This window comes from Phragmites australis, chromosome 18, assembly GCF_958298935.1.
Source record: "Phragmites australis chromosome 18, lpPhrAust1.1, whole genome shotgun sequence".
Classification (NCBI taxonomy): domain Eukaryota; kingdom Viridiplantae; phylum Streptophyta; class Magnoliopsida; order Poales; family Poaceae; genus Phragmites; species Phragmites australis.
Genome location: NC_084938.1, coordinates 9,765,906 through 9,837,994, shown reverse-complemented (window position 1 = coordinate 9,837,994; position 72,089 = coordinate 9,765,906). Strand labels below are relative to the sequence as shown.

General features: G+C 42.7%; 3 protein-coding genes across 6 annotated transcripts; 2 read left to right on the top strand and 1 right to left on the bottom strand.

Annotated features, from left to right (window-relative positions):
- The first annotated feature begins 20,405 nt into the window (after positions 1 to 20,405).
- Positions 20,406 to 26,512, top strand: LOC133898452 (protein ROOT INITIATION DEFECTIVE 3-like). Of its 3 annotated transcripts, XM_062339151.1 has the most exons (9): positions 20,406 to 20,740; positions 20,825 to 20,938; positions 22,300 to 22,427; positions 22,507 to 22,645; positions 22,792 to 22,991; positions 24,745 to 24,872; positions 25,637 to 25,830; positions 25,919 to 26,118; positions 26,418 to 26,512. In XM_062339151.1, exons 1-8 carry the CDS (start codon positions 20,522 to 20,524, stop codon positions 26,075 to 26,077), a joined length of 1,281 nt encoding a protein of 426 aa, XP_062195135.1. In that variant the 5' UTR covers positions 20,406 to 20,521; the 3' UTR covers positions 26,078 to 26,118; positions 26,418 to 26,512. The 3 variants fall into 3 exon arrangements, with proteins under 3 accessions (XP_062195135.1, XP_062195136.1, XP_062195134.1); XM_062339152.1 differs by lacking the exon at positions 26,418 to 26,512 and having other exon boundaries at positions 25,922 to 26,312; XM_062339150.1 differs by lacking the exon at positions 26,418 to 26,512 and having other exon boundaries at positions 25,919 to 26,312.
- A 1,969-nt stretch (positions 26,513 to 28,481) lies between these two features.
- Positions 28,482 to 37,626, bottom strand: LOC133898451 (reticulon-like protein B21). Of its 2 annotated transcripts, none has more exons than XM_062339148.1 (14): positions 36,321 to 37,626; positions 36,194 to 36,229; positions 36,027 to 36,095; positions 35,860 to 35,928; positions 35,691 to 35,759; positions 35,520 to 35,585; positions 35,353 to 35,427; positions 35,118 to 35,220; positions 34,921 to 34,995; positions 34,646 to 34,808; positions 34,428 to 34,497; positions 34,049 to 34,114; positions 29,324 to 29,446; positions 28,482 to 28,969 (listed from the first exon to the last, which is right to left on the bottom strand). In XM_062339148.1, exons 1-14 carry the CDS (start codon positions 36,958 to 36,960, stop codon positions 28,710 to 28,712), a joined length of 1,884 nt encoding a protein of 627 aa, XP_062195132.1. In that variant the 5' UTR covers positions 36,961 to 37,626; the 3' UTR covers positions 28,482 to 28,709. The 2 variants fall into 2 exon arrangements, with proteins under 2 accessions (XP_062195132.1, XP_062195133.1); XM_062339149.1 differs by having other exon boundaries at positions 36,027 to 36,092; positions 36,321 to 37,620.
- Positions 37,627 to 38,208: 582 nt separating this feature from the next.
- LOC133898531 (aspartic proteinase nepenthesin-2-like) lies at positions 38,209 to 40,032 on the top strand. The gene is made up of 4 exons (XM_062339246.1): positions 38,209 to 38,213; positions 38,554 to 39,209; positions 39,755 to 39,864; positions 40,015 to 40,032. The coding sequence occupies exons 1-4, from the start codon at positions 38,209 to 38,211 to the stop codon at positions 40,030 to 40,032; spliced, it is 789 nt and encodes a 262-aa protein (XP_062195230.1).
- Positions 40,033 to 72,089: the final 32,057 nt, after the last annotated feature.

Sequence of the window (72,089 nt, the reverse complement as noted above, 5' to 3'; positions counted from 1 at the left end):
TGAGCAGGGAATTTGAGATGAGTTTGATAGGTGAACTAACGTACTTTTTGAGACTTTAAGTCAAACAAACCAAAGAAGGTACTTTTGTTGATCAAAGTAAGTATATATGAGACTTGCTACGACGTTTTGAGATGGAAAACAGCAAACCGATCATAACACCTATTGGAGCAACTACAACGCTTGATCCTGATGAAGATGGTGAGCCAGTTGACCAAAAAAAATATAGAAGTATGATTGGATCACATTTGTATCTCACTGCTTCAAGGCCAGACATACAATTTGTTGTATGCTTGTGTGCACGATTTCAAGCTTCTCCACGTGCTTCACATCGACAAGCTGTCAAACGGATTCTAAGGTATCTTCATGGAACTCAAGATTTTAGTATTTGGCTTTCTGCTTCTTCATCTATTAGCTTAAGAGATTTTTCTGATGCTGATTTTGGAGGTTGTAGAATTGATAGAAAAAGTACATCTGGTATATGTCATTTCTTGGGTAATTCTCTTATTGCATGGTCACCTAGGAAACAGTCCTCTATTGCACAATCTACTTCTGAATCTGAATATGTAGATGCTGCTAGTTGTTATTCATAATCTCTTTGGATAGTTGCTACACTTCAAGATTATGGAGTTAATTTAGAGAGTGTTCCACTTTTCTTTAATAACACTAGTGCTATAAGTATTGCTAAAAATCCTGTGCAACATTCTCGGACTAAACACATTGACATCAGATTTCATTTTCTTAGAGATAATGTTGAAAAAGGAAACATTGAACTTCTCTATGTGAATACTGAACACCAATTGGCTGACATTTTCACAAAACCTTTGAATTCTTCTCGGTTTATTTTTCTTCGAGGAGAACTTGGTGTTATTCATCCTATGGGATTGTTTTCAGGGGGAGTTCTTATATCTTTGAAACTTGTCAAAGTTTATAAAAAATAAGAAAACAGTGAAATATGATGAGCATCATATCTGATACATATGTGATTTTTGAAGCTAGTGCTCAAGCTACATAGGAGTTTTTGCACTTTCATATCTACATTTGTAACTGTGTAGTTTTTGTCATGAATTTTTGAATCGAATGACAACTTGAATTAAATTATGTCATAATTAGACTCTCTTGATTACTTTGATCCTTGATAAAAAAAAATGCTATATGTGAAAGAATCAAAGAAATGAAAAAGTGTTGAATAATAGTTGATAGACAAAAGATCAAGGAAGTATGCACTGTCGCACTTCTTCTTTCGAGACTGCTTATTATTGCACTTTGATATGAACTTGCAAGAAGTCGTATATGACCAAAATCTTTGTCTTAAGCTTCTAATTGTCTTTTTGACATAGACTTGGCATGGTTGGATAGAATAAGGCTGACGGTGCATATAATTCCTTACAAAAGAATATGAGAAGTTCTTGACATCAAAATTGGCATCTTGTTATATGTCTTTTTAAATCAAAACAATGACATACTTTTGATATTCATGTTTTTGATAGCATATAAATTGAGGATTCGAGTGATTGAGATTAGGAGATCATGCCTTACAAATAAATCATTAATTATACTTGATAAATGACCAATCAGATCCAATGAACTACTATATATAGGACATGCTCACACTATATTTTTACATGTGTAGACGAGTTCATGCAAGTATTTTTGATAGTGTGGTTTGGTCGAGTATGTTATATATGTGGATGAATTCTGATGCTCATTAAAATAATTGAAATAACAAGATTTGATTCTCTCTTTTAACTTTTTGATGAAATCATTGCCAAAAAGGGCGAGAAAGTTGCTCATTTTTGCTTCAAAGGGGGAGAGATTTTTTTTTCTTCAAAGGATTTTTTATTTTGATTTCACTTGTGTTTTATTTTAAAATCAAATCATGTTTGTTAAAAGGTTGCCAATGTTCACATGAGAGTTGTCAATATTTTCATCAAGGGGGAGATTGTGAGATCATGTGATGAAAAATTGGTTCGATTGATGAATTTGGCAGAGCAAGGTGATTTAATATAATGATATTTGGTTGATGTTCATGAGTTGTTAAGATATGCTTGGATAGCATAGTTGGTTTGATGCGTTATCATTAGTTGGGTATGCTCATGTTGGTTTTCCTTGGAGTTTGCGTGGTGTTTGCATGAACTGATCTTGAGTCAAGTCGGGAAGGACTTATGCTCGTACTCGATTGTTGTTTGATTCATGTGCAAGTGTTTCTCGAAGGTGGACGTGGCCAATGACGAATCAACGAACTAATTTTAGGGAGAAACTGAGGTTCGACGACAGGTTCAGGAGGAACTGAGGTTGTGGTGATCGAGGATGTCATGCGGGACGTTCCAGCTGAGAAAATAATGCATATGGAGATAAGGCTTCGCGATGGACGCAGGAAGTGATCTAATCGTAAGAGGACGTGAAGACTAATTCGTGTTCAAGTCGTAGCAAGCACAAGAAAGTTGTGCAATGACTGGGCTTGAGATAAGAGTTAGTGTCAGAGACGGACTCTGAGTTGGTTACGTATATGCATGTATGCATGGGAGATGTGCATGTATGAATATATAAGAGTTGTTGGCTAATTAGTTTAATTAGTGAAAGTTGTTTGTCCTCTTGTGATTAGAAGAGGATAGAGACCAGATTGAATACGACATGGAGTTGTAGTTCGATTCAGCCATGTTTGTGCGTGTGGCTACCCTATAAATAGATATGTTTGTTGTATTGGGTAGCAAAGAGCGCAGAACGCAGCAGAGAGATAGAGAAACTCGAGAGAGAGTTGTTTTGGGATTTCATGAAAATCCTTGTTTGATGCTTTGGAGAGGCATCTTGTAAACTCATCTATACAATGAAAATCAAGTTTCGTAAGTTGATGAGTTGCTGATTCAAAAATTTCTCTTTGTTCTATATTCTGCATGCTTGATTTTGGTTTTCAGTTAATTTCATGTGTATATGAAGTTTTCATCTTGGTTTAATCTATCTAAAACTTTGCTAGAATATCTATTGTTTGATTTTTGAAAATTTTGAGTGGATTTGGTTTGTTCTCGAGTAGCTTTTTGTTAACTCGACTAAGTTTTGATCTACTCGATACTAGTTGACACAGTCTACTTAGATCAGGAATAACTTTTGATCCATATATCTGATTTACTCGATACCTTTTGGGTTAGTTTCGTATTTGAATATAGTTTTTGCTGACCAAATTTGAGAGAAATCTGACCAGCAGATCTTTCTCTACATTGTTTTTATTAGAGCTTGTGCATTCTATTTCGAGTGGAATACCGAGTTTAATCGAGTTTTGATTTGGGTGAGTTAACTTTGAATTTGGCTGCAGCAATCATTCACCCCCCCCCCCCTCTGATTGGGTATTTTGTGCATATTCGATCCTACATCGGTGTTCCATGAGTTTTCGAGTTCTTCGCCGTTTGGAGTAGATAGTCGTACTGATCCAGGATGAGTGACTTGGACTACTATTTAGGGTCCTTTCCACTTAGATGATAACTTGTGGTGCCTAGCCTATTTCTGCACCTTTCGTAGAATAAGGTCCCCAACACTGAGTTTCCTAGGCTGGATTTTCTAACTGTGATATCTACACAATGCTTTTTGATACTTAACTGCTCGAATGGATGCTTGATCACGATACTCCTCAAGTAGATTGATATCGTCTGCTCGTAAGTGCTCTTGCGCCTCTTCTGAGTAACTTTCCACTTGTGAGGATCCAAACTGTAGTTCAGTCGAAAGCACTGCTTCTACTCTGTAGACTAAAAAGAAAGGAGTTTCACCGGTGGCCCTATTAGTCGAGGTGTAAATGACCCATAGTACTGAGGGAAGTTCCTTCACCCAGTGTTTTGAGTAAGCCTTCAGCCTATCGAAAACCCAAGTTTTGGTACCCAGCAAAACTATACCATTGGCGCGCTCAACCTGATTGTTACTTTGAGGGTGAGCTACTGAAGCAAAATAAGTTTTGATGCCAGATTCTTCACAGAACATAGTAAATGTTCCACTTTTGAACTGGCTACTGTTGTCTTTAATTATCCGATGTGGAATGCCAAATCGAGTAATTATGCTCTTCATGAACTTCTTAGCCACTTCTGTAGTTATCTTTCCTACGCATTCGGCCTCGATCCACTTAGTGAATGAGTCGATAACCACGAATAGGAATTTGAAACCACCTTGGGCCCTTGGGAACAGTCCTAGAATATCTAGGCCCTAGACGAAGAAAGGCCAAGAAAGAGGAATTATTTGCAGAGCTTGGGCTGGTCGAGTGGTCTACCTTCTGAAAAATTGGTAGCTTTCGCACTTTTTTACTAGCTCGGAAGCAGTCTGGAGGGCAGTCGGCCAATAGAATCCTTGGCGAAAAACTCTTCGAACCAAGGTGTGGTAAGATGCATGATTACTACACATGCCTCCAAGGATATCAAGCAATATCTTATTGCCCTCTTCCTGAGTGATGCATTGCATCAAGATTCTGTTACTCCTCTTTTGGTAGAGCTTGTCGTCTACCAAAGCATATAGCTCGGACTTACGAGCAATTTTCTCCGCAGATGCATCAACGTCAGGGATCTCTCGACCTTTGAGATGGGCTCGGATTGTAGTCATCCAAGTCAGTTCGTGTTTGAGTAGTGCAGCTTTCGTGTCTGTAGATTCTGCCTCACTGACCTGACCAAATTGCCAGCCAAGCTAGGCAACATCTACGCTCGAGGCTATCGAGAAGGATGGTTTGAGGAGATTGTCGACAAAGACTCCTACAAGTGTGGGCGAACGAGACAAAGTGAGCCTGGCGAGTTCATCGATGGTGGAGTTGTCGCTTCTGTGAATGTGCGTGACTTCCAACCCTTCAAACTTTTGCTCGAGCTTTCGTACTTCGCTCAAATAAGCTGCCATGTTGTTGTCTAAGCACTAGTACTCCTTTTGCTCTTGTTTTATGACTAGCTATGAGTCCCCTTTCATGAGTAGTTGTCTGATACCAAGTGATATAGCTATGTGGAGCCCGTTTACCAGTCCTTCATATTCTGCAATATTGTTAACGTACCTGAGTTTGACACACGTTAGAGATTTAAGCATGATGCTAGCCCCCGAGCCTTGAAGCCTGAGTGATCCATTGAAGAAAAGTGTACAGTAATCTTCAGCCTCATTTGGCTTTGTTTCCTCAACGTTTGCCCATTTGGCGATGAATTCTACTAGTACTCTCGACTTAACGATTGTGCGAGGTGCGTAATCTATGTCGAACTCGTTGAGCTTGACCGTCCATTGTGCGATTCATCTAGCAGCCTCCCTATTGCGTATGACATCTTCCAACGGATACGTCGTTATGATGGTGACCTTGTGCACTTGAAAATAATGTCATAGCTTCTACGAAGTCATCAAGACTGCATACAGCAACTTCTGAACTTACGGGTGTCATAGCTTAGCATCATGTAGGACTTCACTTACGTAGTAAATCGGTTTCTAGATCTTAGCCTTCTTCTTGGGGCATTCCCGCTCGATCACCAAGACCATGCTCACAACTTGGGGGCGGCTACAACGTACAAAAAGAGCACCTCTTCTTCGTTAGACAGGGTCAGAATTAACGGAGACAAGAAATACCTTTTTTAGTCTTTAAAAGCCTTCTCCGCTTCTTATGTCCACTCAAACCAGTCGTGTTTCTTTAGCAGCTTGAAGAAAGGCATCCCTTGCTCACCGATCTTGGAGATGAATTGACTAAGGGATGCTATGCATCCTGTCAATTTCTGAACTTCTTTCAGTATTTGAGGTGACCACATCTGATCAAGAGCCTCTATTTTGTGTGGATTGACCTCAATGCCTCGACTTGACACTAGAAAACCAAGAAGCTTGCCAGACGGAACGTCGAACGTGCATTTTTCGGGGTTAAGCATCATATAATACTTCCTGAGGTTGTCGTATATCTCCTTGAGATCGTCAATCAATGCATCTTGTTCTAGACCTGACTACAATATCATCGACATAAGCTTCTACATTGCACTCGATTTTGGGTTGTAGGCAATTTTGAATACACCGTTGATAAGTGGCAACAACTTTCTTAAGACTAAAAGGTATTTTTATGTAGAAAAATACACCAAATGGGGTAACAAAAGTGGTTTTTTCCTCATCCTCGACTCCCATGCTAATTTGGTGATACCCTGAGTAAACATCTAGAAAACATAGCACTGCACAACCCATAGCAAAGTCGACAATTTGATCGATATGAGGGAGAGGAAAAGGATCTTTGGGAAAAAACTTTGTTTAGGTCGGTGAAATCAACACACATTCTCCATTTGCCATTGGCTTTCATCACAAGGATGGGATTAGCAAGCCATGTAGGATGATGAACCTCTCGAATGAAGCCTATCTTTAGGAGTTTGCTGACCTCCTCCTGGATGGCATATTTTCTGTCCTCCGTAAATATTTGCTGCTTCTACACAATAGGTTTGGCACCGAGCTCCATAGCTAGTCAATGCTCGATCACCTCCCTAGGGACATTGGGCATGTCAAACAGTTGCCACTCAAACACATCCTGGTTTGCCCTAAGGAAAGCGATGAGTTTGAGTTCCTATTTAGGATCATGGTTGACCCCTATCTTGACCATCTTAGCTGGTTCAGATGGGTCGAGGGGCACTTCCTTGATGCCACCACCTTCCTTCCTGTCCTTAGCATCATCGTTGTTCCCACCTTTGGCGACTGCATCAGATTTGGAGGAATTAGCGAAGCTCACGAGCTTAGAGTCCTTGACCTTGGTGGCAGTTTGGTGCTTATGGCGCTTAGAGTCCGCACTTCTTGAGGTAGTTGCAGCTTAACAGAAGTGTTCAACCATATCCAGACTCTACCTATTGCACTTGATTGCTGCACATTGATCTCCCTTGATGGTTATGACCCCATTATGGCATGGGATATTGAGCACCTAGTACGCGTAGTGCACTACTGCCATGACCCTGCCTAACATTGGGTGACCTAGGAGTACGTTGTAGGTTGTCTCGAAATCCACAACATAAAAGGTCAGCTTCTCTGTACGAAAATTGTTAAGCTCGCTAAATGTGATCGGCAACTCAATCTGGCCAAGGGGCATGGTCGATGAGTTTGGAGTGATACCATGGAAAGGCTCAGCTCCTGTCTTGAACCCTGACCTTTGGATTCTCATTTTGTCTAATGTCTTGGCGAAGATGAGGTTGAGCGAGCTACCCTCGTTGACCAAGGTCCTATAGACTTTGATGTTGAGGATAGTAGGCTGGACCACAACTGGATACCGACCTGGGTGTAAAATTGCAACTGGATGGCCAGCTTGATCAAAGGTGATTTGGACTTCTAACCACTTGAGGTATCGAGGAGTCCCAATTAGAGGCAGATTGACCTTCCTTTTTTACCTCCCTTTCCAACGCCATATACCTCTTGGACTTATATGAGGCAGATCCTTCGAAGATATACGCTAAGCTATGGTCGGCCCCACAGAATTTGGGCTCATCATCTTTAGCTTCTAGCTTAGCATGTTTGCTATGGTAATCAGAAATAGTAGACTTAAGCTTGTCACCGAGCTTCTTTTTAATAACGTGACATTCGTCAAAGTCATAATAGTTGGTCCAGTGGATAGGACACCACTTTTCGCCTCCCCGGCTCATGCCCTTATTATCCCCAGTGTTACGTGACTTGCTCCTATCGACCGCAACCACAGCGTATCCAGACCCTTGCACTTGTCACTAGGTTTGTTCTTCTTCCCCTCATTCTTTGAGGACTCAGGTTTCTCCTTGCCAGACCGAGAATTGATGCATGGGCTTCAGCAAGCCTTGTGCACTTGTCGGCCAACTCAAAGAGTTCTTTCATTGTATTAACCTTCCGGGTAGCAAGCTTTCCGACCAGATCTTTGTCCTTGACGCCTCGCTTGAAGGCGATGATGATGAGCTGTCGGAGATGTCCAAGATCATATTGTGCCTGTCACTAAACCTGTGAATGAAGTCCCAAAGAGACTCATCCTTACCTTGGTTCAGCTGATGGAGATCATCTTCCGTTCCTAGGCACACGAACATTACCTAGAAGTTGGCGATGAACTGAGCCTTCAGCTCGGCCCATGATCGGATCAAGTTGGGCGGTACGTTCAGCAATTAGGACCTTGTGGGTCCATCGAGGGCGGTTAGTAGGTAATTGGCAATTACCCTGTTATCGCCACCAGCTACTCGAATAACAGTGGTGCAGATCTGTAACCACTCATTCGGGTTGAGCTTCCCATTATACTTCTGGATTGGACTCACCTTGAACTTCTGGGGCCATCGTATCGACCTAAGCTCGGGTGCGAGGGCTTCACAGCGTTCATCGAATTCTTCAGGAGGAGATAGGGAGGAGTGTTACACCTGTTTTTTCGAGCGGGTGAGTCACATTGACCGTCTCATCCGGGAGGTCTGTAGTTGTTATAACGACGGTCGTCACCATGGCGTTCCTCATGGTGGTTGTCTATCACCCTCCATAAATCATGCCTATCACAGGGGATGTGGTTCCTTAGGTCTTCCTAGTTCCTGCGCTTATGAATGGGGCAATTACAGTCTGGCCCGCATGTCTGTGCTTGAGCTTGACCACCCAAGCTTCCTGTTTGGGATCCCTCAACTTAGGGATGTCCGCGTTCATAACTCCTCGAACTAGCACCTTGTTGGCTAGGATGCCTGGAACCACTGGGGTTATTCACTCAAGTCGCCTGGATCTGAGCCACATTGAGCAAAGTCTTGAGCTGGTTGACCATTGAGGTTAGAGGATTCATCGGATCCAACTCAGGGAAGGACCTTATAATCATATGAGCCCCCTGAACATTAGCTTTTGGAGTACTAAAGACACTGCTGCCCAGACTTGGCTGCGGTCGAGCCGATGTAGCTCTGTTATCGCTATGTCGAGGGAGTTCATCCATCGATCTTGAAATCATTGCAGGTGGGGGTGCCACCTGAACAACAAGCGTTCCCAGGCCAAGTCAACATCGAATATAGGGGTTCCCCTGATTTTCCTCTGCCCGTCGATAATGGGCGGTGTCGGGGGCCTACAGAGCCCTAGCTGCTGCTGCTGGGTCCTTGAAGATTCTTTCACCATCATTCATCATGATGTATGGATCCTCCATGTTTTGCTCAACGGGTGTGCCGTCAGCTCTGGCCATAACCACGAATCAATCTGTTCAGCTACTCTGGTTGTCGATGGATCCATCGTCGCCACCTTCCTGACTCTCGCTAGTGCTATCGTTGTGCGTGAACTGAAGAACATTAGGCTCCTTGGGATCCCACTTGAGGTGTCCCACCTCGCGGTATGTGTCCAATGCACTGGACTCGATACCAGTGTGGATTAGTTTATCTTGAACATCCCAGTGGTATGCCATTGTTCCGAAGGTGATCTCTGAACTAACAAGAGGCGATGCAAAGATGACCGTCACCAACTCGAAGTGGTTGTAGAAACCAGTGTCAAAGAATCCAACACGAACGCACACTTGAGACATGATCGATCCTGAAAAACAGAAGAAGGACCCTACTTGGTGTGCCAACTATTGAAGATTAGTTCTTGACAATATGTTCGTAATTGAACTTGAGTACCTTCGAGATGAGGGATCGAGCAAGAAACAAGACACACGATGTATACAGGTTCGGGCCCCTGTGGTAGAGTAATACCCTACATCATGTGTGGATGATGTTGTATATAGATTTTCTCGAGTACAAGCAAGGTTGCTAAACCTAATATAATGGAATAGATCAGATCTAAACTAATCTAGAGTTGAAGTCATCGAGTATCTCCAAGGCTAGAGTCTGGATGCTTGCATCGAGTTGTGTAGGCGTTGATCTGTTGTGAGTTGTTTTTTGGGGGCTCAGGACCCCCGCCTTATAAAGGGGTCCTAGCATTGCCTGAGTTCCAACTGTAATTGATAGAGAATCCTTCATCTTGTCGGTCAAAGCAAGACAGTCGAATCTAGCTTAGATACTAGTTGTACTCGAGTAGGTTAACCCGATGGAGACCTTCCTAGTACAGGTATTCGTGATCTCCGAGTATATCAGGTCCCGCATATTCAAATCCGCGATATCAGGAGTTATCCATCAGGTGTACGATGTACCCTATCCGTGTATGATGTACTTCTTATGCGTATATACCTTATAGTTAAATATTCGACACCCGTGCCCAAACACTGGACCCATGGTGTCGTGCCTAAGAGATACGATGCCAAGCCCCATGGCGACGTGTTTGAATACTATAGTGCTACATGTAATGGCACCGTACCTCTCACCCGAGATCAAACCTTTTGGGTAGAAGGGACCCGTGGCATCGTGCTGAGTGGATACGGTGCCAGACACCATGGCGTCATAGAATTGCAGCATGGTGTCGTGTCTCTTCAACACGAGGCCACGGGGCCCTTCTACCTAGATGGTTTGGCTTTGGGTGAGGGGGTACGACATGATTATCTGTGACACCATATTTACACACTATGGTTCCACAGGTTATGGCATCATGCCCTATTTTCATGAAGATGATTCTTGCACATATATTACTGATGTCGACAATTGGTGAACCGCTGATCTTACAAACTTTTAGAAAAGATGGGACAAGCTTTGAGTAGATGAATCAAAGAAACACACATAGGGGTTTTTATACAGGTTTGGACCTCTTTTAGGATAATAACTATACATCATGTTTGTCTTGTATTGATTTCTGGGACTGTTACAAGGGGGTGTGTGGCTAGCCTAGATAGATCTAACCTAATCGGACGGCTTCCTTGCGTGTAGTCCAAGAAGATCTAGTTGTGAATGGCCACGATAAGGGGATCATCTGTAGGGCTTGAGCGAGTTGATGTACACGTCTGATGTGAAATTAATAGCTGGTACACTTTTTTACCAACTCGCTCTCATCATGGAGAGTTGTAGGCCAATAGAAACCTTGTCTAAATACCTTTCCGACCAGAGTTTGAAAGGAAGCGTGAGCTCCACACACCCCTCTATGGATTTCTTAGTAGTTCTCTACCCTGCTTCAAAGAGATGCATTTCATGAGTACTCCGTGAGCGCCTCTTCGATAGAGGGCGCTATCCACCAGGGTATACATCTTTGCTTTGGGCCATGACTTGGGTCTTATTTTCCTTGCCCACTTTTTTTAGCTCCACTTAGCCCATCTTCTTCCAGAGGTGGCACTCGTGGAGGCTATAGTTGTCGGTCTGGTGGAGATCGCACCAACGCTTACCATCGCATTCATCGCAGCTTGGTGTAAAGCTCTTATCCTATGATGAATCAGAGTGCTTGTCGCGATGGGTGTCAAATTGCCCTAGGATGAACCAAAGCGCTTGTCGGGATGGGTGTCGAACAAATCTGCAAAATCTTTGTCAGCTTTGATTTTCTTGCCCTCACCTCCCTTGGTATTCTTCTTGCACTTGCTCTTAGTCGTGTCATTATCGACCCCGAGTTGAGGGCACTTGATGCCCTGAGCCTTTTCCTTGATGAATACAAGCGCATCCTCAGTTTTGGTAGGCATATCGACGATCTTCATTAGTTCTTTGACTGTCTCGGGCTCCTTCCTGGCAACGACTTCAACGCACCGACTCCTAACCCCCTAAGTGAATGCTTGGACGATATCATAGTCGGTGATCTTAGGGATGGTGTTCTGGATATTGCCGAAGCGGCGCACAAACATGCATAAGGTTTCTTTCTCCGTCCACTCGCAACGATAGAGATCATTTTTCGTTCCAGGGTGAACGTACATACCCTAGAAGTTCACTCTGAATACAACACATAGTTGTTCCCATGAGTAGATTATACCTAGCAATAAGTTGGTCAGTTATGTCGTGGCTGCCCCTTCAAGGGTTGTGGTGAGGTAATTTGCCATTACCTTCTCGTCCCTACTAACCGCTTTTCCATGATATAGATTTGGAGAAACTCAACGGGGTTCGTGCTCGTATTGTACTTCTCAATCGAACCAGGGTTGAACCTTGCTGGCTAGTTCAAGTTCCATCGATCTGGGGAGAAGGTCTGGCACCTGTTAATTGTGCTTGCTTGGTTCAGACGGACTCAGGTGTCTTGTCCATGGGAGTCGGAGATCGGCCCCGACTAGATTAGTGTCGGGACATCCTCCGATCGGATCATCGACTGGCGGTTGATACCTCCCCGAGGGTCTTTGAGCATCTCCACTCATTGATGAACTCACTCAAGTTGTTGATCGGATGACCTTTGACCAACGAGGTTTTACGGCGGTTAGTCGCTTGGTTGCCTTCCCGGTTTGTCTTATTCTAAGGATTACGTCTCTCTGAGACCGATCGATCTCGAGAAGGGGCAATGTGAGACTTCCCCCGATTAGCATTGTTCCTAGTGGCAGTTAGATAAGAGTTCTCAGCCTGGATGAGAGCCTCCTTTGTCATGCCGGTCACCGAGTTCATCTAGCCCTTACTGGCGGGGGTTGTCAGATTTGTAGTCAGGGAATGCATGAGAGCCTCTTGTAGAAGGAGGAGCCTCTGCGATGTTCCAGATCTATAATGTTGAGCCCCTTGCTAATGGTCAAGAGACAATAAACCCTGTGCTCCATTAAGGTTTTGGTCCTAAGGAGGTGTGGCCAACGGAAGCTGGCCGTCACTCAGACCCGGAATAAGAGGGATCTATGTGCTTGCAAGATCGTCACCCCTGTCTCTGATGGGGAAGACTTCTCGGTAGTAACCTCCACTAGAGGAGGAGTCCATATCTATCATGGATTTTTAATCGGATTCCTCTTGGTAGGTATCTCAATAATCCACATTGTCGGAAGCTACAAGGGAGGATCCCGACTTGTGGTGAATAGCGCATTTGCAATTGTCTTAGTAACCGAGTGGTTTGAACTTGATGTAGTAGTCCTTGGAGTATTAATCCATGAAGTGACTTACCTCATCGCTAGAATCATCACCATGCAGTTCTTCATCAAAGTTTACCTGATTGATCACCGGTTCATCGGGGAGAGGGGTGAAGTGTCATAGAACCCCTCATCTGAGAAACTGATCCTCAGTATAGGCTTGGGCAAAGTTGACAGCATATCATGTGCATAATCTTCAACGCATATTATCATGATCCCCATGGACGACACCAACTGTCGATGATTGGTGAACCACGGATCTTACGAACTTGTAGAAAAGATGAGAGATGATTTGAGTAGACAAATCAAAGGAACATACAAAGATATTTTTATACAGGTTTGGATCTCCCTTAGGATAATAATCATACGTCTTGTTTGTCTTGTATTGATCTGAAATTGCATCTAGCCCTTATGTGTGGTTTTGGTAATTAATGACAATACCTATAAACTAACAATAGTGTTGAGTTTGTTAGTAGGTTGTTCCATAGGTAATGTATTGAGAAATATGCATGAGCTCTAGGTGAATGGGGAGATTAAAAATGCATCAAGATGAATGAGCTCTAGGTGATGCTCGCGTAAGTGATGACAATACCTATAGACTAACAATTATATTAAGAATTGTTATTAGGTTATTTCATAGGAGATGCATAAGTGATGAATCATAGATTTCCTGAGAAATGCCATGAGAACAAAAAAATGTGTCGTTGTCATTGAGCTCCTAGTGATGCTCATAAGGAGAATGAAATGCTCAATAAGATTGACAATAAACTTAAAGATTAAGTAACTAAAGGTATAAAATTGTCAATAGAGTTTTATGGACTAACCCATGTGCTATGTGCTTGAGAATGACTGGGGTTAGGTTCTATATGAAGATTGACAATATACATGAAGGCTAATAAGTTACGTATGGAGATCAAGTAACTTAAGGTACAAAAGTTGTCAATTAGGTTTTATAGACTAACCCATGTGTTTTGTGCTTGAGAGTGAGATGGGGTTACGATCCATAAGAAGACATAAGTTGAATTGAAATCATATATGCCAAGAGTGAAGAACAAGAGTGGACTCCATATTTGATAAAGTGAATTCCTTAAAGATGTTGAATGCAAAGTGGTTTTTTATGGCAAGACGGTGAAGGGCAAGCAAGACTCGGCTGCGATGGATCATCCATGGTGAAGGGCAAGTAAATGGCTTGGCACCGAAGGATCAAGACGGTGGTGAAGAGCGAGTGAAGGCTTTGCGCAAATGGATCATATGAGGTTATGGAAACCTATGAATGATTCGCATCAATCATATGAAGAATCAAGAAGAGATGGAGTGAAGATTATATGGAAGTTGGCAACCCTCAAGGTTTGAATGAAAGAAGTGGTATTTGAAAGTTATTCAAAGGCTCAAAGTGGTTCAAACGAGTTTTATCTTTGAATTTGAGTATAGATTTGCCACACTATTAAGAGGGATGCAATGTAGAGCTAATTGTCGTATCTCGGTGCTCAAGAGTTTCTAACTAAAACCAAGTGAGAGTTCTTTTTAGAAATCCCGGTGCGAAAAATGTGGAAGTGTTCGAATTTAGTTTCAGAGTGTTCCTAATTTGATCCAATGTGTTTGAGGTCATGAATTCAGTTGGGATGTGTAGCCCTTTGAATAAGCTTTCCATAGAGTCCAAAATCGTCGAAATCGGACTTCGGAATTAAAAGTTATCGCTGTTTTTACAGGGCCAGCTGTGCTAAACCCGGATACTCCGGGTTGACCCGGATTCTCCGGGTTGTCCGGAGTCTCCGTGTGAGGTTTCGAGAGAAAGTCTCGCTTTGGGGCTGTTTAGTTCACCCGGAGTCTCCGGGTTGAGTTCCGGCCAGGGTTCTCGGTTAAGCATTCCTATGCAAACCCGGAGACTCCAGGTCAGTAAAAAAAGTGTTGTAACGGCTAGTTTTGGGGGGTTGGGTATTTATACCCCCTCACCCCTATCCTTGGAGCGGCTGCAAAGGCACGAAAGAAAAATATTTTAGAGCCAAAGAACTCCTTCCCACTCCATTTTAGTGAGAGATTTGAGAAGAAAAGTGAGTTGGGTTGTGAGAGTGCAAGATTGAGTGCAAGTGAACCAAATCCATTCTTGAGCACTTGAGTTCAGCGGTAAGAAGTTCGTGAAGCATTTGTTACTCTTAGAGGTGAAGCCTCCTAGCTGGCTAGGTGTGGCCCGACGAGTTCCCATGCGTGTGGTGAGCCGCGGGAAAGTTTGTGAATGTCGATCTCACCTCCGCAAGGGAAGAGATAAAGTTAGTGGATCGAGGAAAGCGGTTGAAAGAGACCTAGCTCATTGGATATTCCTCAACGGAGATGTAGGATTCATGGTGGTGAATCCGAACTTCGGGAAACAAATCTTTGTGTCTCCACTTCGGTTTGTTTACATTTGAGTTCTTGCTCAATATTTGTGCATATTGCTTGATCTACTCGTTTGCGTGTTTTTTATTGTAGATTATCTGTGGATCTACTTGTAATCTTAAATTGGAATACACGAATTCATTCGGTTTGAGCTAAAACTCTTTAAGCGTTGTTTAATTTCAGTTTTCAGCTCATTTCTGTACAAATCCCAGAGATTCCGGATTTACCCAGAGGTTCTGAAACTGTACAACCCAGAGTATCCGGATTAACCCGGATACTCCGCTGAACAGTGTTTTAAGCTTTTCTCAATTAATGTTTTCTCTCGACAAATTTATACCCCCTATAAGTTGGGGCAAGAGAGTAACTAGGTCTGGTGATACTGGATTTTGAGAATCCATACCTATAGTTATATCCTCAAACTAGGGTTTGCTAGAATTAAATATTTTTATCATCCTAGGATTGTAACTTTCACACTTATTTAGGGTGATTGCACACTAGTTGAGCCTAGTATATTTATGATTTTTTCTTATGAAAAATCCGTTAGTTTATTTTCCGCTGCAAGTTTAGGCCAACAGTAAAAGATGACGATTTTTTTTAAATGCCTATTCACCCTCCTCTAGGCGACATCATTGTCCTTTCATGATCTCTGGGACTGTTACAAGAGGGTGCGTAGCTAGCCTTATAGATCTAACCTAGTCGGGCGATTTCTTTGCGCATAGTCGAAGAAGATCTAGCTGTGAAAGGTTTGGTAGATGCAGAGCTTTCGTAGGCATGTGATGACTTGTGTCTTGGTTTCTAATGACTTATCCTCTGCAGGGTCCTCAGGCTCTGTATATATAGGGGAGTCATACATCCACTGAAGTCTTCCTTCCCATTCTTAGAGATAAACTTTCCTATTTATAAGATATCCTGCGTGCCTACGGGCAGTTTTCATTCATCTAGGGATCATCTTTCTGAAGATAGAGACATGTCCTAAGAATAATAGAAACCCCTGAGGTATTCAGATATGGTAGTTACATATTAATCATTGTCAACTGCTATGCATGATAATGACCAATATGTTTTGTTGTTACAATTTTGCATTCCTTCGTTTATGATCATCTTTCTTCGCACTCTTGCCTGCAAAACTAAAAATGCATACAATGCCAATTCTACATGCTACACACATGAAGGATAAGCCATACTTAATTTCTGATCCTATGCAATTTATTGTCTGTTTTTAATGGTTTGGTGATGAAGTTTGCTACCATGAAAATTCTACTTGTATGAACTATTGAACTGGGCAGGATTACTATCACATTTAACTAAACTCTTCTGTATTAGCTATATTGCTGCCTGGATAGATAAATGTATCCTCACCTTTGTTAAAAGATTTAGGGATCATTTATTCATTGCTATTGGTTGTGTGGGGTATTCCTTTCCACGTTAGTGTCCTCTATTAGTTTGTACAAGTAATTCATGTATGTATTTTCATCATTGATTGAGTCATACACTTGTACTAGTATTCTTCTGCATATAAAATGCTAGGCCAGATTCTGGTAACACATGCTATTTTCTAAACTTAGTTCATAGTTTACATCAATCAAGAAGTATCAATTAAAGGGTTCATAGTTGACATACTACATCGACCGTAATTCAAGGGTTCGAGAAAAATACACACATTTTTCACATCAAGTTGCACCATTAAGTTACATGAATTGAAATAACATATCAAGCGTTACATAACACATCATAATTGACCAAAAGTTCACCACAACTCCCATGGTCATCATCATCTCCAAATGACCTATATGCTAATCCTCATTGTCATCAAATAGCACATCATCATCATCTTTAGGTACAACTGTGGGCAAATTAACAACAAGTCCCTTCATCGTCTCCATTTGCACCTCTTTAGCCGCCTCCTCTTGAGCCTTGCGTCTCCTATCGTACCAATCCATAACTTCATTGTGTGACTTGAAATTCAAATTTTTCCCTTCTCTCTCCATCCTCTGATGCTCATACCCTTTAGATGGCAACGGGTACTTGTCATGATTTTTCCTCCACCATAGCAGCACCTCCTCCATACTTACTTTCTTCTCCCTAATAATTTGGCTCAGAAGATCCCACGATGGAGATGGCACATTGTACCTACTCCTCATCTCATTCTTAATATTTTGAACTCTCCTCTTCTTGGCTAAAGGTTCGCGCCGGCGTATATGCTCCAACAGGTCACGTCGACCATCAAAAGTCTCCCAATTTCATATCCGTGTGTTTGGCAACATAGTATCTAAAAGTTACAATTCCCAAAAAAATCAACACAAATGCTTCCACAATTCACTTACCCACCCATTCATCGCCAACCACGTTACCACAAAAGTATCAATGTCCGAGCTCAGATGGAACTACACCCTTCCGAGCTAGGATCCCACACTGAATTATTGGTGGGTTCTTGTCGCATGGCATCTTCTTGTCATATGACATCTATTCTATTTGTTCCTCCTCCTCCAGCCAATACGACTTTGGACCATATATGAATTCTTTGAAGTTGCAAATAGCCCATCCATCCTGCACCTATGTTGAAATTAGCATACAAAGAGCAACATATCATCATTTTGATCACATGCTTCACCACTTACATGGTCCCATCTCAAGCAACGGAAGAAAGGAGTATAGGTCAACCCGCGGCGCCCAACGCTTGAACTGATGGTACAGAGTAGTGTGATGACACCAATATGGGAATGGATAGATTCTTGGGTCATACTTCTCTGGACGAATAATCCACTGGAAGAAGAAGAACCCCATGTCCTCTTGTCAAATTGTGAAGAAAAAAATCGACCATATAGTATCATGATAACCCAAAAGGCTAATATACACTTACATGATAATTTGCACAAATGTAGTAAGCACGGACAACCGTGAAAGGATACCTCGACTGTTTAACCTCAGCAAGCACTCCATATTCACAGTTAGGAACAGTGATAGCGGGAGGCACCGGGACATCGCAATCTTTTACGATGGAATAGTCTTTGTTGTCCCTCGGCTGAGGCACCCTAGATCTCAATGACATCTTAATGTTCCACCCAAAAATTTTAAGATGTAATTGATAGGCATAAATCAAACTAAATGAAAATCTGCATATATCACTTCACCAAATTTCATTGAGTGAATATTGATAGGCATATGTGAAACTAAATTAAAACTACATATATCACTTTAATATGTCATATCCTACTTCAAACAAGCCACACATGGAGTCTACTACATATACTGCATATGTCAAAGTGCTAATCTGATTCTAGGTCATCCAACTCAAAGTGCTAATTCAAAATAATAACCTACCAATCAAACATTGCAACAAACCCTAAATTCTAGGTCTTCCTCCCAATCTCACCGCAAAAAGAGTTTGTATTGGAAAAAAATAAGGGAAAAGAGGGGGTTACCTTACTAATCCTTTTTCGGCTTCCATCCCACCAGATTTGAGAGAGGAGAGAGGGGAGGCGCAAGCGCTTAAGTTTGGTGTAGATTTGGGTGGGGAAAATGAGAGAGAGAGAGAGCAAGGGGGAAAAGTGGGCCCAATTATGTATCTCAGAGCACGGCGCCAAAGATCGTGGCACCATGCCATTGACCTATGACGCCAAACCTTTGGCATCATTCTAAGCCATGTCAGATAGGGGCTTCAAACATGCATCATACGCAACATAAAATGGTGCCAAATGTCATGGCACTGTGCAATGGACAAACGACACCAGGGTTGTGGCATCATAAAAAAGGTTTATTTTTGACAAAGTATTCTGGAGGGCCAATTTGTTAAATATGTTTTTAAAAGGGCTAAAAAGTGATAATTCCACTAGCTGCAAATACCCATTCAACAATTATTCACAAATTTTCTTAATTTTGCAAAGACAACACTTAGAGTGTGATTGGTTGCCCGTATGGATCGTATATGCAGGCTAAGGGGAAGTAGGCTGAGCATAGTTATATTTGTTGAAAAGAATAGTGTTTAATTGGTTATATTTATCTGGACAAGCTAAGTTGAGATTATGTTTGGTCGACAGAATTTGAGATCGTATAAGCAGATGTAAGAGTTAAGACTGTGATTAGTTTCTTGCATGAAAATAATTTTGGGACACTAATAAGTAAGCCTGCCTGCATGAGCGGATGCATCAGTTGGGTTAGGCTGCGGGCATATATTTGCATCTGTTGGTACAGGCTAAAACAATATAGATGAATAATCAAACAAATTTCTCTTTAAGATTATATGCATCCGTCAAGTTAGGTTGCTCCCTACAGACAACCAATGACATCATTAGAACATATCTAAGAGACTCTTTAAAACTCACTCTCGATATCACCATATTAAGAGTCTTCCTAATAAAATTCACTCCCTAAATCTTCTTCCTCTCTAACAAACTCCAAATACTCATTTTCTATATTTCCTCTTATATGCCACCGATGAGTGGATCCCATCCGTTATCTCTCTCCCCTCTCTTTTCTCCATCCACATGCAAAAGCCACGCGCCGTGCGGTCAAGCTCGCATGCGCTCGTTTTCACGCTGTCCAACACCGTGAAGCCCCTCGTCTCTGCCTCCTCCCGCTGCCTACCAACATCGTCAGCCTGCCATCAAGAAACTCGAGTGGCCAGTCTTATCCTCCTGTTGTGGTTCTCCCAGATCTTCTCTCTCATTTGCTCTCGGCTAAACCATGGCAAGTAGCAGCTTCCCTCCTCCTCTGGCTCTTCTCTGACCAAATCCATATCATACAACTGTTGTGAACTCCTACCTTCCCCAGCGCCCGTGTTTCCTCTGCCATCGAGTGAACCAAGCACGCGGCTATCTGCTCTGACACCGGTCATGGCAGGGTACTTGACTCCACCACCAAGAAAGCCCACAGCCACTAGGTCCTCTCCGATGCCATCTAGAGTAGTCGCTCCTCTGCTCAAGCCAGCGTGCAGCTCAGGCTAGAGTCTTCCTTTCCTGAGCCCGGCACTGCAGCAGGGCTCCGCCGCCCGCCGCCGAGGAAGCTCGCCGCCACTGGCAGTTGCGTGCGGACAAGGGGTGGACCCAGGGCTAATCAGGTATTTTTTGGAGTGAGGGGGCACTCCCTAAAAGTAGAGAGTGAGATGGGTGATTTTAGGTATTGATAAATATTTAGAGTGGTATTAGGGAACTGTTAAAGCTGTGTTTTAGATAAAATTTTGTAAATTCAACTATAGAAGGTGGGAATTAGGGGACTCCGAATCCTCTTAGCTTTCCTATTCACTCCTACGGGCAACGGACCGCGCCGCCTTTCCTCCCAGGTAGGTCCGGCTGGTCTCTTCTCCCTCCCTCCCTCAGCGCCGCCCGTATTTGCACGCCAAAAAGAAAAACCCTAAACCCTTCTCCGCAGCCCATGTCGCCGCCGCCGAAGCAGCTGGTGTTGGCCGCTTCCTCCGCGGAAGCTGGAGTGGCGGCCTGGGACCTCCGCACCGGCGCGGAGGACATCCGCCTCCGCCCCTGCGCCTCTCGACTCCGCGCGCTCGCATCCGTCGCGGACCGCTTCCTCGCCGCCGCTCAGGCCCCTCCCGCTCGCGGCAACTCCGGCATCGTCCACTTCTACCACTGGGACAAGGTAAGCGCCCGCCGCGCAAGCCCCACACGACGCCCTGGAACTCCGAATCCTGACCAGGGGATCGTTTCTCGGTTTGAATTGCAGCCGCAGGTTGCCGTCAAGAGCTTCCCCGCCGAGCCGATCCGCGCGCTTATCGCGGACGCGGAAGGGAGCTACCTCATCGGTGGCGGTGGCAATGGCAACATTTTCTTGTGGGAGGTGAGGTATTGTGGTTTCTTGGTGATGGGTTGGAACAGGTTTTCGTATTGTTGGTTGCTAAGTGCTCTGTTGTTTGAGGGCGGTGTGAAATGTTAGCTGTGCGCTTGGTTAATGAAGAAATGAGGTGAAGGGTGGCGTGAAATGGTTGCTGGGTGGGGGAGGGAGTGGTTAATCAAAATGTTACTGGGGCTTTGATACTGTTGTTATGGAAAAAAATCCAGTTATTTTTCTTACAAGTAAGTCTTCGAGGGAACTAATATGAATGTACTTTTTTCATAGTTTGTTGTGTGCTATACTGTGCTTGATGGTGAAGGAATGTGTGCCTTTTAGGTGCTAAAATTAGGAGCTTTTGGAATGGTCCATCCTGATAGTACTGTGTTTTTTTATCCATAAGTTAAAGAACTTCCGTGTTTGTTGCTAAAAGCGTAAACTAATACCTCAGAAACTATGTTGTTCAAATATATGGCACTCACATTCCTGCCAGTTCAAAGTTTTATGTTTAATGAAATGCCACAGGATGTTTTAGCAACATGTGGCCTGGGACCAACATGTCGGTATCACACTGAAGACCTTAGCTTCTTGGCTTCAAAAGTTCAAATCAGCCACCTACAGCTGAAGGCTTGGGCTGCCGTTGTCCTACATTGATGGCTTGATGACATCCGTCGGCCTTGCACAAAGCTAGCATGAAGCGGTATTTGTTGGGTGGTCATGGCTACTCTTTGGGAGCCTGGGAAGGAGTACAATGTACGCATTTTCCATTAAACTATGAGACAGCCGAGTAGCCCCTTTGTGATGTTGATTAAACAGGAGCTGACCCTCTGGTCTTCTTTATGTGCAAAAAAAAAGCTATGTAACCCCTTGTGCTTTCCCTAGTTGCCGGCCTCGGCTTGGTACAGTTTTTTATTTTCTTTGATTATCATTTGTATTCTACTACATCTTAATGAATGCAGTTTTCCTGCTTCCGTTCTAAAAAAACCGCCGGTATAACACTGGATCACATTTTCCAAAACAACATGATGTGTTTGTTCTATTTGAACATTGATGCTTTACAATTACTTCAGATGAATTTACAATAGAATCCACGCTTTTCTTTCAAATTTGCATGAAATGTTTGGCTCTTTTTTTACTCTGAAATACTGGTACAATATTAGGTCGTTGAGTATATCTTTCCTCTCTTTGTTGGTGTGTTGTGTTCCTATTTCTTGGGTTCTGTTTGCAGTTTATGCTATGCACCTGATCCATACAGCGCCTTTGTGGTTAAAATTGAAAATTGTCTGCTATGTATTTGATCCATCTAACACCTTTTTTATTAACGTTGAAAATTATTCTACCTTACATGATGTTCATTTGCTGCTGTATAGGTGACTGGTGGAGAGCTTCTCTACACATGGCATGCACACTATCGTGCTGTTAGGTGTCTCGCCCTGTATGACTATTTGCTTGTCTCAGGATCAGAAGATGGGAGCATCAGAGTTTGGGATCTCATCACGTATGTAGTTTATTTTGGTAACATTGGGTGAACTGTTTTTTGCATATCACCTAATTGGGTTGGGTTGCATTGATTGCAGGGTGCTTGATGAGCAGTCAAGGTTGGATGCCAATACATCGTACTTGCATAACTTAAGTCAGCATGCGCTACCGGTAACTGACATTGCTTGTTTCCTTGGAGGAATTGCTGTCTCATCTTCAGAGGATCGAACCTGTAAAGTGCGTATGCTACTTTCCTTTGTATTGAATTGAATGCTGTGCAGAAGTGCAGTTATCCATTTGTTACTATTTCTTGTTTGTCATCCTTATTTACAGCTTTTATTTGTGGCACCTTTGGGCTAATTACATTTGTTCTTTTCCCCCAGATTTGGAGTATATCTGAGGGTAGGATGCTAAGAAGCGTTTCATTTCCTGTTATTATTGATTCCGTGGCACTAGACCCAAGAAGTCATATTTTCTATGCTGGTGGTAGAGATGGAAAGATATATGTCACTGCTATGGGTGTTGATGTCATTTCTCATGGTAGTGATGAGTCGCCTATTCTTGGCGCTTTGGATGACCACAGGTTTGCTTGCTGACCTAGTTTTTCATCTGTAGTTCCTAGATTGGAGGGGAATCACTTAGTATGTTGGTTACCTAACACAAAGATAGCTAAGATTTCTCCATTAGCTGAAAATGGGAAGGATTCATATTTAAATCGGGAAGTTCTTGTTATTTGCCCATACCCTTTTCTTTGGGATGAAAGCCCTGTTATGTACTTCTTCACATTCCTCTTGCTTACCCTTGAGAATATGGTCTCTGCTCTGTGTGTGTGTGTGTGTGTGTGTGTGCAATTTCTCCGGTTTACGAGAAAGGGAATGGAACCTCACGTGGTGGATCCCATACATGAATGGTTAAATTGGAAGTGGGTGTACCCTACCCGTACCCAAATTTAAATGGGTAAAATATTTTTACCCATACCCTACCCAATCAGCATGGGTACGGATTTGGGTATGGGGATTGGATACCCAGCGGCAGCTTTATATAAATACCCTTCCACTTCTTTTTGGTTACAGTTCTAGAAAATCTTTTATCTAAATAAGTGTAGTTACATTGCAAAGGTACTATATTAATTACTGACAATATAAGATCTCATGTTGACCTGACAGTTGAAAAACCATGGAAAAACAAAAACACCTAACAGCTTTTTTTCACTCATTCCCAAAGTTGTGCTATCCCTTCTTTTGCCCACGTAAAAGAGATATTTTTGCAATATCGAGGCCTGCGACTCAAGCATTGTAGGGGCAATAGGTGCCAAGAGTAATGGCTGCTTGCATGCACAAGCTGGCAAGCCAAGGCGGGAACATCCTTTGATAACAAATATGTCATAGGGTGGCTGAATGTGATACATAAGCTGTAGGTGGTATTTTGGAATCATGAAAGTTAAAATTCTCAGCACCCTTTAATCTGGTAGATTTGTTGTGGGCTATTGTATATCTGGAGCTACACATATGACCATTTGCTATCATACATTCATACATGTCACGAGGTTTTTTTTGAAGTGTTTGGTCATGGAAATCACTTTTTTGGTTTATCGTTTCTTGTATGTATCATAAAATTCCGTGAGTGAAGAGTTATTGACTACTTAAAAGATCGTGATCCTATTATATTTCGTCGGGAGTACGTACAAAGTGGGCACGATTGTCAGCTTTCACACATTCCATATCTTTATCATCCGCTTTATAGTTGACGAATAAAAAACTGTATTGTCAGGAACCTCCCTGTTTCTTCTACTCAATATTAGTAGCCGCCAAAAGGAATAATGAAAATTCAAAACGCTTCATTTAGTACAATCGCCAAAAAGATAATATGGTGATAATCCAGCTTGGGGTAGCTGTACCTTCACATAATTATTTCCAGTGGCCCATAGAAGGAAAAGGATAAATCCAATTGTATCCTCGAAAGAGTTTAAATTTTCACATATTTTCTTACTAGAAATGGAATACCATTTATATCCTGACAATCGCTGTTGATCAAATTATGGAAATCCTATTCCACTTATATAACAATCACGACTAACTTCTAACTAATGTAGTCCTGTCATTCTGTTTCTGTGTTGCTCCACTGCTTAGAAAATGCAGTTAGGCTGGACATTTAGTTGATGTAATGATTCATGTGCATTATGATTAGTAATGTAAGTTAATGAATGCCGCTATCTAAAGGAATATGTTTGCAACTACTTGCTCTGTTTAGTTTTGAGTTTGTTTAATGTTAGTTTCTTATTATTTGTGTGGCAAGACCTCTTGAATTGATCATGGCAATTTGTTTAATTGATCCAGCAAGGCAGTAACCAGCTTAGCAACGAGCATAGATGGACTTCTACTGGTGTCTGGATCTGAGGATGGTAATGTCCGGGTTTGGGATACTAGAAGTCAGCAAGTAACCCGAAAATTCAAACACTCCCAAGGTTCCACTCTTTAACATTACATTAAAAGGGCTATATCATGCTGAAAACCTTTATTTTGAACTTGTACCTAAGGTAGTGCGAGACTAATTTTTATTTTTTCACGTTCTTGTATGGCATCGATATGTTCATGTGAGTTGTGATCATGCTGCATTGACTGGAAAGTAAAACTTCCCTCCCAGAGACGCTCAAAAGGCCAAAGGATGTTTCATTTTTTGCCTCTGTCGTAAGTTGTTGCCCGTAGGTCCAACCAGAAGATATATTTAATACATTAGAAAGTTGGGATTTGTGCACAATTTATAGTCCAGTATTCGGTTATACTTTACCTGGGCTGAATTCCATAGACCCATTCTCTGATTTTATAAGCTCAAAGAACTTCCACGCTTTACAAAACCTTATAGTCGACAGAAAAAACAACTCTTGGCTCGAAGAACTCCCGCTCTTTTACAAAACCTTGATAGTCGGCAGACAAAAATAACTCTCTCTGGGAAGTCTTGATTATAATTGAAACATGAACTTTGGACTGCTGAAGTTTGTCTCCATGGGTTTGTACATTTAAGTTTCATGACTCATAGTAAATTTTTATTTAATCTTTACCATAAGCTTATAATTTTGGAAAAGCTTAAGCTATTCTATGGCAATGCACTCTTTTTTCTTACGGTATCACAATGTATCATTCTACTTTTTTGTATTTAATTTCTGAATCATGTTTTTTCGAAAGTACATATGGTTGAGTATTGAGATTTGGTATTATACTTGTTTGGCAGGTCCGGTAACCAATGTTCTGATAGTAACGCCAAAACGAGTAAATCTACCACCCTTACAACCATTAAGTAAAGTTTGCTCAGCAAGTGGGGTAGTTGAACCACGGGCTGTAATATTGCCTCGGCCTGAGAACGATGTTCCTATTGCTGGAAATTTAAGCTCAATTTTTCTGGAGCGCTGCTTGGATGAACTTCAGGTTGGCTGATTTTGTTTTGTCTGTCATACATTCAGCTTCCATTTCCATGTTTCTTTCTGTTGCACCTTATCATTCTGCTTTGGTCCAGAAGCATGGTGGTTCTTCCAGGCTATTTGATTCTGGGTCGAGCACTCAGTATGGCGCACCAAACCAACAGGGGACAAAATGGAGAAGTAGATACTTGGAGTTGCAGGATTTATTTGCGCATGAGGTTCTTGATCAAATGTCATCCTCGAGGGACACATGATACCAAGCAACTGGATATCATAGGTTATTCTTGTCAGTTAGGTGAGTATGTTCATCATGTTTTCACCTGCTGGTAAGCAGAGATAGGAGTTTAGAAAGCCCAGATGTGTTTTTTAACACAGTAATATATCCTAAAAAGTCTGATGACTTTTAATTGTTTTTTAAACCCCTTACAGTACTTCCAAATTCAGTAGCTTATGGTTACATAATCAAGTTTTTCTATCCATGATGAGCTATTCGTCTGTTTCATACTAAGTGCAGAAGTATATTGTTCTTTCCATATTTGTTATCGCCCTTGTGTTTCAGACATGGAAATCTATGCTTTTGGACATGTTGTTCAGGAGCCTTTGGGCAATCAATTATAGCGCAAAACTGAGTCGGTCTATATTCAATTACGAAACTAGGAAGACCCAATGAACTCTTTGAAGCAGTGAAACTGGTAGCCATGTATGTAATTTGAGTGAATTGCACAAAACTGCAACTATTGTATCATTTGTAACACAAAACTATAACTATTGTGCTTATAGGAACATAAAATTACTAGTTTTGTACACTAATTTTACGCATAACTCGATTTCCGTTATCTCTCAAAATTCAGTGTTCATTGGTACTATTTATCGATAAAAAATCAATGGTCTTCTATTTTTCTAAAAATCTTAAAATTTCTTGTACGTATTTTATAATACATGTAGTTAGATTCACCTAAAAAATATGTGTAAAATTTAAACTAAAATTCTCTAAAAAAAGACTACTTTTATAACTTCTAGCCATTGTTATGACTTTAACTAAAATCCCTAAAATTTTAAAAAATTTATTAATATTTTTTGTATATGATGAACTAATTTTAAAATTATTTTTAGTCCTAGACTATACGGTGAAAATGTGATTTCAAATATAATGCTCCATTTGTAAATATTAGTGAAATAATTTTAAAAATTAGTCTATCATATAAGAAAAATATTAATAATTTTTTCTATATTTTTGAGATTTTATTTGAGGCTTTAACAATTGTTAGAAGTTATAAAAGTAACTTTTTAAGAGAATTTTAGTTTAAATTATATATAGATTTTTTTAGGTGAATCTAGTTAAAATGGGTTGCACATTGATTATGGAACATGTATAAAAAGTTTTATGATTTTTGGAGAAATAGAAGATTATTGATTTTTTATCGGTGAATAGTGAATTTCGACGAAAGAGATAATAGAAATCGGGTTACGCGTGAAATTGATATACAAAAGTTGTGGTTTTGTATTATTAGGCATAATAGTTATAGTTTTGTGTTACAAATGATATAATAGTCGTAGTTTTATGTAATTCGCTATAGATTTATTGTGATTTCTTAGGTGTTGAGTTGTGGTAGAATATTAGAACAGTATTAGGAATAGGAAAAAATCTTAAAATGGTGGAAAGATATGCGAAATCTGGAGGAATATCCTGATTCCTGAAATTTTCATTTGAGTGGGGTATACATGAAGGAGGTTCTGAAATAGAGTAGAACAATGCACTAGTTAAGTATGTGTTCGATTTCTTGATTATCTTCAGTATAGTACCTTTTTATGCTCTTATGAAGCAGTAGTACCAAGTAAACATTCTGACATAATTCAGCCACATTGGTAGATTCGCTATACAATTAGGTCTCGTTCGTAACTAGGGGTGGTTACGAGATTTGTATGGGAGTTGTGCTGCTTCATCTGTAGTTCCTGACGTTCCAAACATGGCGGGCGTAGTGGCATTAGTACTTAGGAATGTCTCGGCTTCAGTCGACTGAAATCGCTAGAGATTTTAGTCGACTGCCATTAATTAGTACTTAGGAATGTCTCGGCTTCAGTCGACTGAAATCGCTAGAGATTTTAGTTGATGGCCATTATATTCCAGCGGGTTTCGGCGAGTTTAGTGTTTTAGGGGCTGGATTAGGGACAGGCTTAGAGGAAAGGCCATAGGTGGCAGGCGAGTCTAGTGGTGGTGGCGGGTGGCCGTGGTGACAATGGTAGGTGGTGGGGTGCTAACGGCTGTGGTGATAGAGGACCGACGATGGACAGTGCTAGCGGAAGATGAGACAAAACTCTAACGTGTTGAGAAAGCATCTTGCCCATTGATCGAAACTCCTTATGTTTTCGGACGACTGTACAGGAGTTGCCCCTATAGTATTTTAGCCTTCAGGATACTAAGACCTCGTTTGACAACTGGAAAAAAAGGGGTGGGATAGGGAAAGAGAAATGTATGAAGGGTTAGGATAGAAATGTGAAAATGAGTAGATGGCTAAGATTAAATTTCAAGTGCTCATTTCTCTTTCCTACCTCTTGTATCTTGAAATCCAAACGTATCTCGAAATCCAAACGAGGCTTAAGGCTTTTGGTACCGGTCCATCCAGGACAATGTTTAAAAGCGCTAGGAACTAGGCGGGCAAAATTTTAAACAGTGATCCTGGACCCTGTAGTTATTATTTATAGATTCATTCATCCAAACAGTGATCCTAAACATCCAAACATTACAAAACACCCGGACCACGTCCGGTGTACACAACCCACCCATCACACGATCACAACGTTCAAAACTACGATCACAACGTTCAAAACTACGCAACGGAAAAAGAAAATAAGAAAGGAAAAACCCAGCCTTTGAATTTCCATCGGTCACCTCGGCTGAATGCCGCCCCTCACCCTCAGTCTCTCCCTCGCGAACTCGCCGGAGACCGGCGCTCGCCGGTGCCGTGGCGCCACCGCCCCGAACCCTTGCCTCTCGTCCTGGGTCCTGGCCGGGCCAGAGTTCACCGGAGGCTCCTCTTGGTGTGTCTCATCTGCCGCTTCCTGGGCGCCCTCCTCCACTGTGCTGGTCCACCCGAACTCCACCATGCGCTGCTGGTAGCACTTCATTGCCACCACCAACATGAAAACTGCACAGGCAGAAGAAAATGGAGCAAGATGGTTAACATTCCTTCGAAGATTTACAGCCCTTCTGTGTGAAGTACTAATGCTTCACAGAAATGCTTCTAGCTACGTAGCATTCTGAGTTAGCCCTCTGCTAAAGACTTGGCCAAAATCTGTTCAAATCAAAATTTGTTCAGTTTTTGGCCGGTATGTTTCTTTTTTCTTTTTACATGTACCCACCGGTAAACCCGGTTATCTGCAGTTACCAGCAAAATTTGGAACCCTAGTTACAAACATGCGTGGGCCTAAGCAACCGCAACAATGCAAAGTGCGTTCGTAGGAAATATGCATGCAATATCCGGGTAGAAGAGGGTAATTACCAGCCCAAACACGAGCAACCGTGGAGGAGACATTCCAGACGAGGGTGAAGATGGCCGCCACAACTGCCTTCTTGTGGGAGCAAGACTCCCATGCATCCCTAAACCTCTCCAGCCAAAATTTGCCTGCATGCAATGAAAAGCAAGCAAAAAGCATTCAAAATTAGTACTACACTGCACGATTACACAACCAAAAACTACAAACATATGCCCTCTTTTCTTTTGATCTTCTTTTGGGAGAAAGCACCTGCCTGTCCTTCATGGATAATCAAGTCAGGTGCCATATCATGTTCAACTAATTTCTGTAGGATTCCTGGTGTGCTTTGTCCATCAGATGGGGCTAGACACTATGATTAAGGACAAGTGATGTAGGGTCTAGTTCAAAAAAGAAAAGTGCTAGTGCTCTGCTTCCATGAAAGAAAGATACAGGAACAGAGCATAAAGTTCAATGTATTGTTTCTTTTCTTGAACTTGCCTTTTCATTTGGTCCATACTAGCACCAACAATGAGAGGAATGTTGACAGTGTGTACTCAGCTACATATGCTTGATTATGTTGTTAACAGGAAACAACTTGATAGGATCAATAAAATGAAAAGGAAACGTGAGGAAGAACCAAGATACAAATTAAGGTTTTGGACAGTGACGAGCTACCTACCATCTTCATTCACTAACGGCGCAATGAGACATTGATGATGATTCTGATAGACTCGTTTAACTACTAGTGGTGAAAAGGAAAATAATTCTCATCACAATCAAGTTCATAAACCACATGATACTTCCACTTTATTACGGCTTTATTCGGTACGGATGGCACAAGGTTGCTACAAAATTATAGCTCAAAATGCGTCACTAGTTAAAGAATTGAAGTGGCAGATATGGTAGCACAACATCATACATATAGAACATCCATGATCTTGTTTGGTTGTTGATCGCATGCAAGTTTATTGAGTAGTATGTCACGAGGCTAAATATTTATTTATCTTTTGTGCTGGTGGGTTGTTGAACAACAAGTGGCCCCACAGATGGGGAGTTAGCATGGATGGGAGACCAGATCTAGGATGGGAAATATGTTCGGAGGTGCCAACACTACACATGCAAAAGGGCAAAGCTAGGAAGCTTCAATACTGACAGTACATATGCCTTGGGTGAAAGAATCGCAGAGGACCAAGATCTTTTTTTTCTAGTCTAGAAAGCAATATTAACCTCAACAATGCAGTTTCATCAAATCATGTTCCCTGCTACCAATCCTCTTTTTTTTTCCTAGTCTAGCAAGCAATATTAACCTCAACAATGCTGTTTCATCAAATCATGTTGCCTGCTACCAATCCACTACGCCATTCTTTTGTACTCTATGTAGTTTTTTACTTGTCACAGTCTTCGAGATACAACCTTGAACTTCACATTTAGAAATAATAATAAAATCACTATATCATTTAAGCATTTCTATCGACAAATCTAATGATGCAATTTTCATACAACAAATTAATGTTGTTCCAAACGTATAAGTGGTCACAGATTCTAAAATGTCAAGTAAAAAAGGAAAAAAATGCCAAAGGTAGTAGCATTTTTAGTGATGTGAGTGCCAGATTAAATTAACGACAAATTTAATTAGCTCTAGACTCTACAATAGACTAGGCTTACTTTCGTACCGTAAGTTTGTTTTTAAATCCGGTTAAGAGAGCACCAAAGAGCTCTGGTCCAAGAAGAGAAGTCCAAGAGTAGGTTCTCTAAGCTGGACAAGAAATGATATTTTAGTGAATAGTGATGACATAGACCCTATTATCGAACCCAACCATTGGAGTAAAAATCTCTTCTACATCAGCGCTCCTATATCTTCTCCCAAGATTCGCTAGGTTGCTAGAACGAGTGAATGACACCCCCAACGCTAGCTAGTGGTTGATATGCGGGCGAGATATATTAGCTAGTGGAATTGGTTTTCATCCAGTCAGCTATAGAGCTAATCAATAGCTGATACAGAGTCATTTTAAGTAGAGAGAGCTCTTTTTTCTTCTCCTCTTCTTACTCTTGGCTTTCAAATATAGGGGGTAGGGGGCTTGAGGCCCCACCGCCCCACGGTGAATTCGACCCTGAGCCAATGCTCTCCCCGAGTCTAGAGTTTTTTATTAAGCTGTTGCTACTATTGTCTTACCACCAAAAGGTGCGATTAAAAAAATGGAAAGTGTTTTACCGCTAAATTAGTCCTTGATGGCATCAGTGATGAGCACACTAGTCGTTGGCAAGATTCTCTTACTTTTTTGCCCCCTCGAAAATGAAAAGGAAAGGAAACAAGGATGCTAGTGTGGGTCACTTCAGGACAGCATCTATCAATTTCATACCGTTCGAGCTTGTGCCACCGCACCAAATGACGATTAAGCCCTCCTTGACCACGCGACAGCTCTTCCCCACGTGCAAAAGGTGGGGTGGGGAGCGGGGTAACCGTGCATGCATTGCTCCAGCTCCAACGCAAAAAAGTTACTACCCTGGCTAATGTACTTTTTCCTTGGATCCAAAGAAGTGACCGGTTTACATCTACCGTCAGTAATAATAAAATACCTAGGCCTAACTACGCTGTCAATCCTAGTTTAGTAGCTAACCTAGGTTGAAGAATGCAAACGAGTAATGATTCTCCTTGGAAGTGGTAAAGATCAACTATAGGTGAAATCGTGCATTTTATGGAGTACATTATATAGCATGTCTGATTGTTTGTATACGTTAGTTATCAGGAGTAAAAAGTATTCTAATGGGGTAACAATGAAAAATTTACCATCTTGATCTGCTATTTACAGGTTCTAGTTTTACGACACCTCTCCGCCTCTTTGAATTGAATATGGGCCCATACTATTTGGTTGAATTCATGTCATAACTTAGAAGGACCGAGGCAAGAAGTGACCTTCAGATAAGGGAGCGTTCATAAGTCGGAACCAGGAGCACAGATGTCGCCACAACACGGGATCTGAACTGCACCTTGATCTACTGGCACTTACTACTCCACGAGTATATTGGAGTACTTACTACCTATATAGTAAGGGCAGCTCTAATAGTGTCACATCTACTACGAAAGACCTCTGTAAGATCCTAATTCAGTCACATATCCTCTGATCTAACGACTGTGTTAAAAAAAAGAGAGGGAGAAGACACGTGTCATCACAGGAAATACGGTCTTTCGTAGGACCTGATCTTGTAGAAATTGCTTCTTCCTATGAGACCAATGAGCGGTGAAGGGAGAGGAGGTGGCCCGAGGGGGAGAGGGATACGATGGCAGTCGACGAGGGAGGCCAAGATGATAGCAGCCAGTCGAATCCCGTCAGGCATGGTTTAGATTTCGATCTGCATCACGACGAGCTACAACAACAGCGGGCAAAGGAGGTTGCGGCTGAGGCTGAGGCTCGCATCCTACTAGAGAGAGGGGAGGCGCTTGAGTAGGAGGGGCTGAGGGGGAGAGCCTGGAGGGAGGTCAGCAGCGGTGGGGCTTAGATCCCGACGGATTCAGTCGGAGCTCGAGGGTTCCCTCGTCGGCCGATGCCCGTGGAAGGAAGGGGTGGGCGAGAGTGCGTAATGGAGCAGGGAAACAACCATCTTCCTTGTCGCCGTCATCGGCCGCAGGGAACGCGTGGCGTAGGCGGACCAACTGCTTGCTTGGGCGGAGGTGTCGTGACGACCAGTGTGGTGGGCAGGAGAGGGAGAGGTCGTGCCCGCAGCTCTGATCCAGCCAGATCTAGCCACTAATTTAAACCTCAACACTTGCTATAAGATGTAGTATTTAAACGCATATCTAAACGCACACTAATTTCTATACACGTACACTCACACACACCTTAAGACGCATGCTAGATCTATAACATATACTTACACACGTTTATTGAAGAGATTCACAAAGCCTTAGGTTCCATAAGCGACGTGTACGTCACTCTCCCATTATAGTTCACATGCGCTCGAGGCAATTCGAAAAATTATTATCAAAAGCAGACCATGGTGAGACATCGATCGATCCCGAGGATCGAATGCGGGTGGTTGAGAGCAAACACTAATGCTCCCACCACTAGACTATCAGCCCATTCTCAAGGTCGGGGAGTTGTGGTGGGGAAGAGAGCGAGGGTGAAGTGGGAGGGAATGGACAATAGTAGAATAACGCTGAAATGCGGGACCTACAGTGTTTTGGGCAATGTGTTAAAGTTGGATTATTGGAGAGGTAGTCTTTTGTGCTATCTAAAGGTGACTTAACATGGCAAATTATAACTGGCAAAGGTTAGAGATGCTCTACGTACCTAACTTTTATAAAATTCTGGTAAAAAAATTGTGTACTTTTTTAGTACGTACCAGTGCGTACGTATGTGTGCTATCCCGCATACCTATGTGCCTAAGTTTCATAAAATTCTAGTACCCTGCTCCACAATTTACCTTGTTCATAATTACCTGGACACCACCTATGCACATGCTCAAGTGCCTTGGGGACCAGTAAAAGTAAAAAAAAAAGTCTACCACTGTTACAGAGGAGAAACTTGGATCCAACACCACAATTCTAAAAACAAAGCAGCTATGGAGGCGAAAACGCGGCAAGAAAATGCTAATCGCTGACGAGTGGGTCCAGACGGTGCTGGAAATTCAGTGGGTCCACTGTTCAGTGATTGGGTTCGGTGTTGAGTGTTCTTATTCATGTTGTTTTTTTTTTGTTCATAGCACCTTTAATGTAGTGAAGATTAGAGATACGATGGAGAGGTTTCACTTACCGTATCTTGCCAGCTGCGTGGAGTAAGAGGAGCACACCTTCGGGATGATGAAGACCCCAAAGAACACTGCAGACACAGCCCAGATCAAAGGCACAAAAAGTCAGTGACTGCAGTTGTTCTCCCTGCACCTTTAGCTGTACATGTAAAGTTCCTGACGCCTCTGGTCCCAACATACATATGGACGGTTAAAGCTAAGTTTTACTGCATCATGGCTGTGACAAATTCTCTTCAGCTTTTACCTATGGCTATGATGATTTCACAACCTCAATTCTTTTTTAAATTCTTGTTGGACGAAGCAAAAAAATACAGATAAGAGACATAATAATGTACATAGATGATAGATGGTAGTACATGTATGGTCTGTTCCAGGGGTACTTACCCAGTTTGGCCAGGGTCCAGAGGGTGACAAAGTTCCCGCACCGGGCCATTGCAAACAGCAGCAGTGCCAGCTGCAGATCAGAACACATGTGTCCCTCTGTCAGTACAAATCCAGAGAGATGTCCATATGTGCATCTACCCCAGATACTATGAACCAGTACAGATTTTTTTTCTTGCCTAATATTCACTGGAGCAGACGATATCTTTCTTGGTTTTTACCTTGATGGTGGTTGCAGGCTCGCCGGAGAAGAGAGACCTTAAATTCAGCAGCACCTCATTGACGTAAGGCAGCACCAGCCTCAGCAGCCAGATGGCCTCCTCCTCCCCAACCAGGTAGCACCTCTCACCAATTCTCTCATCATCGCAGTCAACACTTTCACCCCTGCATTTTTCATCTTACCACAATGGTGAATAGTGAAATGATTTATTTTGCATGTTTTTGTGCATGATTATGCAATGCAGGTAGGTTATTGGAAGAAATTTTAGGTACCTACCTGTTGAGGATGGACTTGCTCAGGAACCTTAGGCCAAGGTAGATCAGGCCTGCATATGAAGCTGCCGTAATTGTGCTGTAGAATTCAGAAATATTTACAGGGAGCGTTGGGTAATTGGTTAACTTCGCAGTAACAGTGCAGTAAATAAATATTGAAGAGTGTTAGTCTTGAAAATAAACTACTGAAGAGTAAATTACTTGAAATTCAGGTCTTTGGCATAAGAGGAGGAGATCAGTAAGAAAGTTCCCAATCCAAACACAAGTGCAGACTTTGACACATCCCTCCACATCACCAAATCCACTGGAAAAAAACAAGGGGAAAAATGGAGAAGAGCAAATCAATTTTAAGTTCATGAACTAACACATCAAATTGGTTGTGTTCTTAAATAAAACATTTGTCAAATTAATTATCTTCAAAGCAACTAAACATTACCAATATTCTGCATCCTTGCATGGCTTCTGCTGGGTGCAGATGGCCTGCCCTGAATCTCCTCATACTCCTCTTCAACTTCAAGACAAGAAAAAAAAAACTTCAATTAATTGAAAAATAACAAAACAAGAAGACCAAGAACTAAGAACAAACAGGTAAATGCTACTCACCGGGAGGAGTGCTGACAGGCTCTTGCTTAGGAATCCGGCGACCGGTTGCCGGCAAAGCTTTCTTCTCTGAATAAACCAAGAAAGTACATAACTGAAGTGACCACAATTAGGGGAATGCTAAAATTGCATCTGGACGACATTATATTGTTTAAAACTTTGAATCAAAGTTACCTGGAGAAGGTTTTGCCAGCTCGAAGTTCGTCATGGGGTGAACTATTATCGGTGTCGGCTTCTTCTCCACTGCATTTTAAGTAGATCGGAGTAGTAGCCAGTAGGTGATGTGAGACAAAATTTGGCCAGAATTAGCGCAAGTTTTGCACACCGAGGAAGAGGAATTCACCTGGAGGAGGGGTCATGGGCTCTGGGATGATTGCTCGGAGATCGATCGCCGCGGCGGCTGATTTCTTCTCTGGATTATTCAAGATCCGAAAATCAAGAACAGGCAATGTTGACTTCATTGCAGCCAAGAATGCAAAAGTGACGAAATAGAAAAGAGAAGAATTTCACCTGAAGGCTGTTTCACCGTCTCTGGATTAGCCGCTGTTTCATCTTGCAGTGGCGATGGCTTAATCCCTACTACATGAACACACACAATTACAATACAAGAACAACAACCTAAAGGATGAAGAAAAGAAGAGAAAATGAAAAAAAAAATTTGGCAGAATTTCTCTCACCTTTTGTCGGTGGCTCAAGATCTTGGTCGTCGTCCACTGCAACGTGGCACCAAATTAACACACAATCATACTAGCACATCGAGAAATGAATCTGACAACGACAGTGGGAGAACTACTATTTCCTTACCTTGGTGCAGAGCAGATTCTTCCTCATCAATGGCCATGTGATCTTGATCCACCATCTCCTTCTCCTCCTCCTCCTCTGTCTCCAGCTCCTCGTCCAATTCCTTTTCGTCGTCGTCCAACTCCTCTGCTTCTTCCACCACGTTCTTGGATTCCTCCAGTGGCGCCTTGCCCACCTCGACCACCACCACCTCCTTCACCTCGCCGGCTGCGGCCGCAACCGCCACCATCTTCTCCGGCGTGGTGACCCTCGCCACGGCCCGCCTCGTAACCACCCCGGTGGTCACCGTGACCGCCGCGGCGGCGGCGTCGGACCGAGACTTGCGCAGCTCCCCGATCGCGGTGACCGGCTCGGACGCCTTCCAGCTCCGCCTCTTCTTCGCCGCCGCGGTGGCCCCGCCGGCGCTGGCGCCGCCCTCGCTCTGGTTGCGGCGCAGGCGGCGGTACACCCGCATCCCCTCCTCGTCGGCTGGCTCGTCGCCGGCGCCGGCGCTGAAGACCTTGACGCCGCCTTTGACCTCGTCCATCTTCATCCGCGCCTCCCACACGGACGCCCCCGCCGCGCCGACGCTCCTCGTGGACTGCGCCGACACGCGCCTCCGTCCACCGGCCGTAGTACTACCAGCCGCGCTCCCTTGCTGCATTCTTGCAGCGATTCTTTTGTGCTCTGCTCTGGCGTCGTGCAGTAGTGCTCCGGGCTTGGTTGTTTGCGTTTGGAGGCACCCCCTCCGGGTGCTCTGTGACTCTGTCTCTGGTATTGCTCTGCGGACTGCCCCCTTCCAAATTCCTTCCCTGCTCTGCTCTGCTCCGCTCCTGCCTTGTGTTGCACTCAATCTCAGAATGCTCTGAGCCGGCCTGGGTGGGATTAAGAGGAGTGGGCTACAAGGGACAGCATGTTGAAGGCTTTACCGTTGTGAATCTGAGGTTCCTTTCCTTTTTCTCGTTGTGGAGGAGGGTGGGGTAGGAGGGAGGATAGCTTTTGGTTTGGTGGGTGAGGTGAGCCGAGCATAGCACAGAGCAGAGCAAGCTCCTCTGTTCTGGTCTGGTGGGGGTGGTGGTGCCGGGAGAGCGATTGGGGACAGGTGTCTGCTTCGGAATCTTGTCTGGCGGGGCTGCAGGCTCCAGCCCTGGTATGGTAGGTGAGGAGAGAGGAGGACGAAGACCGCTCCTCACACGAGTGAGACACGGAGAGAGAGAGAGGTGGGCGGGTTGGCTGAGTTTGTTTCGGGAAGAAAAAGGCAAATGTTAAATTTCAAACGTATGTTTTTGCAAATTTTCTCCCGCAACGATTTTATAGCTTACAACTATTTTCTAGCTCTGGCTAGCGTCCATCTCTCTATCGGAATAGGTGGCACTTGTCCGCATACGGAGATATCAAAGCTAGTGACCGAGCCAAGCCTTTCTTATTCCCACCTATGAACCGAGTTGAGCCTGTAGAATAGGGAAGTGAGGGTAAAATCTAAAATTAGACAACATACGTAACCGTATTTATTAAAATAGATAATATATCATCATATTTACAATTTTAGCATCTGCATTTGACACTTTATTTACAAAAATCTTACTTTCGTTACATCGTATGTCCAAAAAACACAAGTCTGATCATATTCAGCATATGAAGTGCCACCTCATATGCTAAAAATCAGATGTATTTGATATATGAGGTACAGTGTCGTATTCGGCACCTCGTATGTCGAATATGGCTTATACCAGCTAAGAACACTTTGATACTACCATTTTATACCGGAAACCTCATGTGCCGGTACAGATCATATTCGGCACCTTATGTGACGAATACACCTGATTTTTGACATATGAGGTGCCGAATATGACAATGTCAAAAATCAGGTGTATTCGTTACATAAGATGCCGAATATGATCTGTACCGGCACATGAGGTTTCCGGTATAAAATGGTAGTATCAAAGTGTTCTTAGCCGGTATAAGCCATATTCGACATACGAGGTGCGTGAATACACCTGATTACTGTAGTATATATTCAGTACATCGTGTATCGAATACGACAAGACCTACGTTTTGCAACGTACGGTGTAAAAAATAAGTTTCCAGTAGATAAGTGTCGAATATGAATACTAAAATTATAAATATGATAATATATTATCTATTTGATAAATATAATCACGGTATCTAATTTTGAAGTTTAGCCCAAACCCATCAAACGTCGAGTTCGTCTTCTCCTAGATGTCAGCAAGCCTCAGTGTTTACAACCTTGCCCCAGGTCCTTCTGCATCGACCTGCCCACCTCCACGTGCACGTCGGCCTCCAAGTGCGGCCACACCTACACCTACGGCGACACCTCGTCGACGCAGGTTGTCCTAGCCACGGAGACCTTCACGCTGGGCAAGACGAAGCTCCACAGTGTCGCCTTCGGCTGCGGCGACACAAACGAGGGCGAAGAGTTCTCGCAGGGCGTGGGGCTCGTCGGCCGCGGCCCCTTCTCACTGGTCTCCCAACTCGGCCTCGAGAAGTTCACCTACTGCCTCACCTCCCTCGAGGACACCAGCAAGAGCATGCTCCTCCTCGGCTCTGTCGCCGACATCTCGGAGAGCGCGGCCACCGCGCCGGTGCAGACCACCCGGCTAGTCAAGAACCCGAGCCAGCCGTCCTTCTACTACGTGACCCTGACAGGCCTCACCGTCATGTCGACGCACATCACCCTCCCGAGCTCGGCGTTCGTCACGGGCACGGGCGGTGTCATCGTGGACTCTGGCACATCCATTACGTACGTACCTGGAGGTGCAGGGCTACCGCACGCTGAAGAAGGCGTTTGCAACGCAGATGGCGCCAACGGCGAACAGGTCCGCTCACCAGTGGCAGGAGGATCCCGGGGCGGCGATCTCATCGTGGCTCTGCTCTGCTCGGCGCTGGAGCAAGGTCGCAAACATATCGTGGCCTGCTGTCATCTCGGAGAAGACAAACTCCGCGTTTGTGGTTTCCTATTCTGTTTCGATCTTTTCCTATTCTCCAGGATCGGCTCGGCTCACGGGTGCGAACGAGAAAGGCTCGGCTTGCTAGTTTGAGATCTCCACATGTGGACACGTGGCGCCCATGCCGGCGGTGCTGCCAGAGTAGGTTCGTGCAGCATCCTCCATAGATTTTTTTTCATTTATTTTCGAGCGCTGCACACTTCTACACAGGGTGGAGCTTCTTTCGCTCGGCTGCCCCTACAGGTATGCCAGGACGAGGACGTTCCTTTGTCCGTATCCTCGTCCCCTCATGGGCCCGATGAAAAGTATAATTGGAGATAATTCGTTATTTATATCTTATATAGTTGGAATAACTTATATTGCACGTTAAATCTCTTTTAGTGTGTGCATAAGTCAATTCATGTTATTTTTTTACTCTTTAAAATTGTTGTTTTGTAATAAAATTATGTTAATTTATTGCTCTTCTTGTTAATTATGTGTTTATCGCTATAGTGGATGGGGACCTGCTGGGGACCCATTCCCCGACGGGGAGCTGGGATGAGAAGGAATTACTCCCGAAGGCTGCCGCAAGGATGAGGATGTTCCAGTACTCCTCGCTTAGGGTGCGTTTAGTTCTGTGGATAGAATTATTCAAGAGATGGCCATATGTTTTTTTAACATGTTTGGATGGAGGGGAGTGGATGGGATGGACAGTAACTAGAGCATCAACTACTATATACTTACTAAAGTGACTGAGATCTGTGAATTCTTAGGACCTTTGGTCCCTGTAGCTACTGCTGACGTTTGCTGACCGATGGGTCTCCCACTCCAGTCAATGGGTTGATTTTCACTAATAGGAGGTGCTGCCACGTAAGTGCCTAGGATTCGTGAATTCTCGGGGCCCCTGGTCCTTGTAGCTACTGCTAACGTTCGCTGACCGATGGGTCTCCCGCTCCAGTCAATGGGTCAATTTTCACTGATAGGAGGTGCTGCCACGTTTTCCCTTCGAGACACCTCTGGTAAAGTGGCGCTCCTACCTTCCTCCCAATCAGCCCCACCTCGGTCGCCCACCCCCCTCCCCCCCACGCCGCAACTCCACAACCAACAGAAGCAGGTGTGAGTCAGATTCCTGTTCCTGCATCGCCCAGCTCCGGGCGTCCTCCTCTCTCTCAGTGCTCTCTTTTCCCCTTACGCCAACTGCAGCATCTCATTACTGTGTTCCTTCCTCACGTGAATACAAGCAGAGGGCCAGCTCCAATCACATCACGACGACATCGCTTCTCTATTTGAGACACTACTGCTACCTATTAATGGACTGATGTAGTAAAACGTCCGAAATCCTGGATATTTTCTCCTACTAGGACCTTATTGCTGAATGTAATCAAATCATTATTTTTTCCTTAACACTTACAATAAGTGCTCTTCTCATTTGTATTTTCCTTTTCGTATAGATTCAGCAGCTGAAACTAGAGGGTTTATTGATTACTTCTTTCGGACTACAACATAAACAAAGAAAGGTTAAATACAAATTTTTCATACTGTTTATTCTGGATTTATTCATGCTGCATTCTTTTTCCCTCATGATTCACTGTATTAATTTTTTTGGTTACTGACACCATTATGACCGCAATGCCGATTTATTCATCTTACATTCTTTTTTCCACAATGATCCGCTGTACTAGTTTTTCCGTTACTGACACCATTATGACCGCAATGCCTCTATTGTTGATCTATTGCGTCCCAAATTTTGCTGGCTATTGTGCTGGGGTTTCAAAAGAAAAAAAAAGCATGAAATCTATATTTACGGCAGGCATTTTGAGGCTTCATCATTTATTTTGTTGGATTTGTTAGTTACATACATGTCAACTAGCGGTAGATCTAGGACACGACGCCGTGTCCGTAGGCGTTCTTTATCTCCACCATGGAATATGCCTGCATCGTTTCCATTAGGTTTGCCACTTCGATTTTTCTCCGATTTCATGAAACTAACAAACGTGTTCAATGACACCGAACCATTTTCATAAGTTTGAGTTATGTACGCATTTTGAGGCTTCGTCATTTATTTTGTTGGATTTGTTAGTTACATACATGTCAACTGGCGGTAGATCTATGACACGATGCCGTGTCCGCAATCGTTCTTTATCTCCACCATGGAATATGCCTGCGTCGTTCCCATTAGGTATGCCACTTCGATTTTTTCCCCGATTTCATGAAACTAACAAACGTGTTCAATGACACCGAACCATTTTCATAAGTTTGAGTTATGTACGCAATAATATTTACTGATGTTACCCCGTCTCAAATTCCTACGACACAAATTCATTCTCCTTTGTTTCTACTGTTGATAATGATACGATAACACAATATTGAAGAAATTCCTTGACGAAATCAATTCAATGGCACCAACAAGATGATAACTTACATACAGTCTGCATTCAAACTAAATTGTGTCTTCATTACTGCCATGTTTGATTTCTGCAAATTGAAGAATATGTTCAGAATCAGATTGAAGGATCATCTTCTAATGAAACTGGTAAGAATATTGGTATTATGTTACAGTATGTTTTTTTAAAATGGTTACCTACACAGTAAAGACACCAATTTTATATAGAAACACTACTATTTGCTTCAGGTCACCAATCTACGGCAAACATATATAGCAAGCAATATAAAAGCCATATATATGATAGACAAACATCGGAAGGAAGTTAAGATCATTCTATGAGCTTATACTTTTGATCCAACTATTACTGCACTCTTATGAAAATTCTGTTGAACATAGGAGACCACTTCTGTCCCATAATTCCCTCTTACATTGCTACTTAGAACCGTGCAAACCGAAGGTGAATCAACAAATATAAGGCCTTAGCATGACAAGGTAACAATTATTGAAACTTTTTAATATTTACATTCATTCCATACGTCATTAGGAATTTTAAAACCAAAAGGACCTTTATGTCATGTACTAAAATCCAAAACTTACTTTTTGCATGACACTATGATTCTTCTTCGGTCTATAATTATCAAATACAATCAGTTGGAGATACATCCTTAGCTTCATTGGAGCCATATTTTCCCACACGAAAAGAATTTATATCTTTCCTAAAAGGTATCAAATACTGTGACCCTTTTTTATCCCCTAAGTATTTTTATTGTTACTGGTTCCGTTCATAATTGCACCATACTGTTTTCATGTTACTAAAGTTTTGCATTTATCTTTCACCTCTGTTCTTATGCTACCAAATATTAAAGAGACCTACAAAGATAGGTCATATTATGGAGGCCCAGACTATGTATGTGACAAATGTGGTGCTATTTTCTGGTATCAAGAACGTGTGACATCTCTCAGTTCCTACACACAGAGACGTATTATATACCATCTTTGTTGTCGTGGTGGAAAAATTTCACTGCCAACATTCAAACCTTGGCCACTCTTACTTCAAGATCTCATTCGTTTCAATGGTGGTTCAATATCGAATAAATTTATGTGTCATATAAGACAGTACAACTCTCTATTTGCTTTTACATCTATGGGTGCCAAGATTGATAGAAGTATCAACACTAGAGATGGCCCTTATGTATTTCAGATAAATGGAGTTGTTCATCATCACATAGGGTCGCTATTACCTGAACCTGGTAATCGACCTGAATATACTCAACTCTATATATATGACACAGACAATAAGATTTGTAACAGGCTATCTACTTTTGAAAGAGATGAATCATCAAAAGATCTTGATCCAAGTATTGTTGCAGATCTTATACAAATGTTAAATGAATGCAACCCCTTAGTACAGAAATTTAGAATGGCTCGGGATCGTCTATTGTCACCTAATGCTCCTAATATTTGTATCAAATTAATAGGATCTCCTGGTTCTCATAATGATAGATATAGCCTGTCTGTTGCTTCAGAACTAGCTGCTTTAATAGTAGAAGACTCTTCTTCTGGATTTGGTGAATTTGACATAATTGTGCAATATTATGGTGATGAATTTAAAAGGATCTGTCCAATTCATCCTGCCTTGATAGCTCTTCAATATCCACTTTTATGCCCTTATGGTGAAAAGGGATTTCACCTAGGAATTAAGTACAAACAGGTTGATAATCAACCATTAAGTGGAGGAGAAGATGTCACAATGTTACAATTCTATTGTTACTATGAACATTATAGGAAAAATGAGCCTAATCCATATAACTGCTGTGTACGTTTATCTGATCAAATCTCTGTTAATGCATATTCCTGCATTGAAAGTGAACGATTGACATTTCATTTCTTTCATCAGGTTGAATTACAACCTGCAGCTTATCAAGGTATTATACAAGCAATTGAGAAAGACGCTTCAAGTGGCAAAGATGTAGGTGTAAAAAAAACATTACCTTCAAGCTTTATTGGTTCCAGACAATACTTAGTCCAGAATTATCATGATGCTATGGCTATATGCCGTGTCCATGGTAGTCCTCACATGTTCGTGACATATACATGTACAAGAGTCTATCTCCTACTTTGCAGAAGAAAAAAACCTCTTGAAAAATGCTCCGATGAAGCCTCCAGTGTACACTTCTTTTGAGCACCGGACCATCTGGTGAGTTCAAAACCTTTCATTTGAAGATCTGCACAAGTTCTGTAAAAACACTCTTGTGTGCACATCACTCTAACACCGGATCATCTGATGTATAATATTGAAGAACCTTTTCAGAGTCAAAATACTTTGGTGTGAATTCATTTTTGAGCACTAGATCATTGAGTTAGTACAACATGCTGAGCATCGGACCATCCCGTGAGTGCAATCTTTTCTGAACTTGTCCAATTCAAACTTTCTTGAGTTTTACTTCGATGGTTTCTTCATGTATTGCATCCATAAGACCTACTAAAGCATATACTTGATAAACATATTAGTCCCATTGACTATGTTGTAATTAATCACCAAAATCACATACATACCCTAAAATGGCTATATTATCTACAATCTCACCTTTTTGGTGATTGATGACAACACAGCCAAAGCAAGTGGTAAAATATAAATGATACCAAATATAAAGTGCACAAGCACAAAAAAAAAAATGAATGTCAACAATTGTAAAGTACATAAAATCTTACCACTTTACTTGGATGCATCGTAAGAATAGCCAATAGTATCAATTGTAAAAAAACTAATGATATCAATTGAAAGTGCACCAAAGATACCAATTGAAAATGAACCAATTGTAAGGGAAAGATCTCATCTTTATCATACATTGTTCTTACCTTCACTTTGTCCCCTTTTTGTTGTAACTATCATGGAGAGAATTCTCTCATTTTCTCCATTGCCACTATCTCCCTTGATTGACTCATGCAAGAACTATTTGCTTTACGCGTTCCTTGTCTTGATATCACTTTTAATCCTTTCATGTGTGTTTCTTGCATCATGCTTCTCCCTTTGACAATAATCTTCAACAATCTTGCATCATGCAACTTAAACTTGCTTTGGTCATCAAAATTCTCCCCTTTTTTCAACAATCTCCAAAATACTACACCACATATATGTTGAACTCAAGGGAAACACATTAAATCACTTGGGAGAGAGCTTTATAAATTATGATATAATAATAAATGATACTAATTGTAGGAATCCAATTGAAAGGGTAATGTGGATATCGTTTGGAATAAAACAACATGGATCACAATTCATGAAACTCACATAATATAATCTAAACTCCCCATATATGTGTGCATATATATGACGAGAGTAAAACATAAGCACAACTAGACAACATCTAGATATAGGAAGTTTAAGCCATATTATGCATGTAGTTAGCTTAAAAGATCAAATGAATTGATAATAATATCAATTGATAAATAAACATTGCATACCTTTGGGGATTTGTAGATTACTTCATGAGACTACAAACACATACGACTTGAAACATATGTTAGTCTCAAAATCACAACCCATAGGATATGCTCTCCCTAAATATGTGCATACAAGTGTCAAATATATACTTGTGAGAGATATGCACATGTCACTGATAACAATGAGGAATTTATCCTATAAATTAGACTCATGGCACATAAAGTATACTATTTAAAGAAATATGTCATGTAAAAAACCTATAACTAATAAACTATGTAGGTTTCTCATGGGTTAGAGAGAAACACAAGCAACCTACCATATGAAAAACCTACATTAGGCATTGCAACAAAATGAAATGTGCACATACAATTCTAGACAAGGCAAAGATACTAGATGCAAAATAAAAAGTATGAACAAAAAATCTAGCTATAATTAGATCTTTTACCTTTGAATGGGGGTGATTTTGGGTATATGACAATCAATGTTTTCATCAACGCGCCCAATTTACTTCTTTGCTTGAACTTTCACTTGATCTTGTGAGTCAAGTCTCCATATCCCCTGAACTGACATGTGGACTTCAAATCTTTTTTTGAAATCCAAACTGACTAGTGCCCCTTCATGTTGGTGATAACTTTCTTGAACACCTAAATGGGTTGGTTCCACCTCTGGTCCTTTCTCCCAACCATGTGTATAACCACTTTGCTATTGTCTTTCTTGAGCTTGCAGTAGTTACTCTTGATCTTGATCTTGTAGTTGAATTTGGTGTAGATGTTACAGATCTTGTTTGAGAGGTTCATCACAAAATGACTTTTGCTCTTGGCCATTGCCATACACCATAGAGATATACTTGATGGCACGCAGTTATGCAAACCTTGGAAATATCTGAAATCACAGTATGGCCACTAAAATTTAGGAGCAAACAAACAGACAGACAACTTTGAAGGAAATGCTATGGAGTCGCTTGTTGTCGTACTATTTATTTGGTGATCCAGTTTGTGTGGGCTACTTTTATCTCTCTATCTTTCTTATAATACTGTGGGTTTCCTATTTATGCAGAGTATTTATGAACGCGTAAAGTTGGTCCAGTACTGCCCCAAAAATGTGGGAGAAGTGCTCCGGTACACCATCCGTCGATGTCGGGTGCCGGCGGCTGATTTCTTCGACTTCTGCGGCTCAACTCCACTCCACGCGCGGCTGCGCATCCGAGCGTCGCCGCTGGCCGGCAGCTGTCTTCGTCGACTCTTGCCCTCACCTCCGCTCCATGCAGCCGCAAAATGTTTACTTAGGGAAGAACGCACGGGTAGTTGGGTCGTACAATGATTAATTATTCGTTCACGATGAAAATGATGTTGGATACGCAGAGGAGTTTTGCTTTGATTTAAGTGAATGTTGATTACGCAAGTTCGGAGGATGGAAGTTTATTGTTGAATCGAGGCTCTTCCCGTCGAATACTTTAGAGTTCCGATTTTGTCACCCTCAAATTAAGCCCCGTCCTGCGTTGCTCTCCTCCTCGCCGCGCCGACGCATCGGCGTGGATGCATCACGCAGGCACGGCCAGCGTGGGCCGCCGCTCCGCATGTGCTCGTCCTCACGCTGCAAACTCGCCGAGCACCGTCCTTTGTCGCTCGCCGCGCCCAACACGTTGCGCGCACAAGTTTACCGTCGTCACGGAGACAATCAGGCCTTTGCGTTGAAGGATTATCGTTTGGAGTTAGGGCTTGTGCATGTTATAGGCTTTTTTTTTATTGAACCGATGCATGTTATAGGCTGGTTAAGGGCTTGGCGTTGAATGACGGACTACTGGACTGGATCTGAAAAAACACTTCCTAAACTATCCTTCAAATCATAATTAACCATTTAACCGGAACTAATCTCCACCTCCGATTTGCTTTGAAATACGGCAGCGTTTGGAAATAGGTGTACCAGAGCACTTCTCAAAATGTGCAAATAAGCTAATGGAGAAGAAGTTATCAAAGTGAACCAAACTCCTTGTGGTAATTTACTAAAGTAGACATTTTCGATGTGATGATGAATAATGGATAGTTACCATATCCGGATACCCCGGGTTTCTCATAATTCTTAAAGCGTATCTTTATCTCTAAGAAAGGAATCCCTAAACAAAGGAAACTACCTGTAGACACCCGAGACGTCCCGTCATCGGGAAGGTTTATCTCTAAGAATAGGAAGGAAGAGTCCAGACAATGTATGACACCTCCATATATATACGGAGCCGAGGGACCTTACGAAGGGGAGAAATCAAGGTAACTCGAACCAGAGCGCTAGTAGCCCACAGAAGCCAAGGAAGAAGTTGCCGACTAGTTTTAGATCCATCTAGGCTAGCTACGCCCCACTTGTAACAGGCACAGATCAATACAAGACAAACATGACGTATTATTATTATCCTCTAGAAGGCCCGAACCTATCTAAAAATCCCTGTGTGTTCCCCTTGTGATTCGTCTACTCAAAGCATTCCCATATTCTTTAACGAGTTCATCAGATCGGCAATTTACCAATTGTTGATAGCGGGCACCGTCCGTGGGGATCATGACTAAATACATTGAAGACACACGACATGCCATCGACACCACCCAAAGCTTCGTCGAAAACTGGTTTTTCAGATAAGGGGTTCTACGACAACTTTATCTCTCTTCCCGACAAACAAGTAATCGATTAGGTAGACTTCAGCGACAAACTTTCTGGCGACGATTCAAGCGACGGGGTAAGTCGATTTATGGATCAATGTGTTAAAGATTACGACATCAAGTTCGAAACACTTGGTTGCCAAGATAACTATGAATGTCCAATTCATAACAAGTCGGGATCATCCCCGTAGCTTCTGATAACATGGATTGTCAAGATATCAATCTCGAGCAATTTGATGAAGCATCCATGATAGACCTAGACGCCTCCTCCAATGGAGATTACCCCCGAGAAGTTTTCACTATCAAAAACAGGGGTGATGATCATGATGACCCTACAAACGGTCGAGGTCCTCCTCCCCTAACGGCAGGCAATGTTCAGCCTCACGTAGACATGCCACCTTCGGCCCTTACCGGGGCCCCTGGTCATAAGGGAAACATCCCAACATCGATCAAATTGAGACTAGTCTTCGATCGCCGTGGAAAAGACTCCCAGGAAAGCTGGAACCAATCAAGGCGCCATCAACAATTGCCTGGCCTTCTCTCCAGATTTATGGAACGTAAGTTGGCTAGCGAGGTTCCGCCTCGGGACGATCGAGAAATACAATAGAAGGAGAAATCCCATTGAGTTTCTCCAGATCTATACCACAACCATCCAAGCAGCTAGCGGGGATGAGAAGGTAATGGAAAATTACCTTCCCACAACTTATGAAGGAGAAACTAGGTAATAGTTCACCAATACATCGTCAAGGACAATCTACTCTTGGGAGCAGCTTTGCAACGTGTTCTGAGCTAACTTCCAGGGTACGCATGTTCATCCTAGCACGAAAAACGATCTTCACCACTACGAACAGATGGCAAACGAAATGTTGCACAAGTTCTTGCATCGCTTCAGCAATACCCGGAACATCATCCCTAAGATCAGCGACTACGATGTCATCCAAGTGTTCACTCAAGGGGTTAAGAGTCGGGGTTGCGTTGAAGACATCGCAAGAAAAGAACCTGAAACGGTTAAGGAGGTCTTGCAGATTGTCGATAAATCTGCTAGGGCCGATGATGCACTCCTCTACGTTAAGGAAAAGACTCAGGGTATTAAGCGTCCACAACTCGGGCTCGACAGTGACAAGGTCTAGAGCAAGCATTAGAAGAACATCAAGGGAGGTAAAGGCAAGAAAGTTGAATCTGATGAAGTTTTTGATGATCTGACTGACGTTTGTCTTGACCAGTGTTTCGGTCCTTCCCAAGGCAGAAGCTTTACACCAGGCTTTAGCGAAGGAGACAGGAAGCCATGGCACGACTTCCATCAAATCGACAACCACAACATTTACGAACGCCGCCTCTGGAGAAAGTTAGTTAAGGTAGAAGTCGAAAAAATGACCAAGGGAAAACAAGGTCCAGGTAGCAACCCAAAGCATGGACTCCAACTCTGAAGGTAACGGGGATGCCACGGGCACGATGTCTTTCCTGTCGGGCAAGAAGACGATTGACCATATATTCGGTTGTTCCGTGTCGTATGAGTCCACGCGACAATACAAAACAGTGGCCCAAGAAGTCCAAGCCACCATCCCAAGGGTCGATAAGTCGTGAAGTGGTCAGACATTGAAATCTCCTTCAGCCAAGAAGACTGCCCTGATAATTTCGTACGACTAGGCTGCTTCCTGATAGTTTTTGAGCCTATGATAAACAACTGCAGGGTTACATGAGTCCTTATCGATGGATGGAGTTCCCTAAACATCCTCATCGCTAATGCACTCTCTCGGTCTGCTATGAAGCCAGTTACTCAAGCCTTCCATGGTATAGTACCCAGGTCTTCAGCTACTCCTATCGGTCAGATATCGCCACTCGTTACCTTCAGGAAGCAAGATAAGTTATGGATAGAGAAAATTTTGTTCTACATGGTTGATTTCAAGACGACGTACAATGCCATTTTAGGAAGATCTACTCTCACCAAATTCATGGCAGTCACGCATTACGCTTATCAGTGCGTGAAGATCCTTGGACCCGAGGGAGTCATCACCATTCGGGACTGCACAAAAGCAGGCTTACGCTATGACAAAAGGAGTTTAGATATGGTCAAGCAGCATCAACCCGACAAAGAGATGAAGAACTCGAGGTCTAAAGCTGTCTTGAAGTCTTACGGCAAAATCAAAATAGTTCATTTGGATCCAACGGAGCCATCCAAGACCGTTCAGATAGGTTCCAAACTGGATCCCAAATAGGAACTCGTGCTTCTCACTTTTCTTTGGGCAACCGCCGATGTGTTTGCCTAGCAACCGTGAGACATGCCCAGGAACCCAGGGTAGTGATTAAGCATAAATTAGCTATCTAGCCCGATACAAAACCGGTTAAACAGAAACTTCAACGGTTCGCACCTGATCGAAAAGAAGCTATTAAAGAGGAAATCGAAAGGCTCACCAAAGCAAGCTTTATTCGAGAAGTGGATCGCTCCGAGTGGCTCGCAAATCCTATTATGGTCAAAAAATCAAATGGCAAATGGTGAATGTGTGTCGACTTCACGGATCTCAATAAATCTTGCCCTAAGGATGCTTTTCCTTTACCACGAATAGATCAGATAGTTGATTCCACCTCTGGCTGCGATTATCTAAGCCTGCTTGATGCCTATTCTGGTTATCACCAGACTAGCATGAACCTAGAAGATGAGGAGAAGATCTCCTTTATTATCTCGTTTGGGGTCTATTGCTATGTTAAAATGCCTTTCGGATTGAAGGTACCACATACCAACGAGAAATGCAGATAACACTCTATGATCAGATCAGTCAGAACATAGAGGCCTACATAGATGATCTCGTCATCAAAAGCAAGAAGAAGGAAGATCTCATCTTCGACCTATAAGAAACATCCAACAACCTGTGCAAGAATCGGGTCATGCTAAACTCAAAAAAGTGTTTATTTGGAGTCAACGCGGGAAAAACACTCAAATATGTAGTGTCTTACCGGGGAGTAGAAATCAATCTCGAAAAGATCAAAGCTATTGTTGTGATGCAACTCCCAAAATTAGTACGAGTAGTTCAGAGACTAACCGGATGCATGGCAGCCTTTAGTCGGTCTATTTCCTGGCTCAGAGATCGAGGACTTACCTTCTTCGAGTTGTTAAGACGACATGACAAGTTTGAGTTGTCAAAAGAAGCAGATGAGGCATTTGACAATTTAAAGAGATATCTTTCTTCCCCCCTGTGCTTATTCTATGTTTCGATTTAAAGAAGTAGATGAAGATTTACTCTTATACATCATGGTCGGACCACGGGCTGTAAGTGGGGTCTTGGTGGTTGAAATGGAAGTACAAGACAAATGGGAGAAAATCCAGCGACCGGTGTATTACATCAGTGAAGTAGCTCCACAGTCCTAAAGAACACTATCCGCAGGTGCAAAAGCTGTTATATGCAGTGCTGATGGCCTATCGTAAGTTACAACATTACTTCTAGGCTCAAAAGATCACAATACCATCAATATTCCCATTGGGCGATATCTTTCACAACAGAGATGCAATCGGCTGAATCGCCAAGTGGTCAGTTGAACTCGGGAATTTGATGTCCATTTCGTGCCTCGAATACCAACCAGGACACAAGCACTTACTGACTTCATGGCCAAATGGACAGAACCAGATCAACCCCAGGATGACCATGGCAACCTATCGAATGTATGGACTCTATTCTTCGACGGATCACTCACACTTCAAGGTGTGGGGGCTGGGATTATACCAATCTCTCCAACAGGAGAAAGCCTACAATATGCTTTGTTGATTGATTCTTTGGCTACAAATAACGTGGCCGACTATGGGGCTCTACTAATCGGACTCTGAGTAGCTTCTGCTTTTGGCATCTGCCGCCTGCTTGTGAAAGGGGATTCACAGTTGGTGGTGAAGCAAGTTAGCATGGAGTATCAAACCACAGATAAGACCATGATAGACTACCTCACGGAGGTGAGGAAGCTGGAAAAGAAATTCATTGGACTCGAGGTCAAGTATATCCCAAGGAAGAATAATTGTCTTGCCGATTGTCTTGCCCGCATGGTATCCTCACAGTCTCCAGGACAACCTGGGATTTTCATAGAGAAACTCTCAAAGTCGTCTGTGAAATCATCAAAGAACGCAACCGAGGGAGTGGTGGTCTACGAGACCTATAATCAGTTCAAGGGCTCGCTAGGGATTGACGCTCTAAAAGGAGTCGCAGGGGAACTTGTGGCTCAGTTGAAAGCGAAGTTTTGTGGATGACCATGATCTGCTTGTACCTTAAAGATCGAGTTGTGCCTGAAGCTGATGCACTGACCGAACAAATTTCCAGTCAATCTAAGATGTATACCTTATCGAAAAGGCACTTATGGAGTACTCATGAAATGCATTTCTGAAAAGCAGGGTAGATAACTACTCGAAGAAATCCATTTGTGGGGGGGGGGGGTGTGGAGCTCACGCTTCCTTCCGAACCCTGGTCGGAAAGCGATTCAGACAAGGTTTCTATTAGCATACGACTCCCCATGATGCGAGCGAGTTGCTAAAGAAGTGTACAAGCTATCAATTTCATAGCATAAGAGTACATCAACCCACTCAAGCCTTACAGATGATCCCTTTGTTGTGGCCATTCGTGACATGGGGGCTTTAAGTTCCTGTTCATTGCAATTGACACCTTCACCAAGTGGATTGAAGCTTAGCCAGTCGAAAAAATCACGTCGGTGGCTACCAAGAAATTCATCATGAAAAGCATCATGACAAGATTCAGCATCCCAAGCAGGATCATCACTGACAATGATACTCAATTCTCCAGCGTGGTGTTCATCGATTACTGCGAAAAACTTGGCACTACAGTCTGTTATGCGTCTGTGGCACACCCATAAAGCAACGGACATGTCAAATGGTGTAACACCCGGTTTTAAAGGAACAAAACTAGGTACAACCATATGTATGCCAGGATCAAGTTTTATACATGTGTTACATCATCAACGTATCATCATAGTGCTATTATTACATTATCATCATAACTTATTACAAAAGGACCCAAGGGTCTAGAAGAAAAGCATAGTAGAAAGGTAAACTCTAGCGCCAGAGGGTCTTCCATCGTCCAAAGGTGTTAACCGGGAAACACCAGCCTAGAAAAGGAACTCTGGGTTGAAGTCGTCTCCATCATAGAGTGCAACTTCATTGATGGCTTCTAAACAACGGTAGAATGCAAGAGAGGAAACAACAGGTGCGAGTACATAATGTACTCTACAAGTATAGGAAAGCATGACATGGGGCTTAAGACAAGAAAAGTTAGATACTGGTTTACAGCACTAAGCATCCTTGACCTATAACTCCAAAAAAAGACATCCTATTTACTAAGTGTGAAGATACCACTTAAACAAGAGGAACAACTCATCGGATTCCATCTGACTACTAAGACACACCAGGTAATACCATTACCTTGCTACTCGACTATCCATCCCAAATCCCTGATCCAAACTAATCAAGAAGAAGTCCAAGCCGCTCTCAACCGTGAGCATGGCTGATCAATCAGTTTTATACTCTGTAGAGTTTGCACACTTTACCCATGAGTCGTGATCAACTCTTTTGTCGGTACCCATCGGTACCATACACACTTCCGAGGTGTGCGTTGAGAGGTCACTACAATGCCTTTACAAAGCTCCCGCCAACCCGTAAGCACCCACTAAGGTTTCAGTGCTAACAGTAATTCTATCATTACAGAAGCCCCATCTTGTGCTACTCAACCATCCACTGGTGCTTACAGAATCAAAGGGATGGCTAATTAATTGGCCAGGTCATGCCCATGTAAGGTTCGTGATTGCACTGTTTAGCCGGGTTACATGCTTCAAGAACTGATCCTTAGGATCCCACATAAGTACAAACCACAATCCAACTGTGTATTCCCTACACACGTGCATACCCGCACCATCAGCAAACCAACCATTCTGATAGGATCCCTAACTCCATGTTGCTACAAAAATTACCATTCCCGGTTCATGTTGCATAGACATTAATCATATTTACTTTGAAACCCAACCAACCATGACAACGACTAAGCATAACTACCCTTATCCCAGGGACTCTATCTACGGTGACAAGGAAAATGATACAAATACTAATAAACCTTAACAAGGTATTCCAATTTAGACCAAGCATGCAAGAAGGATAAAATGCTAACATACAACCCTAAGTTAGGTGCAAAATGAGCAAGGACACTTGCCTTTAGCGGGGAGTTGCTCAAATTCTTCAAAAGTCTAATCCTACAGGTTCACGAACTGCTCACCTCCTAAATATCAGCATACCGTAAAAGCACACCAAGGAAAATACTAAGAACAGTACACCAAACAGTAATAAAACTCAATAAAAACCCTATAAAAAGATTCTACATGTCGCTACGAGATAGCTCCCCTAATAGCTACTCAAGATAGGTCGGTACCTGGCTCACCTTCTCAAGCTAGGTCCTCCACGGCTGTAAAGTCCCAAGCACCGGAAATCCTTGACCTCATACGACACATGCGGCACTTGATGAAGTCCTTGGCAACATCCCACGCTCAAAACCCGCTCCTTAAGCTCCCGGATCTCGACGACAAGGACCAGAGAGACAGTGGTAGGTCTCAGCTCCTCCTTCCACAACTGCCTCACCAGTGGCGCGAGACCCTGATAAGGGAGTTTCGGTGGGCCGGGCTGGTAGAAGAACCATTTATTATGCCACCCTGATCAGGAATTCTTGGTGTAGAAGCTGATGTACTCCGTCAATGTGAGGGAATAGTGACGTCCTAAGAGGGGGGTGAATTAGGACACTCAGAACCATTTCAGCTCCAAAAACAACACAAGATAAACCTATATCAATTTCAACCTAAATGTGATCTAGGTTTATCTAGTGTGTCTACTCTACCGATCAAAGGACTTGCAAACTATCTAAGAAGATAAATTGCAAGTAAGTAAATATGGAAACGTAAATAAGGTAGAGAGTGCAAACTCGGCACAAGGATTTTTTCTCGTGGTATCGATGGCATGAATGCCACCCCTAGTCCACGTTGGAGCTCCATAAAGGATATGCTCACGGTCGTCACCCGATCACGACCTTTTAGCCACCAAGTCACAAAGACAAGACCTCCACCCGGATGAGCCACCAAGCCACCAAGTCAAGGTCTCACCACTAGCATCTCTTCTGGTTCCTCGTTGCCATGATCACTTCGGAGCTTGAGCCATAAAGGTAAGGGTCTCCGTATCCCTGCACACCGCTCCACACCAAGTCGGAGAGTCAACAAGATTGCCGGCGAGTCACCAAGACTCCAAAGCGCTGGCGTACCAAGAGGTACACTGTTGGATCACTTATTGATGCACTCTCTAGGCATCAATCACCTAGCAACTCACTCTCTAGGCCTATAAGCACTAATCACTCACTAATCTTGTGCTTAATCGCCTTGGATGATCACTTTAAGCACTTTGGTGTCTTGGATGTCTTCTTAGGTGTACATGAACTTCTCAGGACTCCAGCACACTTAAATGACTGAGTGCAGGGGTATTTATAGCCTCAAACTCGCGCACTAGCCATTAACCCAACGGCTCTAAAAAGCTATGAACACCAGATGATCCGGCGAGAATAGTAGTACTAACACCGGATCATCCGTTGAGTACACTCTCACAAACTAGCCGTTGGAACCCCATTCAAGCCTTTGTGAACACCGGATACTCTGGTGTATACTCCATCTTTATTATCGGACTTTCCGGTGAGTATACCGTAGCCATCCAAGCCAACATCTTCTCTGTATAAATTGCTTCGGTGTATTCTCCGGTGCACATCACTTCATCACCAGACTATCCAGTGCGTTATCCTCAGCCAGCCAAGCCATTGCAACCCTCTCTAGAAAATATGCTCCAGTGTACAAATCTTCAGAGCACCGGACCTTCCGGTGAGGTCACTGCATTCTCCCCTTCGTCAACAATGCTCCGGTGTATTCCTCTGGTGTATTCAAATCAATCAGCGGACTATCCGATGATGTCTTCTACTTCTTTTTCATCTTTGCACTGTTCCTTGTCTGGTGTATTGCCTTGCTTCATCACCGGACTATCCAGTGAGGCTATCATGCCTCTGTTCCCCTTTGAAAGAGATGCTCCAGTGAGTGCAAATACCCTAAGCACTGGACCATCCGGTGTAGTCATTTCTCCTGGGACTTTTTCAATTCAACCAAACTTTGTCCCGACTTCGGTGGCTTCTTCATGTATTGCATCTATGAGACCTAGTAACCTATATTTTTGACAAACATGCTAGTCGCAATGACCAAAATCACAATCATGTTATCATTAATCACCAAAATCATAATCATGGTCTAATAGGGCTATTTTCATTACAATCTCTCCCTTTTTGGTGATTGATGACAATACAACCAAAGTAAGTAGCAAATAACAAATGATTCCAAATGTAAAGATCATAAATGAGTATAAAGTCTTACCATATTGCTTGGATGTATGTTCTTACCACTTAGTCCCCTTATGTTGTGGCTCCCCCTTTTACCATTGCCACTATCTCTCTTGATTTGACCTAAGCAAGAGCATCTCCCCCTTGATTAGACCACATTGGAGAGAGCTTCACAAATCATGATCCAATTAAAAATGATACTAATTGTAATGATACCAATTCTAGAAATCTCACTATAAAAAGAATGATACCAATTGAAAAGGATAAAAGCATATGGATCATAATTCACGAAACCCACATAATATAGTCTAAACTCTCCCTATATGTGTGCATACATATGGTGAGAAAGAAGCATATGCATAACTAGATAATATGTCGAGATAGGAAGTTTAAGCTATATTATGCATGGAGATAGCTTAAATGAACAAAGATTTGAGAATGATACCAATTTGAAGCGTTTGAGCATAGCATATCTCCGGAGACATATTGATTTGCTCCATGAGACTACAAGAGATGCATCTTGAAACACATATTAGTCTTAAAATCACAAACTATAAGATATACTCCTCCTAAACGTGTGCATACAAGTATTTAATACTTGTGAAATATATGCACTTGTTGTTGATAACAATGGGGACTTATCCTATAGATTGGATCATGGCGCATAAAAGATATCAAATGTAAAACTAGTGCTATAAAAGAAACCTACCACTAATAAACTATTTAGGTTGCTCATGGATAAGATAAAAATACAATCAACCTACCATATGAAAACCTACTCTAGGCATTGCAATAAATTGAAATAAGTACATGCAATCCTAGACAAGACAAATGAGCTAGAAGCAAAACAAAAATACATGAACAAGAATCTAGCTACACTTACCTCTTTTACCTTTGGATGGGGATTTGGGTATGTGATGGTCATAATTTCCATCAATGCGTTCATCTTGTACACTTGGCTTCTTTGCTTGGATCTTCACTTCATCTTGTAAGCCAAGCCTCCAAATCCCTATAGCCGTCTCGGACTTCAAGTCTTCTTTGCAACGCAAACCGATTGGGGCCACTTCATGTTGATGATGACTTTCTTGGGTACCCTAATAGGTTGGTTCCACCTCCGATCCTTCTTCCCAACCATGTGTGCAACCACCTTACCATTTTCCTTCTTCTTGAGCTTGTAGTGGTTGCTCTTTACCATTTTCCTTCTTGAACTTTTGACCTTCTTGATAGCATTTGAAGTATGTCACGGTTGACCCCTCTGCAAGCTTCTTCACCATGAAAGCATGGTTATCTTGAGGAGGTTGTACATGTCCTTTGCCCTTCAATCTCGCCAAGTACTCATTGAGCTTCTCCACTTCTTGCTTGAGCTCATCATTCTCTTATGCAATGTGTTCATTAGATTATTCTACAACAACATTCTCAATACAAATCTCATTGTAAAGGGGTGAGCTAGATAAAGCATATAAATCATCACAAGAAGTGAAAGCATCTACATTAGGATTGTAATTAAAAAGAGGGGTATATTGCTTCAAATGGATCTTAGTTTGAGATTCAATGCACTCAAATTTATTCTTAAGCTCTTCATGCTCCTTGTTTAGCAAATTGAATTTGCACAATAATTGTTAATAATTAGAAATAAAGGTAGCATGAATGTCATCAAGTGCATTGAATTTCTTAAGCTCTTTTGATTATTTCTTAAGGGCCCTTTATTGCTCATTGATCAAATGAATGAGTTCCTCATAGGAAGGAGAATTCTCATTGGATTCATCATCACTTACATCGCTATCCATACCTTTAGCCATAAGGTACTTGTGAGACGGCTTGCGAGACGGCTTGTGTGATGATGATCTTGAGGAAGAGCTTCTCTTAGAGGAGTGGATGGTGATGCTCTCGTCACTTGAGCTTGAATCTTTATCATCACTCACCCATCTTCCTATGCTTGCGAATGCTTTGCTTCCCCTTGTCTCCCTCTTGTTCTTGGTGTTTTTCTTCCCCTTCTTAATATGATCAATTGTTTTGACCAAGTCCTTCATGGAGATTGGGTGATAAATCTTGGTATTGATCTTCTTGATATTCTTCTCCACTTGTGAGATGAGTTTGGTGACTTCGGGATCCATCTCTTCATCGCTTGAGGTGCTTAGCTCATCTTCTTCATAGCTCTCTTCATCTTCAATTCATCATCTTCACTTGAGCTTGACTCTTGCTCTTGTCTCTTCATCCTTGCCTTCATATGTTGATATTTAGCTTGCTTGATTGTGAGAGCAAGGTTCTTGGTGACGGATAAGGAAGAAGCTTCCACACCTATGTTCATTGTCATCTCATGGGCGGTGATTTTGCCGAGCACTTGACTTGGAGTCATCTTCTTGATGTCATTGTTGTCGTAGATGATGGAGATGATCAACTTGTACTTTGGAAGAAGAGCTTGAAGTATTCTTCTTACCACTTGATCATTTTCAATTGGCGTCAAACCTAACCATTGATTTCATTGACAAGAATATTCAAACGTGAGTACATGCCATTAGCACTTTCATGGGGTAGTTGCTTGATGCTATTAAGCTTAGTAACAAGCACATGATATTTCTCATTGCGCACATTCATTGTGCCTTCATGTATTTCATGCACACCGAAGGTTTCACCGGAGCATTTAACAGAGTGTGTGCGAAACCCCAGAAAAGAAGAAGTTCTACACACCGGAAGATCCGGTGATGAAGACAGTGCACACCAGAGTATTTTATGCAGAGGAGAAGTTTGGCACGGTTTGACTCAGGATAACTCACCGGATTGTCCGGTGATGAAGAGGATGTATACAGCGAAGTATCCGGTGTTCAGAAGAACTCAGAGTGGAGTTCCAACGGCTAGTTTTTGAGAATGTACACACCGGATGGTCCGGTGCTTGTAGCTCTATTAATGCCGGATCATCCTTTGTTCACAGAATATTTGATCCATTGGGATAATGGCTAGTCCGCAGAGTTGAGGCTATAAATACCCCTCACTCATTCATTTGGAGTTGCTAGAGTCTAGAGAAACCCTTGTACACCTAAGAAGACATCTAAGCCATCCAAGAGCATAAAGTGTTCATCCAAGGTGATTAAGCACACCAATAATGAGTGATTAGTGCTTATAAGCCTAGAGAGAAGAGTTATTAGGTGCTGCAACCTAGAGTATGGATCAAGGAGTGATCCAACAGTGTTCTGAGAGGTACGCCCGTGCCTTGGAGTTTTTGTGACTCGCTGGTAACTTGTTGACCCTCCGATTTTGTGTGGAGCGACGACAAGAGAATTGTGCGGGGACGCGGATGCCCTTGTCTTTGTGACTAAAGCTCCAAAGTGAAGACGGCGTACAAGTGACCGGAAGAGATGTTAGTGGTGAGACCTCGCCTTGGTGGCTTGGTGGCTCATCGTGCTTGAGGTCTTGTCTTGGTGACTTGGTATCTCAAGAGTCATGACCAGAAGAGACTTGGCGACCGGGAGCATATCCTTTGTGGAGCTCCAACGTGGACTAGGGGTGGCTTGTGTGCCACCGATACCACGGGATAAAAATCCCTCATACCGAGTTTGCCTCTCTACCTCATTTACGTTTCCGCATTTACATACTTGCAATTTACCTTGCAATCCTTATGAGCGGTAGAAGTAGACATACTAGATAAGCCTAGAGCATATTTAGATAGAATTTGAGATAGTCTTATCTTGTAAAAGTTTTGGAACCAATAGTTTTAAGTGTCCTAATTCACCCCCCTCTTAGAACGTCCTTGATTCCCTTCACTCGGTGACTCTCCAAATATCTAAGCCTCTAGCTTGCAAATAACAAGACATTAGAATTTTTCAACACGGAAAATTTGTGCCATCGAAAAGTGGAGCATTTTGAGAATTCGTCCCAACCCCAGATGCCACAACTCTAGGATTTTAAGCCTATCAAGAGCACGAGGCTCTGATACCAATTGTGAAAGAACGGTGACGTCCTAAGAAGGGGGTGACACTTAGAATTATTTTGGCTCCAAAAATAACACAAGATAAACCTATATCAATTTCTATCTAAATGTGCTCTAAGTTTATCTAATGTGTCTACTTTACCGATCAAAGGGCTTGCAACCCATCTAAGAAGGTAAATTGCAAGTAAGTACATGCAGAAACATAAATAAGGTAGAGAGAGCAAACTCGGTACAAGGATTTTTTTTCCGTGGTATCAATGGCATGAATACCACCCCTAGTCCATATTGGAGCTCCACAAAGGATATTGGTCGACACCCGGTCATGGCCTTTGAGCCACCAAGTCACAAAGACAAGGCCTCCATCCGGATGAGCCACCACTAGCCTCTCTTCCGGTTCCTCGCCGCCGTGATCACTTTGGAGCTTAAGCCATAAAGGCAAGGGTCTCCGCGTCTTTATGGCTCAAGCTCTAGACTCAATCTTTTTGGTAGAAGGAATTTCATTTCCCAGAGACATAATCTGGTGCCACTAGCAACCCTATTCATAAACCCCTTCAGGAGGTAGACATGCCTGAAGAGATCGACAGAAGGGCACACACCCAGGTAGGCCTCGCACATGTGCATGAAGACGCTGAGCATGACGATGGAGTTGGGGTTGAAGTTGATGAAATTGATGTGTAGAAGCTGAGCAGTTGAAGGAAGAAGCTGGAAAGGGGGAAATGGAAGCCGCAGTGAAAGAAATCGAGAAAGATGACAGTCCAGGTGGTGTTTGGACTTGGGATCGTCTCGCATGTTGCTAGTGTGCAAGAAATCAGGGCGCACGACGGAATAACCTCTTCGTGCTACACCCAGGCCAAGGCTACCTTCGAAACGTCGGATTCCAGCCATGGTAGGATCATGGCCAGGGCGGCTCCAACAGCAGAGGTCTCTAGCTTGTCCATCTTCTTGCAACCCATGGTGTCAGGAGGAGGCAAATAGCAGGTTTAGGGTTTTTGGTGGCGGTTGCAGGTGAGAAGCACGAGAGAATATGGCTTGAGGAAAACAATGACAGAGGGGGTAAAACGTTGTGTGAGCTCCCTCATCTCCTTTTATACAGGGCGGAGGCCCATCTGGGTCACTCTTCGACTAACATTATGACGGTTCCGAGTACGACTCGGGGCCGCATTCTCTTGCTTTAACGTCTCATCACATTTAATGCTCGACGCATGCAGGTGCAATTGGAGCAGTAGCCCAGAGAAACCGGCGCACTACTCTGCCATGCGTATGCGGTTTCCCAATGTCATCGTGACCTCTTGTCAGGTAAAGATTCTCACCACTACTCGAAATCTCCGCTGTGACAATTCAAATTCCAAACCCGGTCAGTGACAAGTCTTTCTCTCCCATCCTTTCAAAAGATTGGGACGATAGTTCTCGGATGAATCAGAATTCCTACTCGGAGAGAATACCTTCTTGGGAGCTCGCCTGAGCACTCGAAGGTGTTTGGAATCCCGAATAGACGACTCGAGGACTCTAAGAACCCTGATTAGACGCCTTATCCGAGGACCTGAGTTCTACTCGATGATGTGGTCTATTGAAATGTTTATCTATCTTAACTAGAACTTTGATCCGAAGAAACCTCATTTCACGTACTGATGGGAGGCTTGACGATAGATAGTATAAAACTACTATATCCTGATACCCTAGGGTTTCCTATATTCTCGGGGCATATCTCTATCCCTGGGAAAAGAATCTCTGGACGTATGAAAATTGCCCGCAGATGCCAAGGATATCTCGTAAACAGGAAAGTTTATCTCAAAAAATGATAAGAAAAGACTCCTATACGGTACCAAGGGACCTTGCTGAGTACAAGTGTATTGAAGTCATTCAAGCATGTAGGAACTCTGAACCCTTGATCCTTCTGTAATTTAGATCTGTATTAGCTACTCTTCCCGAATACTCGCAAGGGAGCCCTCTGACTAGGTTTTGATCTATCTAGGCTAGCCAAGAATCCCCTTGTAAATAGTCTCAGAGATTAATATAAGACCAACATGACGTAAGACTATTATTCCAACGGAGGCCTAAACCTTTATAAAACTCTGTGTGTGCTATGTGATTCATCTACTGAAAGCACCCCCCTACTGTTTCTATATATTCATGAGATCAGTGGTTCATTAATCACCGACACTCCCTAACCAAATATTAAATTTAATCTCAAAATCAGTTCGGGATAGATTGCTATCACATTAGTAAAAATGACGTACAAGAAGATCCGATGGTTCGATTGCCCTAAAACTTTTACTGTAGAAACTAGACAACCATGCAAAACTATTCTAAAAAGAATCAAGTCAATTAGATATGTGGATATAGATTTATGAATTTCACATGTAGACTATGACTTATGGTGATGAAAATAGATTAAACCCGAATATTTCAATTATGCAAGAAATACAAAAAACACACGAAACAAACTTTTCATAACTTCACCTTTATGCTCTCGGATGATTTTGGATGGATCAAACCAACACAAATTATGGTGATCAAAAGATCTACCGAAAATCAACACGAAACGATGAACATGACAATAGGGCACAAAAGGTAAGTAACATAATCGCTCATCCTAATTTGGGGATATTTCAACTTTAGGGTTTTTTATTTTGGGGAAAATTTAGGGGATTAGGGTTCTAGATGGGAAACAAATGAGTCTAGAGCTTCAGGATTTGGGGATTAACTTTGGGTTCCTCAAAGATTTTGCCTAATCCCCTCCTTCTCTATGCTGTCTGAACTCTAATTGACCCGATCCGAGCCCAAAATATCCCCAAACCCGAGCCTATTCATCAACCTGAGCAAAAATCAACATGAACATGTACACAAACACATAAAGGATATCTAATTCACGAACATATATACTTAAAAAACTGCCTAATTGCATTGATCTGAGGCCAATTAGAGCTAAAACATTTTTAATTGAGGCTAATTCACCCTAATTTATGCCGGATCATCACTAAACATTAACAATCAGCACTAATCCATCAACAATTAGGCCTTGATCATCATCAACTTGAGCTAACATATCTGACATGAGGCTCAAACAAGCCTAATTGGATCTAATTCGGTTCGATCTAGGGCAATTAGGCTTTAATGCCAAATGTTAGTCTAAAACCATCTTAAGAAAACGATCGCTAGCCCTTACAGTTGAACACCTATTCAATTGCGAAAGAGTGAAGACTGACCTAATCCCGATGAGGCCATGAACGCTTGTTAATTGCTCAGGGCGAAACAACAAGTAGATGTGCGTGTTGCTGAAGAGCTGGTGAAGTAGGAGGTCAATGTCGAAGGTGAAGTCGATGTAGGCACGTGGTGCACGGCAGTGACGTAGTCGTGGTCGATGTGATCCTGATGCAGACTTGTAGACGGCATGGTGGCAGCAGCCTTAACTCTGTAGCAGCGCTCATGAAGACCGGTTAGGGTTTAGCAAATGTGGGGGAGGTTAGGCCTAGCGTGAATTGATTAAGTAGGCGCCGGACTCCCCCTATGTTATATATAGCACTGCACGAGATGGAATCGCAACCATAGAGTTAGTTGCGCCCTCGATCAGAGCGCGTAGGTGGCATAGCCTCCTTTTTCTCTCGGTTCAGTTAGGATACAAGACGTTAGAGCCAAGATCAATCCAACATACTAGTTATCAGTGATGTTTGAAGTGAACAAAAGCTGCAAGCCATGTGAAGGAAAAAAAACATATTGAAGATTCAGGTAGTTGGTGGCTTATTTGCATACCTGGATGATAAAATAGCGGGCTTCTAATTTTCTTCTGGTTGTAACTTGTGAAGCAAAGGCCAAGTGCAGAGCTAGCTCACATATAGCTTTGAGCAATTGTTTAGCTGTGAAGAGGAGTAAGATGAGAATAGCATAGTACTTAAATAGGTGAGACCTTCTTACAATAAGAGGTGTTAGGCCAACTCCAACAGAGTCCTCAAATCTGCAGATTTCAGTGTTACAGTACTTTTTGCGGTCTACTGTAGCACTATTCACAGAGGGTGAGGGTGGGTCCGGAGGGAGGAAAAGAGTAGTAGAAGGTAGGAAATAGGGTAGCTGTTGGAGATGAAAAAATAAGGGATGCTGTAATAGTGATAGGGGATGCTGTAATAATATTTTTGAGGATAAAAATTTGAGGTAGCTGTTGAAGATGACCTTAGTAGGGATGCAAGTTTTGTATTGTTTAGGTTATTAGATCATCCAAAACTCAAAAAATAACTAAAGATTCACTCTCACCTAACTAAGTTGAAAAAATAATGACCAGAACTACCTATTTGGTATTCACATGGATCCACTTCTTAGTTCATTCTAGTCACTACTTAGTTCATTTTTTTAGCTTACCTAGGTGAGAGTGAATCTTTAATTTTTTTTTTAGTTTTGAATCAACCAAATGACTCAAAAAATACAAAACTTGCATCCCTATTGAAGCCGTTTATTCTCAGAAGATCTCACATATTTAAGTACTATGCTATTCTGGGTTTCATCCTCTTCACAGCTTAACAATTGCTCAAAGCTATATGTGGGCTAGCTCTGCACTGGGTCTTCGCTTCACAAGTTACAACAGGAAGAAACTTAGAAGCCTGCTATTTATCATCCGGGTGTGCAAATAAGCCACCAACTACCTGAACCTTCAATACGTTTTTTTCCTTCACATGGCTTGCAGCATTTGTTCACTTCAACATCACTGATAACTAGTACACAATATTTATTAGAGGACTTTGAGTTCATGCCACATGGACGCCATATTATGCTGCATGTAGTTAGAGATGCATAACAAGAAAAAAAAAGAAACTAACTGAAGAAATGACCAAATGAGTAGAAGTCTGTCATTTTATTTTTTAGGTAATACGGGTGAAGTTTTTTTGAGAAAAAGCCGACGGAATTTCATCGAGGATTGGCGCCTAGCCACAGGGGTACCTGTGCTAACAGATCATTGCATCTAGCTTGTCCTTTCAACCGTGACGCATAACCATGCTCACTTATTTTACGATTGCAGGTCAGGGATCTGAGAACTTTTCAGTGGCATGCAAGAGAGACAATGGATTCTTGGACGTCCCCCGATAACTAAGGCTGAAGATTGAGAGGAGGAAAACATGTCGCTGACCATTACTATTTGCCAGCAGGTCAAGGCCACACGAGACTTGTCACGATAGTTCTTGTGTTTGTTGCCTTACTGCCCCCAATTAAGCAGCAACAGCTAGCTCTCATCTATGCTGCCTGGGATCGATCAAGGAACCTTCAACCATAATTCCTGTGATCGTCGACATCATTGGATATGAGTGCTCCTTCGACCGTGAGCAAGGGGTGGCCAATTGAGTCAGAATAAAGACACACATACACATGCAAGCATTAGACAGTTTCTTCGATCAAAATTTGTCTCAGATTTGTATCACATTTCCTAAGATCAATATTACAAAGCAAGAAGAATGATCATTCTGTCAAAATTTGTCGTTGGAATCGATTTGAGCTCCACCACCAGCATGTTGAAGACTCCCGTACGTCTAGCATTGGTGGAAGTAACGAATTAAGCGCTCCAGAATAGCATGCAGCTATCTTCCTCTCTATTGTGGTCGAGTCGGTTTGTTTTGTTGTTATAGCCGTTGCGAGTTGATTGCTTGTGCGTCTTGACTGGTTAACTGAGCTATCTACTCTGTTTGACATAGTTGATACTTTTTGGTGGAAAGCTGGTAATTATAAGCCTAGTAATTAACCTCGGCCTGAAACCCCTTAACTCTTGTCGCTTTCAATAAATCTGGTTAATCTTTTGATATGAAGGAAACGATAAGTCGCTTACGAGCAGGGCCAGCACAGCCGAAAGAAATACACAAACAACACGGCAGCTTACTGCGAATTCTTCCTTCAAAGTTTAGAACTTCAGTTTTGATTCCGGATTCCCTCCACTAGGACAGACACATGGGACCGACGAAACCATTTTCTACCCCCGCTCATCTCAGCTTCTTCCCTGACCGTTGCTTGCTTACAAACTTGAGTCCTGTTCTTGCCCTTGTTCTATAGGAGAAGAGGCTGGGCAAGCAGTATGTTGATGTATACATTGCTCTGAAAATCATGTGTGGATGAGTCACCAACTGTACATCATGTTTCTTGGAGCTAGCATATATACCTTTATTGGCAGCAGCTTATAAACACTATGGATACATTTCTCAAGTTCCTTTTGAGGCACATATATGCATATACACCATATATATCTTGGCAACAATGCCAGTGTATTCATAGGTACATTAATTGGAAATGCACTGCAATGAAGATACACCAAAACCATCTCAGGATTTGTTCAAGTGCTAATTGATACAGAAGGGTCCTGAGAAAAATGTTTGAAAGTTTTGACAACCCTACCTGATTATATAGCGCGAAAACTCAAAATTAGGGATTTAATGACAAATAAACCGGTGAACAATGCATACAGCATACGCCCTGTAGTTTGGAGAGATTTAAATATGTGATCATTATTTCAATGATGCTATATGATGTTATAAACTGTGTTTAAGGATTGAAGCTTTTTTGTTTGGGGATGACATAATGCACACCTAACTAATTAGCGCATATCATGAGATTCAGAGCAGAGGATCCCCTGTTTCGTCACCGTCGGTTCGTTTGACTTGAGAATACGAACACGTCCACATCTGGGCTTCCAATAAAAAGTGCAGGTGCTTGGTAAATAAGTCATCAATCATAAGTGAAAAGTGTACTAGTTATCGGCCGTGCTGAACTGGAACACAAGATGCAATCCGTATGGAAAGAAGAGTTCAAAAAAAGGTGTTCGGCTGGTTGTTGGTGACTTATTTTTTATGCACCTCATTGATAAATAGCAAGCTTCTTGGTTTCTTCCTGTTATTGTGAAGCTGTGAGTATGTGACCAAGAGCAAAAGCTAGCTCACACGGCATATTTTTGAGCAATTGGTTTTTGGTAGGAGTATCAGACGCCATGAAATCTTGCTTGGATAAGCTAAATCCACTTCAAATGGGAAGAACAAGGAATTCAAATAACAGATTGATCAGCAGAAAAAGAGGAACGGTAATTTCCAGATGTAGTAGAGAAAATTCCATTTTCTTTTTTAGGAGTGAATATTCAACACGAATATTTGTCGTGCTTGAGTTTTTTTTTTCTAATCTCCTATCCTGATTGAAAATCCCCCCTCCCCCCCCCCCCCACACGCACCATATCCAGTGTCTCTACCTGTTGATTGGCTTATTTTCTCCTTTGTTAAATGGGGTTATTAGAGTCTAATATCCAAGTGATTGAAATTTTATTTCTTTTCAGTCACTTTTTTAAGCAATGGATCAACATCCAATAACCTACTTTGTATTGCAGTTTTAAGGTATTTAGTTGTAGTTTTTAGTCATTGCGAGGTAATATAGTTTCAGGCGATTGAAAATTCGCAACACCATTTTTCCTGAAGAACTGAGATCAAATAACATGATAATCAGATGCTATCATAATATATAACCACCATGCTCATATTTTCGTGACAGTCTACTGAGAACAGTAGGCATGTCATTGTTGTAGAGCCTGCCTGTTTAAATTTTGATAGTCCTGTTAGGAATAGTAAATTGTATTCCATAGTGATCATATGCCAAAATATATACATGTACATGTGAACAATATGCAAATAACCCTTTATAACATGAGGATATTATATAGGTGCAATATAACACAATATATATTGCTAACACCCCCCTTAAAACTCATGGAGGATCAACCACACCGAGTTTGAAGAGATAAAACTATGTGCTAGGCTATACTCTGTGCTTTTGTGAAGAAATCAGCTAATTAAAGTTTTGAAGGAATTGTCAATGCATACGTAATAAAAGTAGGGGATACTCCCTCTTGCCGAATCAAGCACCAAAGATAGAGATTTTATACAGGTTCGAATCTCCTAGAGGATAATAACCATACATCCTGTGTTCTTGTATTGATCTTCAAGATAGACTACAAGGGGGCTAGTGGCTAGCCTATATACGATCTAAAACTAGTCAAAGCTCCTTGCGTGTTATCTGGTGAGTTGTCGATGTAGATTGCGATTTTTGTTGTAATCGCATATTCCCCTTCCATATGATCCCCTGGTGTAACGCCCTAAAAGTCAAAACATCATTTTTTGGGTTAGTCGTTCGGTTTCCCGATTTCCGGAAGATCTGGGTAAATGAATTAAAATGCAGCGGTTCTTTCATTAAAAAGGAATAAATAAAAGGAAAAAGTTTATTTTACTCCTCCGAACTATGCTGCTAGTCCAGATAACCCCATAAACTTTAAAACCATCTATTTAACCCCCTGAATTCATAAATCTAGATGCTAGGAAGCCGGTTTTGCTGACGTGGACAACAGTTTTGCTGACTGGGTCATCTCTTTCGCTGGTTTGTGCAAGTGGCTCATAGAGGGAGAGGGAGAGAGGGACCGGAGGGAGAGAGGATGGGGCACCGGAGCAGGGGGAGGGGCGATCGGCATGCAAGAGGCCAGGCGGCGGGAGGAGACGCACACAGGCAGCGCAGCCTCAGGCTGTTGGGACAATGGAAGGGAGAGCAGAGAGGGGAAGCGGCGCTGGAGAGGAAGGACGTTGAGTGACGGGCGTTGACTCGACGACGGCAAGGCGTGCGAGCAAGACCAGCTGGCTGCATCAGCTGAGGGGCCTTCTTCTCCTGCACCTATGGCCGCGTCAAAGTGAGGGGACACCACGACGACCACCCCAATGAACCGGAGACCATGAAGACGACAACACCTTCCCGCATCTAGTGGTAATGATCCATGGTCCGCTACTCACATGATTTCTTGATTGAATACGGTAGAAAATTTTATTTTGTGCTATCCTAACCTACCTGTTCCCCCACATTTTCGCTGGACACTGTGTTTGCTATGCATGCTCAATTGCCCATCTGTATACTTCTGTGAGGATGATTGCCTGAGCTGTGTTTCAAAATTTGCAAGAGGTAGCAGCCGCATCATTAGACTATATTACAACGATCATCCTAATGTAAGAAGAATAGAAAGGGTAGGATATTGGTAAATCATTCATAAGAGAAGAGCTCACTGCCTCGAGCACTGATAAAGGGAGGGAGTAGGAAGCTGCCAAAACTCCTGTCTTAGTAGTTCATATTGCAAAGCAAGATCAGCTGTTTGGTGGCACATGGGGAAGGAAGATGAGAGTACGTAGTGGATGCCATTGGCTACTTGTTATTGAAAAGAAGTAAGATCAAAGAATTGGAGGCCCCGGGAATCCAAAATAAAGTTGAAGAGCGCAGGGTAGGCGAAGCACGGCCAGTTCAAGCAGCCCAGAGTGTAAAGAAGGTTGGTCTCGTGGAGAAGAGTTCTCAAGATTGCACAAGGCAGCTTTGAAACTACCGAATGCAGGAAGACACCGACCACGAGCAGGAAACTGCAGGGAAAATGTCCCTCTATATACTGAAACTTGTTCACCGTTAGTGGACTCAGCTTCGTCTGAATGGGACCAAGGCATCGTTAGACTTTCTGTTTTCTGGCGTAACTGACCCGCCGGCCTTTCCTTCAAATATATAGACATAGCAGATTACAACAAACTCCAAATCAATCAAGAGATTGTTAGCCTATATTTACAACTAACTAAACACAGCAATGCCACTATTAATGGAGTACCAAATCCTGGACTTATCTTCATTAACACTCCCCCTCAATCTGAACCATGATTGACTAGATTCAGATTGCTACAAACACAATCTAGAATAGGACGTGTCACCGGTTTTGTGAAGACATCAGCTAGTTGATCTTCAGTGGAAATGAATCGAACATCCAAGGCACCCTCAGCAACTCTTTCCCGCACAAAATGAAAATCAATTTCTATATGCTTCGTGCGGGCATGAAATACTGGGTTTGCTGTCAAATATGTAGCGCCGAGGTTGTCGCACCAAAGGATTGGTGGCTGCTTCTGAGTGACACCAAGTTCTTTGAGAATAGACTGGACCCAGGTTGCCTCTGCCGTGCCATTTGCCAAAGCTTTGTATTCAGCTTCAGTACTAGATCGGGACACCGTAGGTTGTTTCTTTGAGCTCCACGAGATTAAGTTAGAGCCAAGAAAAATGGCAAAACCACTCGTAGAGCGCCTGTCATCAGTGCAGCCTGCCCAGTCGGCGTCTGTAAATATACTGAGTTGAGTTGATGGGGAATGACGGATCAGCAGACCTGTGCCTACCGTTCCTTTCACATATCGCAGAATTCGCTTAACGGCCTCCCAATGAACATCCGTCGGCTGCGATAAGTACTGGCAAACCCGATTAACAGCAAATGAAATATCTGGCCTGGCAAGAGTAAGATACTGAAGACCGCCGACCATACTCCGATACCGGAACGCATCATCCTTGCCAAGGGCGCGTCCAGTGTTACGAGACATTTTCTCTGTGGCACACATTGGTGTGGAAGTGGGCTTGCAATTCTCCATACTAGCATGATAAAGCAAGTCGAGTGCATACTTTCGTTGAGTCAATGTCAGGCCCCCTGAATTGAAAGACACTTCAATACCGAGAAAGTACTCAAGTTTGCCAAGGTCTTTGACAGGGAAAGTAGCTGAAAGAGATTGCACCAGACGATCAACAGCTTCAGGATGGGAGCCAGTTATAACAATATCATCCACATATACCAACATGAAAATTGTGATGCCATCCCGAGCAAACAAAAACAAAGAGGTATCTGCACAGGAGGAAGTAAAACCAAGCTGAAGCAACTTGGCACTGAGTCGGGCATACCAGGCGCGAGGAGATTGCTTGAGGCCGTAGAGGGCACGCTGCAACTTGCAAACATGGGAAGGAAAACAAGGATCCTCAAACCCCGGTGGCTGTTGCATGTAGACGTCCTCTTGAAGGTAACCATGGAGAAAAGCATTGCTCACATCGATTTGACGGAGACACCAGCCACGAGAGACGGCCACAGAAAGGACAAGATGCACTGTTGCAGGCTTGACGACCAGACTGAAGGTATCCTGGTAGTCAATACCGTACTGCTGTGTGAAGCCACGCACGACAAGACGCGCCTTGTGCTTCTCAACGGAGCCGTCGGGTCGGTGCTTTGTCTTGAACACCCATTTGCTGCCGACGATGTTTGTGTTAGCGGGACGGGGTACCAACGTCCAAGTACGTGTCTTGCAGAGAGCAGCATACTCATCTTCCATAGCAACACGCCAGGCTGGTTCGGAGAGCGCCACACGATAAGACGTGGGCGCGGCGAGGAACGCACGGCGATTGGGATCATATCGCACAGTGTCGTCCGTGTACTTCTTCGGCTGCCGAAGACCCCCACGAAGTCGAGTGCGGATGAGGGAGGTCGGGGAAGTAGCCGAAGGTGCCACGGGAGCCGGGGAAGCAGCCGGAGGTGCCACAGGAGCTGCAGCAGCAGCATCGACCTCGGCTGCAGCAAGCGGAGAAGCAAGATCGCCAGCTTCAACGGCTGCGGGCGCCACCTGCAGATGATCACCAGGAGTGTGCTCAGGCGTCCCAGGATGAGCTAGAGGAGCATGTACGAGAACACCAGGGGTATGATCGCCATGAACAGCAGCAATCTCCGAAGCGTCAGGAACCTGCACAGGGGCAACAACTGGAACAGGGGCATTAGTAATAAGCGACAGATTGTAATTACGCATAGGGACACCCTGTGTAACCGGCTCGTGATCAGGGAAATTAGCAGGAGAGGTGAGGCTGGAAAGATCGGGAACAACTCCTGGAGTAGCAAAAGGGAAAATAGTTTCATCGAAGACAACATCACGAGATACGTAAATGCGGCCAGTGCTGCGGTCCAAGCACTTGTAGCCTTTGTGCATGGGATTGTAGCCTAAGAAAACGCACATAGTAGAACGGAATTCGAGCTTATGAGAGTTATACTTGCGCAAGCTCGGCCAACAGGCACAACCAAAAGTGCGCAGAAAGGTGTAGTCAGGTGTGACCCGAAGGAGACGTGTGATGGGAGTAGTATTATGAAGCACAGGACTAGGCATGCGATTAACTAAATAACAGGCTGTGAGGAAGGCCTCATCCCAAAAGCGAAGAGGAAGAGAGGAATGAGCTAGGAGAGCTAAG

Coding starts and splice junctions, on each gene's coding strand:
- LOC133898451 (XM_062339148.1), bottom strand. CDS start 36,960: ATGCAGCAAGGGAGCGCGGCTGGTAGTACTACGGCCGGTGGACGGAGG. Junction 35,929..36,026: donor GACGGTGAAACAGCCTTCAG/GTGAAATTCTTC, acceptor TGAATAATCCAG/AGAAGAAATCAGCCGCCGCG. Junction 29,447..34,048: donor CACGCAGCTGGCAAGATACG/GTAAGTGAAACC, acceptor CATTGCATGCAG/GCAAATTTTGGCTGGAGAGG.
- LOC133898531 (XM_062339246.1), top strand. Junction 39,210..39,754: donor CTGCTCGGCGCTGGAGCAAG/GTCGCAAACATA, acceptor TTATCGCTATAG/TGGATGGGGACCTGCTGGGG.
- LOC133898452 (XM_062339151.1), top strand. CDS start 20,522: ATGTCGCCGCCGCCGAAGCAGCTGGTGTTGGCCGCTTCCTCCGCGGAA. Junction 20,939..22,299: donor GCAACATTTTCTTGTGGGAG/GTGAGGTATTGT, acceptor GCTGCTGTATAG/GTGACTGGTGGAGAGCTTCT. Junction 22,992..24,744: donor GGCGCTTTGGATGACCACAG/GTTTGCTTGCTG, acceptor TAATTGATCCAG/CAAGGCAGTAACCAGCTTAG.